The following is a 72,089-nucleotide window of genomic DNA, read 5'->3' on the forward strand; positions in this document are numbered from 1 at the left end:
CATTATCGCACTTAAAACCGACAAACAATTAAAAAGCTTCCCAAAGCCATAAAAAGTATCCCCATTTTGTACATTTTTTACCAACCAATTACCGTTCCCGGAGTCATTTAAGGCAAAAACCACAAACCACCATTAGTAACCGAGAAGAGGCTCTTTCCGGTCGTAAAACAGTCTGGGGAGGAGGAAACTGGCAACACTGACGGTGGTCAACGCGCGACAGTCATCTTTCGTTGGGGCACATAAATAAAATAACATATCACGACGATTCCAGTTTTTTTTTTACACGAATGTGTGTCAGATTTAATTGCCCCTAAGGGAATAATTATACCGGAGGCCCTCCGCACAGAACAAATTAAACAATATTAATAATTCTTGCTTCTTGGAAAAACTTCCGCGACTGAATGTGGTGGAGTAAGTGCCTTTAAATTTTCCATCGATTACGGCGGGTACAAAACTTTGCGGGACACGTAATGCTCGTATTAAAACTTTTAATTATTAAGTATAAACTTGTGATTATAAAGTATTTCCCTCAGCTAACAATCGTTGTAAAAGTTTTAACTAATTCAAGAAACTTGTTTTTTTTTAGTTTTTTTTTTTTAATTTAAAGTAATTCATCAATGGATTACAACTTTACATATCAAAAGAAATATGCTTTGTATTGAATTAGTGTGGCTTCCAAAACATTTATGTACCGTCACCCCTGATGACGGTATTAAAGAAATTTTAGTTATATAAGTATACAGCAATTCCATTTGAAAGGAGCCTTAACCGAAAAAAAAAACAGTTCTCCGATCGGGATGCTTGGCCAAAATAATTGGACACGTATTTTTTGTTTGGCCATTAGGGTGACCTAGTTTTCAAAAAATCATTTCTCCGCGCCATTTCATCAGATTTTAGCTGTCTTAGACGCAAAAGAAAGGTGATTAGTTTGGCTGTTTTGAAAAAAAATGTAAGAAGTTCAAAAATCTAGTTTAACATTTGAAAAAGTCGTATGAAAACATAAAATGATGTTGTACGGTGTCTGGACCAAAGAGTCTATGTCTGAACATATTTTTATCGGATTCCTCGGAAAATTTCACATAACATTTAAAAAAATGGGCAATATCGGCTATAGTTACTAAAAATACAAAATTTTAAATGAAAAACGTTGTTCAAAAAGAAAAAAAAAGTCTTCTGTGTTATTGCAGATTCAGAAAATACAAAAAAAAATCCCATAAAATGACCAGCCTCAATATTTTTTTAACAGTAAAATAACGGAAAGTTGCAGAGTTTTTGTATTCTTTTTTTCGATAAAAAATAAGATTTTTTTCGGAATTCCGAGAACGCCGCTAAATCGAGCGTCCAATTTTAAATAAAATTCCCTTCGACTCAAAATTTCCAAATCATCACCAAATTATTGAGAAATACGTAATTTTTCGCTTGTTCAAAAATGAAAGGGGTCATACCACCTCTCCGTCACGAGATACCTAAAAATGAACGTCGGATTCGTGATCGGTTACAAAAATTACCCTTTAGGACAAAGTTTCAAGCAAATCGAACAGGGGTCGGTACCACAGCTGAGTGAGTATTTTGTTTTTTTTTTTTACAAAAAAAATTATAAAATGCACAGATGTAAAGATCGCAAATATAAATGGGTAATTCTCTACCAACTCACACGAAATCGGGAAAAGTTGCCCCGAACCCTCTTCGATTTGCGTGAAACTTTGTCCTAAGGGGTAACTTTTGTCCCTGATCACAAATCCGAGGTCTGTTTTTTTATATCTCGTGACGGAGGGGCGGTACGACCCCTTCCATTTTTGAACATGCGAAAAAAGAGGTATTTTTCAATAATTTGCAGCCTGAAACGGTGATGAGATAGAAATTTGGTGTCAAAGGGACTTTTATGTAAAATTAGACGCCCGATTTGATGGCGTACTCAGAATTCCGAAAAAACGTATTTTTCATCGAAAAAAACACTAAAAAAGTTTTACAAATTGTCCCATTTTCCGTTACTCGACTGTAAAAAATTTTGGAACATGTCATTTTATGGGAAATTTAATGTACTTTTCGAATCTACATTGACCCAGAAGGGTCATTTTTTCATTTAGAACAAAATTTTTCATTTTAAAATTTCGTGTTTTTTCTAACTTTGCAGGGTTATTTTTTAGAGTGTAACAATGTTCTACAAAGTTGTAGAACAGACAATTACAAAAATTTTGATATATAGACATAAGGGGTTTGCTTATAAACATCACAAGTTATCGCGATTTTACGAAAAAAAGTTTTGAAAAAGTTACTTTTTGCGTTTCTCTTTGTTTCGTCGTCCGTGTCTGTCGCGGGTGACCATGAACGGCCATGATCGATGACGACCAACTTTTTCAAAACTTTTTTTCGTAAAATTGCGATAACTCGTGATGTTTATAAGCAAACCCCTTATGTATACATATCAAAATTTTTGTAATTGTCTGCTCTACAACTTTGTAAAACATTGTTACACTCTAAAAAATAACACTGCAAAGTTAGAAAAAACACGAAATTTTAAAATGAAAAATTTTGTTCTAAATGAAAAAATGACCCTTCTGGGTCAATGTAGATTCGAAAAGTACATTAAATTTCCCATAAAATGACATGTTCCAAAACATTTTACAGTCGAGTAACGGAAAATGGGAGAATTTTTAAAACTTTTTTAGTGTTTTTTTCGATGAACAATACGTTTTTTCGGAATTCTGAGTACGCCATCAAATCGGGCGTCTAATTTTACATAAAAGTCCCTTTGACACCAAATTTCTATCTCATCACCGTTTCAGGCTGCAAATTATTGAAAAACACCTCTTTTTTCGCATGTTCAAAAATGGAAGGGGTCGTACCGCCCCTCCGTCACGAGATATCAAAAAACGGACCCCGGATTCGTGATCAGGGACAAAAGTTACCCCTTAGGACAAAGTTTCACGCAAATCAAAGAGGGGTCGGGGCAACTGCTGTGTGAGTTGGCGGAGAATTACCCAAATGGAAAATTGATTATCCGAAAAATAATGCCATTCAGAAACTCACCAATCCAGAAGAGTTAATGCAATTGAGCAGTTCAAATCCGGCTGAAATGGTGCCTTCGGTATGCCCAAAGAAGCCATTTTGCATCATTAAATTGTAAAAAAAAATTTGGTGATTTTTTATTTAACTTTTTATCACTAAAACTTGATTTGCAAAACACACTATTTTTATTTTTTCAATTTTTTTTATTTGTTTTAGGGAACGTAAATATCCAACTTTTCTGAAATTTCCAGGTTGTCAACTTATCTTTGAACGAGTTATGATTTCTTTAATCAATACTGATTTTTCAAAAAATCGAAATATAGGTCACAAAAATTTTTCAACTTCATTTTTCGATGTAAAATCAAATTTGCAATCGAAAAGTACGCTACTGAAATTTTGGTTGAATGCACCGTTTTGAAGTAATAGCCATTTTTAGGTAACTTTTTTGAAAATAGTCGCAGTTTTTCATCTTTTTAAATTAGTGTCCATGTTTGCCCACCATTGAAAAAAATATTTTTGCAATTCCGTCGTGAAACTACTTACTTTTCCTGTCATTTTTGAACGACGAAATAGCCTACTTTTCTGTACCAACAATAACAGAATCGAATAGCAACACTTTTCAAAATAAATGCTGAAAAGTTCTACTATTCAGCACTCAAATGGGTGCTGAAAAGTTGAAATTTTTAGCACTTGTTTCGAAAAGTAACACTTTTCAACATTTTTTTTATTTAAACGATTTATTGACAAAATACATGAAAATTTGACATAAAATTTCACTTAGTGTGACAATTTGCAAAGGTTTAGAAAAAAGGAAAATTGAAGTTTTCCAAGTCTCACCCAAACAATCCACCATTTTCTAATGTCGATATCTCAGCAACCAGTGGTCCGATTTACAATTAACCGATTAACATTTTAAAAAGTTGTAATATTGAATTTTTAACCCTTTTGAAATGTTAAGCATGATTTAAAAAAAAACGTTACTTGTTACTTTGTGAGAAAATCTCATGTTTTTTTCATGAAATGTTACAAAAAAATATTGGTTTTGAGCGAACAAATAATAATAGTCCAAGTCACCGTTTGTAATATACAAGAATTTTGACAATTTGTCACTTTTTGTTTACTAAAACACATAAATAGGATGTCAAAAAAAGCAAAAAGTTCTCCGTGAAATTTCCTATTAGCTGTACTGCCGTTCTACGCATAATTGTTCCATGTTCAAAACAGTGCAACTGAGAAAAACGCGATTGAAATTTTTCGACCGATTTCTGTGTTTCTACGCATTATTGTCCCGTAGGTTCCTATTCGCCCAATGTGTTCCTAATCACCCCCGTTACCAGTTTATCGTCATTATTTGTGATTCTCTTGCTATACATCAGGTAAACAAGACATAATGCTAAGTAAAACTAATGATTCCGTGTATGAAAATACTTGGTGGGACAATTATGCGTAGAAGTTCAACGATGGGACAAACAGACTTGGTGTTGTTTTCAATGAGTTTCCGAACAAAGCACAAAATTTTATGTGTTTTTCTTAAAGTAAACGTCAAACTAAACTTAAAAATGTCATAAAGTCAAAATCGACAAAAAATGACATGGGACAATTATGCGTAGAACGGTAGTGTAGGTATGTATTAGTTTTGGCTGCAACATTTTTTGGCTCGTTTTGAAGAGCGATTTTTGGAATTTTTTTTTGAGACGCCCTATTGAACATTTCCAATTTTTTTAAGAGTTCAGAGCATTTGCTATAAAATTGTCCAAAAGACATTGAAGATTTGACCTCAGAGGTTGCTGTGATACAGCGGCTTAAAGAAAAAGAAATAGGAACATTTAAGTTTTCTAAGTCTAACGCTAACAATTTTGTAATGCAGATGTCTCTAGCAACTAATGTTCTGATTACTAATGTTAAAAAATGAAACATTCTTAAATAAATCCGAAAAATATTTTTTAAATTTTTGAATCAAGACTTCCAGAAAAGACGTTATATTGAATGTTTGACCCTTTTGAAATGTTAGTCGGATCTTCAAAAAATGGAACTCGTAGCAAAACTTGTTTTATTTAGCACTCTTCGTTTTAAGTCAGCTCGATAAACCTCATTGGATAAATGAACGGCTCGAGCTGAAACAACTTAAAAGAACAACTTTAAACTGAGGATATTCCGGAAATCTATTAAAGTTATCATTTAAAATCAAACAGACAGTTGAATAAAAATGTCTAATTAGCGTATCAAATCAATAAAGCAAGCCAATTTGAGAAAAATGTTTGAATTCCGTAAAAAAAATTTTGTTATACGAAAAAAAATTAACAAAAATGTTGGCTTGTAAAAAATCCGCGAAGAGGGTCGCAAATACGTACGGTAAGCAAAAAATCCATAAGTTGATTAGCCTTATACATTATTAATGTATTCAAGTGAATATATATTATAAAATTCAAAAAGAAGATATTTTTCAGAAAAAAAAATCACAAAAAAAAACTAGTTAAACGCTTATTGATTGTGTAAATTTTGTATGTAAAATTTAGATACATGATTTGAATTGTTTTTATTTAGGAATATGAATCGATATTTTATGATAAAAAATGTTTTTAAAAAATGTATGACAAAATTTATACATTTCATCAATTTAACCTCACACGAATGTGTAAATTAAAAATGTATGTAAAGATTGTTGAAATGGCATTTTAATTTAACATTTGAAAAAAGAATCAATAATAGCATCAGTCTTCATCTGTTTCACAGTTTACATAATCCATTTTTCTAAATACTTACCCAACCTTCAACTTTTCCACTTCCAATTTCCTCATCTGCGTTGCATAAGGTCGTTTCCTCATTTGTCTTAACCATATAACACTTTTACTTTTAATTCGATTACCTCGTCCCACCCATGTCAGGAACACACTTGCTGTCACTGTAAATTTCACTAAATTCCATCACTTTTTTTTGTTTCGCTTTTGTTGAATTTCGGCTAGCCAAGAGCACGGTATGAAGTTCCTACCGATTTCGAACTCGCAACGTAGGAACTCTATACCTCGCTGATGGCAATCACCAACCACACGTGGGGTTTTTACGCAAACAAACAGAGAGAAGAGATCCATTTTAGAGGAATGATGCGCTGAAAAACATTAGGGGAAAAACAATAGAGTTGTGTTAGAACCAGTTAGCCAAGTTGACCACCCGGAAAGGTGCAAAAAAACACTTAACATGTTCGACGAAAATTAATTCGAGCAATTAGCACTGTGGGAGGTCTGACTCACTTTTTTTTTGTTGGCGCTAATCGATGCAAACTCTTTTCGCGAGAACTCATAAAAGAAGAAAGAGTTGAGAGAGAGAGAGAGAGAGAGAGAGAAAAAAAAATCGCAATCTTATCTCGCGGCTGATTGCATTTTAGCCTCTCTTGAGAGAACGCTGGCTTCTTTTAACTGTTTCTTTTGTGTTTTCTAGGAAATCTGGCGAAGCTCTGATGAGAGAGAAAGAGAGCAAGCGGAAACGAAACGAGTGCTGAATTGGTCAATTCTGAGAGACGAAGCGGTGGCACGCCAGCTTTGATCTGAGAACGTGGCCAGATTGGCATTTCCTGTACTGTTTTCGCTATGTGGATGGAGGGTTTGCTTAATTGAAAATTGAGAAGAAATTTCGATTGAAAGGTAACATTTAAAACTGAGTAAAACTTGCAACTGTTGAAAAATTTGAAGTTTTTTTGAAATCGTGACTGTTTTTATTATTTAGTTTTTTTTAATTAGTTATACGGTTTTTTTTAATGAAGAATAAATTACCTCAAAATAAAGAAGACAATTTTTCTTTCGTGCAGCAAAACAGCCAGTTGTTATCGTCAAACCCGTTTTGTTGCACTGTCAAAGTCCCGTCACTTTTTTTTCTTTCCATTTCTTCACTCTTACGTTACTTCTTTTCAATTAACCACACACACAGTTCCCCCGGAATTAACCAACCAACCAGACACGCAACGCACCAACTGTGGCAAAGAGGTTTTTGGTCAAAAAGCCAGTAATTTTGACATTTTTAAGGAAAAAAGAAATGAAAAAAAGTTGAGGCAAGGAAGCAATACCTCCACACTGATAAATTTCATTATAACAATTTATTTTAATTTGCAAAACATGACAGAAAATCTTGCCTGACGCCAAAGTTTTGACAAGTCAACAAAGCAAGTTTTGGTCACGAAACCAGAGAGGCTTCCTCCGGTTGACGTCTCAATGTTTTCGTTCTCATGAGAGCGAAAGGAAACCACAAGCTTTAATGACCAGGTCAACGACCTGTCATAACTACCGCTTTGGCAGGGGTCACTGCAATTGTAAACACACAAATGAAGACATTTGCGAAAATTGTGCAAAGAATGTCAATTGGAGTTGAAATCGTTCCAGAAACGTTTCAATTCAGAAGAAAGCTTCTAGGGAAGTCAACCAAGGACGTCAGGAATTACTTCAAAGGGACGAAGTTTGACAGTTATCAGCGCTTGTGAAAAAAAGAAGACGAAGATAACAAACCCTTCGCACCTGTCAGATTGTCTAACTTCTTTGTTTACTTCGTCGATTTTCATCATTTTTACCTCATCAATTTCTATTTTGTTGTTGTTGACTTTGCTGTTGTTTAGCCTGAAGCATGATGTCACTGCAAGTGAGACGTCAAAATATTCACCTCACGGTGAGGTCATTAAATTCGTCAGCTCATCCATCGCTAGGCTCGGACCCGTCTCGTCTTGTCTACAACTCTTGAAAAGTGTTTGTTTTTGTTTCCAAGATTCGTTGGTTGATCCGGAGAGATTCCGAAGGGGGGGGGGGGGATTAGCCCCACTATCACCAATTAGCTCATCCATAGTTATTTTTACGGCTAACAAAGCCCGTGCGCGGCGCGCTGTCAAACGCAACGATCCGTTGCAAAACAAGAGTCGGGGGTCCACCAACTTGATTAGAAATTTTCGGTCTAGACTTCACAGATCGCAATCGGGCAGGTTTAAAATTCAGCACATTTAGACCAAAAAAAACTCAAAGAAGTTTTAACACCTCTTCGTTTTTTTTCTTCTTATTTTCAAGCCTTGATTGCGAACATAATGACCGAAAGTCGACGGAGGCCAAGGGGTTGCGGCCAACCGTGAAAGCTGGGGCCTTTAGGTTATACACATTTATGAGTGGGGGCGGCGATGACGACCACGACCGGGAGGTTCGAGGGGCTGGCAAATAGTTTTGGGCGCGAGCGAGCCTCGGAAATTGAAGCGATTTGCCCCGCTAGTTGCGATCATCAATAACAACTAAGGAGGGCGGACGGTGCGGTTGTGCGTCAAACAATAGTTTTTCGGGGTGTTTATCGGGGTGAATTTCATGAAACTATCAATATTTATATGGTCTGAGCTATGGGTAGAACTTGAATGATGAATGTGATTAAGTCATTTATTACCGTTGTGAGAGCGATCGGGTGTCGACTTGCGGACTATGACAGCAAAAGTGACAACGATTACTGTCAAACGTGTGACAGGTTGACGTTTACTGTCGCAAGTTGGGGTCATAAATCGCAATCTGAGTCGAAGTCGTAAATTGTTTTTTGCAAGCAGTAATATAACCAAACTTTTCGACACCTTCAGCAAACGTCAAATCAGTACAAATTGCTGCGGGATCGTTTTCCGGATGTCTTCTGAAAAATATTCGGAAGCAAATTTCTTCTTTGTTTTCTCTGATTCTGTCTCTCAACTGTCACTAACTTTGTTTATGTTTTGATTTTCGTGGCGCGGTACATTGTGCCTTTGTTATTGTTTTGGTTTTAGTGACACTCTAATGCACAGCCAAACAAAATGTTGCTTTTCTGCTTGAAAGTGGCTGTTGGAGTCGGTGTCGGAGTCGAGTCGGACCCAGAATTGGTGTTGTCTGAACTTTCTGAAGACACAAAGTCGGTGTCGGATTCGACTAATTCTGAGAAGTTTGAGCCTGAGTCGGCAGCTTTTCAACGAAATTGGGTAAATTTTTTTGTGAAAGTCAGAGTAAAATTCTGGCATGTCAAGTCTTTTTTTTTTCAAAGATCCGGAGTCGAGTCAACAAATCCCAAACATGTGGAGTCGGAATCGTCCACTCTTCAACAACTTTATTTACAAGCTGTTTGAGCCAGAGTCGAAATCAGTGGAGTCTGGAAATTTGAAAGAGTCGAAGTCAGCGCTAACAAATTCTGAAACTCAAGCAAAATAATGTAAAAGGACCGAAGCCGAAGTGTAAACAAAGAGTCTATCCTGCTCGTTCCTAACGCAAACATCAACTGACGTGAGCATGATAGACTCTTTGTTTACACTTCGGCTTCGGCCCTTTTACATTGTTTTGCTCGAACTACAGTCTGAGCTGTAGTCAGCTACTTTGTTTATAAGTTAGAGTCATAGTCGAATTCGGCGATGTCGGAGTTCAAGTCGGAGTCAGAATCGGAATTAAAATGTGGAGTCTGATAATATCAATTTTGAGCAAGGCGAAGTTGAAGTAGGTTGCTTTTCAACAACATTCGTAGCTGTTCATATGGGACAAGAAGTCGAGGTCGGTGGAGTCAGATCATTCTGATGAGCTGGTATTAGAGACATATTCAGAGTCCGATTCAGAGTCACAACAAATACTGTGAGGACGAAATTTGAATCATTTTTTGGAAACATTATTGATAGAAATTGTTGCAAAAGTCAGAATCGAATTCTGGGAAAACAGGCCTTTTTTTTTGAAAAGTTGGAGTTATAGTTGACAAATCTTGGGCAGGTGGTCGGAGAGTCGGAGTCGTCCGCTTATCATCAACAGTGTTTATACATTATTGTTGAAGTCAAAGTCAAAATCAGTGGAGTCTAGAAACTTGAAAAAGTCATCGTCGGAGTTGACAATTTTGAAACTGCTGGTCTGCGTCGTAGTAGGCTGCATTGTTTAGAAGTCAGAGTCAGAGTCGGAATCGCTGATGTCGGAGCCGGCTAAGGGATCGGAATATTTGACAAATTTTGAGAAAATTGTGTACGAGCTGGTTGCTTTTCAAGAATAGTCGGTAGATGTTGATATTGGAGCAAAAGTTGAAGTCAGTGGAGTCCGGTCTTTTTGAAGAGCTGGAGTAGGAGTCATAATCGGAGTCACAGAAAATCTTGAGTGGACTGAATCTGAGTTGGCTGGTATTTTTGGAACCAACTGACTCTGATTCAGTCCACTAAAGATTTTCTGTGACTCCGATTATGACTCCTACTCCAGCTCTTCAAAAAGACCGTAGAGTATAAGTTGTTGTTAAAACTAAAGTTGAAATTGGTGAATCCGGTCTATCTTTAGAGCTGAAGTCACAGTCAACAGTCGGAGTCATTTGATTTTCAACAACTTTGTTTTGAAGCTGTAGTTGGAGCCAAAGTAAGAATCAGAGTCAGTGAAGTCTGGTCTTTTCGCAGAGCTGAAGTCAGAGACAGATCAGAGTCAGAATTGGAGTCCAATGTGGAGTCAGATCTGACAAACTATGAGTAGATGGATTCTTAGTCGAATACTTTTTAACAATAATTGGTAGAAGCTGTTGTCGGAGACAAATTTGGAGTTAATGTAGTTGGGTGTTTCAAGAGCTGAACAATATTTCGTAGAAGTTGTTGTTGAATTTAGAGTCAAATTCGATGCGGTCTGACTTACTGAGGAGCTGAAGTCAAATCCGGATGTCTTAGTCAGAATCACTCGTTTTGTTGTTGGAATCAAAGACAATTGAGTATCTTTTAGGAGTCGAAAATCTGTCGGAGTCTGATTCGGCAAACAACTGGTCGAATCCAACTCCACGCTTTACACAGTACAGCTTCAACTCTAACCTCACTTGCCGACTTCAATCGAATCCAGAACCCAAACCACAGTTACACCGCACTGTTACACCGCAACATTGTGGGATAATTTGTTTAGCAAATAAATTGCATCCCCTAAACTCAATTATTTTCCAAATCATAATCAAACTCGCACAAACAACAAACATTGTATGCGACTGCTCAAAACCCGCTTTGTGGTTACGATGCGCCTCCCCACATCGGTGACCCAATGGCACTCTGGTCAGACTCCATCAAATCACCATCATCGTCAACCGCTCCAAACCGATCGGAAGTTATTACCTGGGTCCAGCATCCGGAGCCCGATGAGCGCCCCCTCAGCAAACGCCCTCCTCGTTGCGCCCGCCATTTTGCTAATTCGATAACGGGAGGGCGCGTCCCTTTCCACCGACAACGTTCAAGTGCAGGTTTGGCCAAATTTACGCGCAACAAAAACGGTTCCTCGTCACCCTTTGCCGGGCTGACCACATCACGGGTCCGCGTTGTAACCCGTGAGGGGGTATCAAATTTATAGAAGTTAAAGCCATAAATTTTTGCGTTCGTTTTTCGTTTCGACGAGCCCTCCAACCCCGAAGCGATAGAACGTTCGGAGAGCGAGAAACAGGGCGCCAAACGGTTATTTATGGCCTCCGAGGAATCGATTTCGGGCCGTTTTTTCCCCTTCACTCGAGAAGTCCGTGGCTCGGATAATAAATTTCGCTTTTATGACCCTTTATGACTTAATTTGTGCTCGCCAGGGCAGGACCAGAAGGAAAGTCAATTACTCCGGTTGCAAGTGCGCGCCTCTAACGCCGAACCGGTTCCGTACCGGTTCGGCGTGTCTTGTTACCCGCCAGGTGTCAAACTGCTCGCGCGTCAGCTGCACTCCGACTCCGCCAACACGTGCTTCGCATCTGCAAAAAGAAAACAAATAAAACGAGACAACCGATTAGCGCTTGCTTACATTTTTCTCCCGCACTGGAGAGTAAACAAATATATCAAATGTAATGTATGCTCCAGCGTAATTGAATTACCAGTGGGCCGCGAAGCGGCCACGACGGCAGCCAAGTCATTTTGCACGCCAATAACAATAACTCAGCGCGCTGAGAAACCGCGCGAGTCGACGAAGTCGACAAAGGGTCCCGGCCGCGATTACTTAGGAATCAATAACAATATATTTTTATTTTTGTTTACGCGATCTCGCGACACAGTAACGCGCGCTGAACCACGACGCGGAGATGGATTGCCGACCCGGGATTGATCGGGAAGTGTTGAAAGTGCCGGGAGATGGCCTGCCGGCGTGACCCGGTAAGCGCGATAAGGGAAAAGGTAGCTGAACTTGGGCGAGATGTGCGCCGTTAATAGGGGTGCAAATGGGTCATTGGCTGGTGGAAGGAGATTGCTAGCATAATAGATTAGGGATGGTTGATACCTCGGAGGTGGAGTCGGTTTTCGACTTCAACTTCGGCTTCTAAAGATTTGTGCGACTCCGACTCGAACTCCAGCGCTCGAAAATGATCGGACTTCAACAATAGCGCCCATACAAAACTATCAACATTTCGTCGGCAGACTACAGCTCTGTCTCCGACTTTAAGCCTTCAAGAATATCTATCTACACTGACTCCAACTCCGACTCAAAACCCTGTCGGGTTCTTGTCAAAATGTGCTTCCATCGGATCATCTCGGAGTAGACTCTTGTCAGACTATAGTCAATTGACATTTACCACTCACATCGGAACTGTCGGACTGTCGGAGTAGTTGGAGACAACAAACCCGGAGTCGGTGTAAGAGTCTGTGTCGGAGTCTGTGGGGTCTTTTTGGAGAACTAGAGTCATTGTAGGAGTTGGAGTCGATAAAATTAGCATTTGGAGTCGACCTATTCTGAGAAGTTGCGACAAGCGTTTTTTTAGAACTGGAGTCGTTGTCGGTGTCGATAGCAGCCATGCCAGATATACAGATAATTCTGTATTATACAGATTTTTTGATCCCAAAAATCACAAAAATCTGCATGCACAGATTTTTTTTTAAAATGATTTAATTTGAAAATTTCATTAATTTAGTAATTGAATTATGCTTTAATATGATTAAAAAGCTACTACTCTGTTGTGAAAAATCTAAAAAAATCTTCGATGGTTTCGAATTTGACATGATACAGATAAAATACAGATTTATTTTTTAGAAAATACAGATTTCCCGTTAAATAATCTGGCAACGTTGGTCGATAGATCGTCAGAGGGCAGGGCTTACTACTCTTGTCAGTGTTTGTTTACTATAGGATTGAACTATTTTCACTGTTTGTTTACAATTAGTTGTTTACATAGATCTTGATGCCCAATTGAATTGCAGTTTTGTTTAAAACAGCGTATACGTCACTTTGACATTTGAAGAATAGCTGCTTCTAGCAAAACAACGTAACTGAGCAATTCTCTACCAAAACCGGAAATGGATTTTATTTGTATTTTTTGATTTGGCTCAAACTTTGTGGGGGCCTTCCCTATGACCAAATATGCTATTTTGTGTCATTGGTTCACCCATACAAGTCTCCATACAATTTTGGCAGCTGTCCATACAAAAATGGTATGTAAATATTCAAACAGCTGTAACTTTTGAGTGAATTTTCTGATCAATTTGGTGTCTTCGGCAAAGTTGTAGGTATTGTTGAGGACTTTTGAGAAAAAAATAGGTGCACGGAAAAAAAATTTGCAGATTTTTTTATCAACTTTTTTTTCACTAAAACTCAATTTCCCAAAATATGTATTTTTTGATTTTCGAGATTTTTTGATATGTTTTAGGGGACAAAAATCCGCAACTTTTGAGCCATAGAGAAACATGGTCAAAAAATCTGCCGCCGAGTTATGAATTTTTGAAAAAATAGTGATTTTTGGAAAAAATCGAAGTTTCATGCAAAAACAAGTTTGACATTATTTTTTAATGCAAAATTGAATTTGCAATCGAAAAGTACTTTACAGATTTTTTGATTAAGGGCTCCGTTTACAAGATATAGCCACCGAAAGTTTGATTTTAGCGAAATATTTGCAGTTTTTTAATTTTTAAAAATAGTGACCATGAGTGACCATTTCTAAAAATATTTTTTTTGAAAAGTTCAAAAAATTTGCTATAAAATTGTCTAAGAGACATTGAAGATTGGACCTCTGGTTGCTGAGATACAGCGGCTTAAAGAAAAAGAAACACGAAAATTGAAGTTTTCTAAGTCTCACCCAAACAGCCCACCATTTTCTAATGACGATATCTCAGCAACTAATGGTCCGATTTTCAATGTTAATGCATGAAACATTCGTGAAATTTTCCGATCTCTTCGAAAAAAATATTTTGAAATTTTTTAAATCAAGACTAACATTTGAAAAGGGCCAAATATTGAATATTACGCCCATTTAAAATGCTATACATATACATATTTTGGGAAATTGAGTTTTAGTGAAAAAAAAGTTGATAAAAAAATCTGCAATTTTTTTTTCCGTGTACCTATTTTTTTCTCAAAAGTCCTCAACAATACCTACAACTTTGCCGAAGACACCAAATTGATCAGAAAATTCACTCAAAAGTTACAGCTGTTTGAATATTTACATACCATTTTTGTATGGACAGCTGCCAAAATTGTATGGAGACTTGTATGGGTGAACCAATGACGCAAAATAGCTTATTTGGTCATAGGGAAGGCCCCCACAAAGTTTGAGTCAAATAAAAAAATACAAAAAATAAAAATGGTCGAAATCGGCCGATTTCGTAGAGAGTTGCTCAACTGGGAAAATGTCTAAGTGTAAACAAAGGATCTATCCCACTCATTCCTAATGTAACAAAGATCAACTGACGTGGAGGAGGACAGACTCTTTGTTTACACTTTGATTTTGGCCCATTTTAAATTGTTTTGCTTGGCCTCAAAAAACATTTCAGTAAAAAATTCTTATAGGGATGTAAGGCAGCTATTTTTCCATGAAAAATTGCTTAATTAATTGCACTTTAATTATTAGCCTTTTCTCTCCTTTTGTAACTGTTATTTTTGTAAAAGTGACAGCTGTTTGTTTACCTCACGAATTAACGTGCACATTGAATCAGAAAGATTCATCAAGATTCATAAAAGGTCAACATCAACTCAAAACAATGGAAATGGGTCAATGTGAGTTTGTAAACAAACTCTTTCCTACCCAGCAAGCAATACAGACCTGAGTCGTTTCCAGTCGTCTGAGTCGTCTACAAAATTGAAATTGATGACTAAGACGTCACAGAATGAGTCTTCTAAAGAATGAGACGGCTACTAAATGAGTCGCCAACTTCGATGGATTTGAATCTTTGTATTAAATCGACTTTTAACAACTTTCAACAATGTCGACTCCCCATAGAAAATATCGCACCTTCCCCGGGCCAATCGACAGCCGGTCACACTTGTACGAGGCATGCAAATTTGAATATTTATACCGAGACACCGGCGAGAACCCATGATTAATGGCTAGGGAATGTGCCTACCGGGTCGCGCGCACTATCTGTCCAGTTACGTGCTCGACCGTAATTTAGTAATCGCAAGCTGGTGACTCACACTCTGGGTTCACCTCCGTGCACGATATTTCGAGCTCAATTCCGGAATGTTAATTTCGGGCCAATAATCGGGTGGGGTGGTTCTGCGCGCTGGGTTGGGAAAATTGGGCCAAATTTCAAACTCTCCCGCAAGATGTGGCCCAATTAAAATTGCGTGAAGGGCGTCGATTTCCGTAAACAGAGCCGCGGTGGACCCCTCGTTGACGACCGGCATATGCATATTCATGGCACTTGTTAGGCCCGCGCGCAAAATGTCATCGTGCAGGGCTAATTAATTAGGCAGACGCCGCTGATTCACCGACCGTCGTCTTCTTCGCCTGCTCGTTTACTTCAAAGAAGCGCGCGCTCTTTCGCGCTCGAGAACGCGTAGATAATAATAGTTTTACTACAGCCCGTTGAAGGGGAGCCGTAACGCCCCTGCCCTAACCGCCGCCCCCTTGCGTGGCCCACATAAATTATTCAACTCGATAACTGACCAAACGACGACCGCACCAATTTTACGACCGAAATGGTCCGCTAGCGATGGATCGCGCTCTCGCGCTTGGAACACTATAAATGTTTTACGTCGCGCCCCCGCTTGAATTATTCACTAGCGTTCCCGTTATCACACTTAAAAAAACCCTTTAAAATTTGACAGCGCGTTCCCGGTCTCTGAGTCGCGCGTCAACAAGTCCCGCCACCGTTGTGATGGCGGAATAATGGCGCATTCGTTTGGAACGCGAACCCCTTTCGGCCGCGATATTACATATTATGATTATGGTTAGCGCGCCCCCTTCCAGCGCCCCCGCTCAATTTTATTCATTTTTTTTTCGGGAGAAGGAGGAGGAGGCTCGATTGAGCGAGCAGCCGCAGCGAAAAAAAAATTGCAGAACGTCAAAAAAATAAAAAAAAGAATCCAAGGGTTGTCGACGAATATGTGAAATTGTTGATGAATACACCGGCATCGCCGTCGTCGACGGCGGGCGGAATGGAATTGAAAATTATAATAAAACCAGGACGCCGCGCCGCGAGAAAAAATCGATAAATCCGGCGCGGAGAATGTGGTCCGGAAGCACTCGGGCTTGAGGAAGGACGCGGCCATTCCGATGGAGCCGTTGTGTTGTCGTTTTGCGCGCAATTTGCGCCACAGGAAGTGGACGTATTGACGCGTGGGGACGTGGCTTTAAAACGCGTGGCTTTAATGCAGCGGGATGACATTTTGGGGCAACACTTCAGGGGTTGTACTCCGGGTTTTCACCAAGTTCCGACTCCGCAGACTCCGACTCCATGCATCATGCAGTGCAGTGATGTCTTTGTTTACAATGTGGTAATCAAATGTTTGTGGAAACGTCAAAAAAACAACTCCCGTGCGGTCGACAAAGGCGCTTTAGGAGCGTTCTTTAATTACGTAACGCAAAAATAATGCTTTTTAGACGAGAGAAAAACCTCGTAACAAAATTCAATAAAAAATGCAAATTAAAAAAAAATGATATGTTAAACGGCCTTCCAAATTTTGGTAAGAAAATCAACAAATCGATCTTTTCATAATATAAAATTAAGGTGAACTGGGAAGGCAGTGCCATATTGACACCACGACTCGAGTTTTTGGAAGCACCTTTACTGTAAATGCCGTAACTTACGAAGATCTATTTTTGCAGACGCTAAACAGGTCGTTAACGAGCAATCTGTCGAGTTCAGAATTTGATTTCAGTTGAAATGAAGTTGTCCAAGAACTGACGTCCCGTTTCACCTTAGGCAAAATATCCTTTAAAAACCTTCCTGTAGACGTCTCAACTCTTTTTCAGACGTCTAAGTCCGTAAAAGGCTTTTTGATAAGACGTCCAATTCTGATGTTGTAGTCGTCTCACTCTGTACACATGTAGTATGTACAGACGAATTACGTTGAAGACGTCTCAGCTCGTAAAAGACTAATTCTGTAGACGATTCAGCCTACAAACGACACAGCTTGTAGACGACTTCGAAATTCAATTTTACGTAAGAAAACGGAATTCCGAAATTCTCCTTAAAACCGCTCCTCTTCCAACTTCAAACATTCCAAACCCAACGACCTCTCCCCTCCAACGCTCCGAAAAAACATCAATTAAAGACCGCTTAACCTCGAAAACCCGAGCCGCTACTGACACATATCGATTTCTTGCGTCCTTTTTTCATCCGACTAATCCGGCCAACTTTAAACGACCCGTTGACCGGTCACCCTCCTCTATCCGAAGCCGAAGACCGTCACAGTCAATATCTTTGGGATTATCGAGTCGTGCCCGAACCAAACACGGCCCTAATCCGGTCCGTCAACAACGACCCTCGAATGACGTTCAAGGACATGGATGTTTGGTGAAAGTGGAAGAAGATTTTCTGGTTGACTTGTCTGTTTGCTGAAGTTGTTCTCAATAACGGACTTCAAAATTGATATGCCTATGAAGGAGCTCGTGAATGGTGAGGCAGGTAAGTGCTCCAGAGAGCAGGTCAGGTTTTTGCCTCAAAAGCAATTAGAAGCCGTTCTCAATTACGGACTTCAAACCCCATATACCTCAGAAAATTCGTAAGAAAAAGTAAGTGCAGGTAAGTGCTCTAGAAAGGGTAAGCAGCTCATCAACTCAGGTAAGTAATGTCTGTCAACTGTCAATTGTCGTTGTTTACAAGCATGTAAACAGTGTTGTTAATTTCAAAGATTTTTTTCCAAAATCAAGTCGAAATCGTTCCCAACTACGGACTTCAAATCCAATGTACCTCAAAAACATCTGACGAAAAAGCGATGCAGGTAAGTGCTCCAGAAAGGGTAAGCAGCTCATCGATTCCGGTAAGTGTTTTCTGTCAACTGTCAACCTTGTCAACTGTCAATTGCTCTTTTCAAAAAATGAAAACAGTGTTGTCAATTCCGTTGCATTCGCTGGTATTCATTTTTGAAAACACAACTCTTCGATTAAGCTGACCGGGGACTCCGTCCCAGTTTGACACGTCAACGGTTGTGGCTAGGTCACCAACCGACGAAACCGAAGAACCCCGAAACGGGCGGAGCCCGGTCTTCATCGAAGGGCGCATTTTTGCGGTTTGACGGTCACGTCAGATGATTTGTCAACCGACGGTGATGAGAGTTGGGAGTATCGCGTTACATGTGACCGTTGTATCGTCCGTTTTTTTTTTTTTTGGTTTTCGGGAGTAGGGTAATCAACTCACGCACATCGTGAAGCACGGGAAGCCCGTTTTTTCCCCGTGGCATAAATTAGGTGGCCGGTGCGTTATACCATAATTTATGGCAGTGTGTCGTTATCTTGACGACGAGTGGAACTGGTTATTCATGCTGGACGTGTAACTTTAAACGGGACGGGGAGGAGAGAAGGTACGGGGGATCATGGAAACTTAATAGACGAAAGAAGAAGAACGCGGTTGCGTGCACCGAAGAAAGCAACTTGGTTTCTTTTATTATTAAAATTTGTTCAAAATTGATTGTGGCAGCAGCAATTTGGACCTTTTCTTTGGGCCGGTGCGGGGAAACGAAGATACCATGGAGAGCTTAATTCAAATTAGTCTCAGTCAATATATCTTTCGTTTTTTTGTTGTTGTGTGCAACGTGAATGCGAGAGCTGGTGTGGTGTTTGTGTGAAATCGGGGAAAATACGAGGGAAACAACATAAAAAGCGTATAAATTCTTATAAAAAATTAGCCTCATGTATGAGATTATCAGTTTCCTTTTCCCATTTGCTAGGCCCCCGAGAACCCTAATCATCTAAAAACCTGGCGTGCGCGCGCGGGTCCCAGCGAGCCATAGGTTATTGAATTTTAATGACCCGGGAGTCTAGCGTAGTGCGCTGGAACCAGCCAACGAAACGGACAGATTAGAGATATCGCCTTCCGCTGGACGCGCCGATCGTGGCTGGACGTGAATTTAAATATTTTATCGCTCGAAAATGGCTCGTAAATTTTCCCGAAAAGCAGCGCTCAGTGGGTCTCGGAGAGACCCAAACGACAAAAAAAAAAGAGTCCCAATTGAGAATGGATTAAGGTAATAAAAATTTATTGAACAGGTTTCTCTCCGCTTTCGCGGTTGAGATTTCCTCTCTGTTTCGTTTGTTGTTACCACAAAAGGTAAATGATCTCTTCGAGAATTTCTTCCTTCTCCGATCTTCGATCGAGATTGACACAACGCTGCACGGTGTCACCTTTCACCGAGAGAGGAAGTCATCCCCTGAATAGGCACCCGAAATCGATACCGGCAACTCTTCTACCTCGAGTACGTGGGAAGACCTAGAATCCTAGGAATTCTTAGATCGCGCTGTTGAGGTTTCCCAGCTGGGCAGTGACAGCTGCTGCGCAGCGGTGATTGACGTGTGAAAAGTTTCGAACTTGTATGGGTTCGGGGCTATCCTGTTCTAGAGTGGCGTTCCCGATTGCGGACTTCAGAGGTGATATACCTAGGAGCGATCGCGGGGGATTTGAAGCAGGTAAGTGTTCCGGTCACACGATTATCAGGTAAGTATTTTCTGTGTTCCAGATACTCAACAAATTAACTGGTAAGTGTTTTATGTCAACTGTCAATTGAAACCTGCATTGATGTCAATAAACATTGCACGTCCGGTTTTAAGTCGCGTTGCTTCACAATTACGGACTCCAGAGGTGATATACCTAGGAGCGATCTTAGAAACATCGAAGCAGGTAAGTGTTCCGGTAGCCGTCAAACGACGATCAGGTAAGTGTTTTCTGTCAATTCTGTCAAACTGTCAGCTCGCGCTGCGCGATCACCAATCGCTGCGCGCGTCTGGAAAGTTCCACGTCGCACGCTCGTTGTCTCGCGGTGACAATCGCCAATAAAAATGTAAATAAACCACTCCCTCGTCGACATTCGGGAACGCAAACCACACAAATCATAAACCTGTTCCTAACCCGCACGAACCAGTTCCGAAGGAGGACCCAGAACCCGCGCAAATTTATGCTTTTGCGTCGTTGACGACGCGTTGCGAAATATCACATCTACCTGTTCGGGGCGCACCCAGCCTCAAGATTCAAGATCCCAGCAGCAGCAGGGGTCTTTGACCCGCACGCACCGAACCTTATCCCAAAAACAAACAAAACAGTAGCAATGACCCCGCCGGAATCGGGGTCGAACAACTGCACCGAGCAAATTGAGACCCCTTGGGGACCTCCCGCTGCCCGGGGACTCGAAAGAAAGGAAGGAAGCGACAGCCGTAAACTGTCATTGATACAATTGTTTACTGTTTACTTTTTGCCATCCTTGTTTCCTTGGGACCTTTTGTGTGCCGATTCTTCGCTTTTTCCCGAAGGGAATTGGCAGCGAGACATTGTTGTCCGCACACTTCAGGTAAGAGGAGGAGGCACCCTGCGGCGGCCGCCCAAAGAAGGGCACGACCGCCGGTCACCGATATTAATAAACAATAATAAAAACATAAAGAAATTAAAATGTATTAATCGAATTGCGCCGCTTCCTTTTTCGGGGCCCACTTTCGTCGTAAAAGGCAATAAGAGGGAAACAATGCCGACAAACGTCAGCGCAGCCGTTGGCTGCGTACTGCTGAGGTCGACGCGCTGTCACGCGTTTGTTTACTGTTTACAGTTAGCAAGCGTACAGACAAACAGACGCGCGCGGGCTCTAATCTCGCGCGCAGAGTTGAAAACAATTTGGACGCGGCGGCGAGTCGGGTAAACAAAGCGTTGGATGTAAACAACTCTCGTGGAGGGAATGACACGAGTTGCGAAGAAGAAACTAGTTCGTGCCGCGTCGAAGACGCGAGAGGGAACTTGAACAACAATAATAAAAAAGTAGAATTAAACTGAAATATAATAATAACAATCAAAGAATTAAAATAAATACAAACACGCGAACGCGAAGAGGAACCCGGTCGTAAAGAGGCGGTTTATGGCCGCGGGTCGGGGGGAAACTATAACCTCAAACTCTCGGCAGGAGGCGGCCGGAGAAGTTTGTGGAGAAAGTTTTGGAGCTGCGTGGGTGCACAGGGCATATGCGTGAGAGTTTGGATAAACACAATAAGTTGGACGGTGTTTGTCGAATGGAATGGAAAACTTTTCTGGTCACAGATGGAAAAGTTTGTTTGGAGGCTCAATTGTTTGGAAGTTAAAGAATCGTAAATTTGGGCTGAAGTTTTTGTGGAGGAGACGCTGACTTTTTGGAATTTTGGGGGCTTTCAAGTGCTGGAGCTGAACCACTTCAGGGGAAGACATCGTAGTTGTAACTTACCTTGAAGCGGAATCGAGCTGAAGATTGCGTTCTGTAAAAGAAAAGAGAAAAAATCGGTTAGTTTTAAATCAAGTTTAAGACTTCGTCTTAATTACAGAATTCAGAACAAAAATACCTAAGATTTGTCTGAGTTATAATGATGAAGGTAAGTATTCCGGAAGACAATCAGGTAAGTGAGATCTGTTAACTGTCAAATCTGTCAATAAGTCAACTGTCAAACCTAACAATATATCAATCTGTCAACTGTCACTTAAACATTTCTTTCTTAAAGCATGGAGCAGTTCAGTGTTGTTGTTTACTTCGTAAATTTCTAGAATTTTTTTTAAATAAAAGGTCCCATAAACTATTGTCTTTCATATGTTTTTAGGGCCTTTTAAAAAATAAACTCGAAATTTATTTAAAAAAAATTTTTGCATTGACACCGCAGATAGAGCTTTAAGACAAAGTCCTTTGTCAAAATGGTCTTCTTCTCAATTACGGACTTTAGAACTGATATACCTAAGGGTTAACTCGAGAAAATCGAAGCAGGTAAGTGTTCCAGAAGCAGCTGAAGTTCATCGGTAAAGTTTTTTCTGTCAATCTGTTAACTGTCAAATTAATTCATCTGTCAACTGTCACTTAAGCGCTTCTCACTCATACAAACGATTGATGAATGGAGTGATATACAAATCTTTGAATATTGTTATCGTTCTCAATTACGGACTTCAGAGCTGATAATCCTCAGAGTAAAGTTGGAGACATCGAAGAAGGTAAGTGTTTCAGAATTAATCAACGAAGCCATCAAAGATCGGGTAAGTGTTTCCTGTCAAATCTGTCAATTGTCACTGTCTATTCAAAATGTAAACAAACCGCTCCCTGGACGTTGTTCAGGACTGAGTTCCGAACGAGGATTACATGAAAATGCTTTTCGAACTTCCAACGACAACTAACAACTGCCATTTCTTGCAAGTATTGAGTCGCTGTATCGACCAGTTTTGCATCTGTCAATTTACACGCTCAACTGAGACTACAACAAAAACGCTTAAGTCGCTGGTCAACTCTGCGCTGTTTTGGCCAGCTTTTCTCCGTCTTCAACCAGGTATCGACTACTATAAGCTACATTTCCGAACGTCAAGTCGCAACTGACAGCCCCGTATCTCTTGACCTAGTCAAGCCGGCAACCAACCAAAAAAACACACCATCAGGTCCCTGTCACACGCGGGCGTTCCCCTCAACTGTCAAAAGTCCTGCGCGAAGCGTACCACACAAAACATGGATGCGTTTTGCCCGCAACCTCCATAAACGGTGCCCACGCTCCGCCGCCGTGTCACTCGTCCGTGCCGGGGGGTCCCCACCGTGAAACTCTTCTCTCGCTCGTTCTGTACCAAGCCAGAGCAATCAGCCGTCGTTCGCGAGATAAACATCTACCATGTGTTACAACCGTACTGCTCGGACTCTGTGGCAGCAGCAGCAGCAGCAGTCACCAACAACAGTCGGTGCTGCTCTGTAGATGAATAAATCTTTTGATTGCCAACCAACCATCTCTCGCGAAGAGTGTCTTCGAGGGGTCGTCTTGGGCTTCTTCTCGGACAGCTTCCCTCCCACCTTGCACTCTACACTCTGCTCCTTCACGTGTAACGGAAGGCTGAAAAACACCACCGAGCACTGAAATTATGTCAGAATTTATTAAAGATTTTATTTTTATGATTTATTCAACTGAGCGTAAACGAAACGTTCAAGACTCTTCGGTCCTCCTACTCCTACTCCTGCTCGCGCTGTACTTTTCGCTGCTGGCCTCCTTTCCTTCTGCTTTGTTTGCGGGGTTCGACTCTCCGTTACAAACACGGCTGCCTGGCTACGTCGTCCCCACCGAGCCCAGAGATCTTCAGATCTTAAAGTATTGCTCGATTTCGTCTCCTCCTCGTCTCCAACCCCGCGCGCAACCTCTTGGGCAAATTTCGTTCCTGACAAAACTTAAATGTGCATAATGATTTCGAGGTTCCGCCGCGCGCGGGAGTCGTTGCGGCTGGACGACATTTCGACAGTAGTCGAGATAACAGAAAACCGGACTGCAAATAAATTATCGGACCGGGGTTCATTTGCGCGCGGGCAAATATTTTGCGCGCGAGACGAAATTTGATCACGATTCCGGTTTCGATAAGTGTGTGCAATTTATAACTGGGTAGAAACGGACGGAGCAGACTTCGACTGCTGGACGGAGAACACATTTGGGAGGGCCCTAATTGAAGTTAATTAGGGCGGGCGGGCTTTCTGAGGAAGTCATGTAAGGGTTGAAGCTGAAGTCCGTTAAAGTTCGAGGCTTTAAATGTCTGCTCTTCTTTGGAGCATTTTCATGAGTCGCTCAAAGATATTAAAATTACAGTGCTAAATTTTATTTAAAAAAAAACATCGTGATTCATTTTATAAATGCCTTTAAGGCTTCAAGCGCCTTCAAGTCTTGAAACGCCTTCAAGTCTTGAAACGCCTTCAAGTCTTGAAACGCCTTCAAGTCTTGAAACGCCTTCAAGTCTTGAAACGCCTTCAAGTCTTGAAACGCCTTCAAGTCTTGAAACGCCTTCAAGTCTTGAAACGCCTTCAAGTCTTGAAACGAGTTCAAGTCTTGAAACGCCATCAAGTCTTGAAACGCCTTCGAGTCTTGAAACGAGTTCATGTCTTGAAACGCCTTCAAGTTTTGAAACGCCTTCAAGTCTTGAATGTTTTCAAGTCTTGAAACGTCTTCAAGTCTTGAAACGCCTTCAAGTCTTGAAACGCCTTCAAGTCTTGAAACGCCTTCAAGTCTTGAAACGCCTTCAAGTCTTGAATGATTTCAAGTCTTGAAAGCATTTCAAACGCCTTCAAGTCTTGGAACGCCTTCAAGTCTTGAAACGCCTTCAAGTCTTGAAACGCCTTCAAGTCTTGAATGATTTCAAGTCTTGAAAAGTCTTCAAGACTTGAAAGCATTTCAAACGCCTTCAAGTCTTGAAACGCCTTCAAGTCTTGAAATGCCTTCAAGTATTGAAATGCCTTCAAGTCTTGAAACGCCTTCAAGTCTTGAAACGCCTTCAAGTCTTGAAACGCCTTCAAGTCTTGAAACGCCTTCAAGTCTTGAAACGCTTTCAAGTCTTGAAACGCCTTCAAGTCTTGAAACGCTTTCAAGTCTTGAAACGCCTTCAAGTCTTGAAACGCCTTCAAGTCTTGAAACGCCTTCAAGTCTTGAAACGCCTTCAAGTCTTGAAACGAGTTCAAGTCTTGAAACGCCTTCAAGTCTTGAAACGCCTTCAAGTCTTGAAACGCCTTCAAGTCTTGAAACGCTTTCAAGTCTTGAAACGCCTTCAAGTCTTGAAACGCTTTCAAGTCTTGAAACGCCTTCAAGTCTTGAAACGCCTTCAAGTCTTGGAACGCCTTCAAGTCTTGAAAAGCCTTCAAGTCTTGAAACGCCTTCAAGTCTTGAAACACCTTCAAGTCTTGAAACGCCTTCAAGTCTTGAAACGCCTTCAAGTCTTCATACGCCTATAAGTCTTGAAACGCCTTCAAGTCTTGAAGCGTCCTAAAAAAATTAAACGCCTTCAAGCCTTCAAAAACCGCTTTTCAAACGACGAAAAGTCTTCAAACGCCTTTAAGTCTTCCAGCGCCTTCAAGTTTTCAAACGCCTTCAAGTCTTCAAGCGCAGTTAAGTCTCAAACGCCTTCAATTCTTCAAACGCCTTAAAATTTCCAATAGCCTTTAAACGTCTTTAAACGCCTTAAATTTTTCAAACGCCTTCAAAGTCCTTGAACGCCTTTAAATCTTCAAAAGCCTTTAACTTTTCTAAATACCTTCAAGTTATCAAATGCCTTTGAGTTTTCAAAATATTTATATTTTTTAGTTATTTGATGGTTGCTGTACTCCAATGATATCCAGATCTACAAACGCCTTGAAGCCTTTAAGTCTTCCAACGACACCCAGACGTTCAAGGCACTACTGGAGGGCACTAATACATACTTAGAATGCCCTTTAATCTTCGAACTCCCTCGACCAAGCCATGAAACGCCTACAGGGCTTTAAGCGCCTTGATTTGAAAACTGGAAGGTCTAAAGTCGCTTTTTAAACTTATTCAAAGGCATTGGGGGACTTTTGGCGTTCAATGTCTTCAAGTCTACGCATGTTTTTGAGTCTTTAATAACTTTAACGCCTCAAGACGCCTTAAGGACAGCAAACGCCTTCACGTTTTCAAACGTCATAAAATTGATGAGTATTTTCTATTCTTCAAGTTCTTGATTCTAAAGGGTCTGAAAATGCTGTGAGCTCTCCGTATTCATCAGCAAAAATGTTCAACTTAATGTGTTTCCTTAATATTGTCAGATTACGAGTCGGCTTCAACGCCCAACCCTTCCCTGAAATCACCGTCCATCAATCGAGTTAAAAAAAACCTCCAAAAAGCCCAATATTAAAAACTCATCACCGCGTCCGTCCAATCCCGAACAACACTTGAGATATTCCGTCCGATCATCAATCATAAATCGGAGACCCTCGGCCAAAAGGAAGTCGACGCTCTGGACGCCCCCGATCAACTCCGTCCGTCGAAAAATGGTCAGGATCATTAGCGGAGGCATTAATCGCGGGCCTCGAGGGCGCGCTGTAAATCATCTCCGGATTGTTCCGCGAGAGGGAAGGGTAAAATTTACGCGAGTAGGTGTCAAGTGACCTCAGAAAAGGCGCGTCGAGAAACGTCTCAATTTTCGTGGGGTTGGGAGAGGTGTGAGTTTGAAATTTCATGTTTGATCTTGAAATAGTTGCAAACGGGAAAAAATTAGGCGAATAGAAGAAGGCGCCTCAACAGAAACTTTGGTCCAAAAAGTAATAGACGTTTAATAATAAACACTGTCAGCAATCAAAACATTCTTAAAAAGAAGGAATGATATCAAATCCCTGTTTTAAGGCGTCTAAATCGAAGGCGCTTTTATGACAAAGGAATACACAAAATATAATTTTGAGAAGCATAACAAAACTATCTTGATATATTTACTTAAAGCAGGACACTTGGAAGGTCATGATCGGGTTTAACCTATTAAGACCCTCAAGGCGCCATAAGAAGGCGCCTTTACACAAAGTCTGATCCAAACAGTAAAAAATTATATAAACTGGTTCGTTATCACCAATCAAAACTGGTAAGCGATCTAACAATGTTTAATGCAGGTAACATAAGGCGCTTTTTGGCTAAAGATATGAGAAAACGGGTTCTAGTGATGTTTACGAGTATGAAATTATTACAACATAAAGCCGGAAATTAACCTCAAAGGTTATGATCGGATTGAACCTAGGCGCCTTAACCGATTTCCGCCAGTTCGAGACGCTCTGCGCTACCATCATCTTCCGTGAGTAATTCCATGGTCATTTCTACCCAAGACAACGCTCAAATCTCAACCTGAGTGCGCTTCGCGCATCAAAGCAATCGCAAATCTGGATTACACGCAAGGCGACTTGGCGGGCAGAAGCCGCGCTACGCTACGCCACATTTCACGCAAAACTGCAACCGTACAAATCGAGAAATTGTCCGTGTGTAATCGGGCACCTTCCGTGTGCCGCAGCGGCAATGGCCGCGCATCGTGCTCTGACCTAGATGTCAGATCACGACGCAGAAGAAGACGACGAAGACGTCGGCCTTAAGGCGCAAGCAACAAAAATACGTGCAGGACACCACAATAATGCAAAACTACAAGACAATCCATAAAATATCGCTACTGGTTTTGCCTCCGGGGCTGCGAAATTGCACTTTTTCTCGCGTCCTTCACGTCCGGCTGCACGACGCGAACTTGTCGCGAAGCGTTTAAAATAATAATAAAAAAAATTAAATTCATCATCATATTTTGCAGCGTGAAGCGAGGCCGTTGAACCCGGGCCGAACCTTTAGCCTTTTGTCAACTTGTCACAGCGCGCCAGCGCGGTGATGACCACGAGTTTTGACAGGCCCTGTGTGCGCGCAACCCGTAATTACAGGGTTGTCGACGCAATGTAAACTGGTTTTTTTTTTTTTGAAAAAAATAACAACAATTTTCGTACACGAGAGACGAATATCAAATTCTTGCGCCGCGGCGGAGGACGCGCGCTCGTTGATCAACGTCAGCTGCCCGCGTCGGAAGGTCAAATATGGCCGCCTGGGCGGTGCGCCGCAGCTAACCAGGCGTGTGATGAATCGGCCCTGGTATTTGCGCGGACAAAGTTTGGGATTCTGGCGAGATGCCACTTACCTTCGTGGTCGTGTTGGCAGCGGGACGAAAATTGCGTTCTGAAAGGAAAAAGGAAGAAGAAGATCATCAGTATGAGCGTTGATGTGGGGTGGTCATCTCTTTGAACTCGATCAATATTGAAGGCGGTTGAGTAACGGGGGACTACTTTGTGTATAGATGATGGTTGAAGGTCTAAGCTATCATGTGAAGCTATGAGGACATCGATTTGGACCGTTGGTTGTCGCGGCAAGTACTTTGAAGGCCAAATATGTACAAAGTACTTGCCTACGAAATCAACGATGCTTTTCAATGTCCCCAAGGTTCCAAACAGTACAAAATGATCCCACCAACCCAACAGATGCTCCAACTTCCCACGTTGATCAACCTTCTCAGACATTAAGCCACTTTAAGCGGCGCTCCTCCAATATCTAGAACCGACCAACGCGGCGGCATCTCCGAATGTCAATGTCAGCCGCCGGGTTCGATATCTCCCACAACTCTCGCTCTACCACCAGCTGCGCGCAGATCTTAATTTGTTTACTCTGCCGTTCTACACTGCTCGCGCATTGTTTCGCCCTGTTGCACGGTTTGATTTACGACTCCTCGCGGCGGGTGAGTCATCTGCTCGAAATTGGACCCTAAACGGTCCCGTTGATTGAGTTATTTTCCGTGGGGACCTCCGCCGAGACCGAAACACAATGGCAATTGTTTTCAGGACTCCTCGGGAGCTATCGCACAAATTAATTAGGACTAATTCGCGATGCTGCGGCGGTTGTCCGTTCCGCGGAATGCAAATCAATCAGAAGAATCGGTAGCTCAAAGATCGCCGCCGCCGTCGATGACAGCTATTTTTACGGCCCGCCATTAATTTTCATTATGCGAGAGGGCGCGCGAGCGAGCGAGAAATATCACTTTATTTTAAAAACCCGAAACGCCGTGAAAAATTTATTGGCCGTGGCCGATTTGCGGTCACTCTGCCAAGTTATGACGTGCGGCGGTGGTCGAGTACGTGCAGGGTTGGCGACTTGAGAAGCGCCCGTGGTTCAGCAAAACGTGCTATTTGACATTTCGATCTCGGGGAGAGAGAGCGCACGGTTTCGGTATGTGCCGGTCACGCACGAGCTTCTCGAGCATGTGCGATCTGCAACAGGGCTGCCAGATGGGATGGTTTTGGAGGAAGTCTGCGAACTCAATGAAATTTTGCACTTCTCAATTACGGACTTTAGAAATGATATACGACGATTTTTGATGCAGGTAAGTGATCCAGAGTGTTCCAGATGAGTTCGAGTTTAGGTAAGTGTTTAAGCTTTCAAATTCTGTCAACATCTGTCAACTGTCAAATCCCTGCCCAAGATATTGACTCTCTTGCAAGGGTGTCAGATCGTGCAACCTTCAAGAGGTCACGCGATCTGGACACTGATAAAATCTAAAATTTTGAAAATTTGAGCTTCCCAATCACGGACTTCAGAACCGATATACCAACTCATTGCTTCGACAAACTTTGAAGCAGGTAAGTGATCCAGAGTGTTCCAGTGGAGTTCGATTTCAGGTAAGTGTTTCAACTGTCAAATTCTGTCAACATCTGTCAACTGTCAAATCCTAGCCCAAGAGATTGACAAGGGTGTCAGATCGTGCAACCTTCAAGAGGTTACACGATCTGAACTCTATCTGGCAACCCTGACTAGATGCGATATCGCTCGCGACGTTGTCGTCCACAATGATGAATGAGAATCCCCGGTCGTCGTCGCCACGTCCGACCCCCCGTTCGCAAAGTCATCCCAAGAAGGTGTGACCCTTTCACGAAATTCGGAGGCGGGAGAGACTTTTAATTTAAAACTCATTACCGGGGGGACCTCATCGACGATTGTTTTCGGGAACGGCCTCTCCGAGGAAACTACTTGGAAACTCAAGTATTTCTCCGGCGAACTCCTCCTCTTTCCATTTCGGCGCGCGAAGCAGCTCGTGAAACAATCATGATGAAATTCCCCGACCAGCCGAACGTCCGACGCCCTCCAATCTCGAGGCAATCAAGTCCGGCACGAAGTGCCGGGAAGATTTTAGGAGCTTTCAAAATATTTGCTTTTTCATGCCAGACGGGGTCGGGGATCCCGGCTTCGCCGATAGAGAACCCCACCGAAAACAAAAAAATTAACTCCACACAGCTTCGAAAACTACCTCATAAATTCATAAGATTCGTGCAACACGATTTTTTGTTCGAGCTCTCCGTGGCGGGAAGTTCTGGCGAACGAGCGAACGCGAATAAAATTAAATCGATTTTAAAGTCTTCTCCGCGGCGGTGATGGACCGCGCGCCCGGGTGGAACCAGTTTTGTGCCCGAAATCTCGGAACGAAATTAATTTCCCCAACTCGAGAAAACGTGCTGCCGAGTATGCAGATCCCGTGAGGTGCCCCGCAGGAACCGGTCAGACAAACAGTCTGATTTGAATAAATTAATTAGAGATCCTGGGGTGGTGATAAGAGCGGGCCCCTCTGGAAGTTCTGGGAGCGATGACTTGAAGATTGTGGCGAAGAAACGTGGACCGGTAGCACGACTTGGAGTCTGCTGAGATGGCAGCACCATCGCGCTAGTTGAAAGGGGGTGACTTATTGCGGCTTAGCAGGTAAGCGGGAGTGCCCTCCGGTATTGAGTGCACAGCTAAAAAAGTAGTAATCCAGCTGCGTGTAAAAGGCCTGGGTGTAAAATAAATATTGCATTATTTTATGCAATTTTTTGTGATTTTACACCATGAAATATGTAGCCCATCAGTATGGGAAACCTACCTGACCGAAATGTCAAGCTGATATATGCGTTTATCCTTCCAACTTTTCATCGGTCTGATGGCCGAGTGGGCTAAGGCGCCAGTCCTCACTGTTGGTGCTGGGTTTGAATCCCGTCGGTTGCAACTTTTTTTTTGTGTTTGCAAAAATTGTACATACAGTGTGTAATATTAAGTGTTTATTTTGACGAAGGTGATGTGCATGCTTTTGCATGCGATTTTACCATCGGATTTTTTGCTGTGTGGTGCAAAGGTGGAAAGATTACTATCGATGATAATGACGATGATTGCACCACGCCAACAGATCTAATGATCATAATTCAAAACGTAGGGGAAAAGGGGCGCTCCCTGCAGTAGGGGGCGCTCGTGTGATGACGTCATAATCGCTTCGAAGTTTGACGTTTATATTTCAAAGTAGCCGCCGGTGCACAGACATCCGATACCGCTGGATAACAGAATACGCAAAGTTCTGAAAGGGGTAGTCGGGAAGGGGCGCAATGCGCCCCCTCAACCGCCCCTTCGGAACGCCGATCAATTGAATTGAATTGAATTGAGAGATAAGCCGCTTCGGGAAGCCGCCACCGTCAAAATAGAGCGAAAAGCAGCTCTCTAGGAGAATGGGAAGAAAGGGCCGACGACGCCCGAAAGGAAATAGTTTGTAGTAGAGCGTAGTAGCGCCCCCTCGCGTTGACCTTCTCAGCCCGACTTCTGTCCGCCCCTGCGGCGCCCCCTCCTCACTCTCTTTTAGCCATCGTACATCAAGAAGCAACGCGAACTCAGGCGAACGAGCATGATTGTGCATAATATCGACCGTGTTGAAAGGAAACGAACGGAAAAGAATTACCAGCAATTGAAGCATACCACGTAATTTTCTGCCGTGCCCTCAGTGGCGGCCGCCGCCGCCGCTCCCCACAATAGAACCCGTCCCGTCCCGAATAGATATAGCTATTCAAAATCAGCCCGAAAAACTTGTACTCGATTAAAGCATAGTTACTGTAAATGGAGAGAGCCATCTTGGCGGCGGCGGCAGCCGCAGCTCCATCTAAGAGATAACAACAGCAGCAAAAAAGCAGACTAGCCGAAAGAAAATCAATCCTCGGAGAGCTGCGGAACGAAACTGACCTCATTTTGGCGGCGGCGTCGGCAACCGGTTACAATGAAACCACGCGGCACAAACATGCCGAAAAAGGTAAAATTCACTCCTCGTCATTACCGCTGTGTTGTGTGTATTCTCCGAAGGGTTTGCGAGAGGTCAGACGCGGAGAAGTGAAGAAAATTTTAAGCTTCTCAATTACGGACTTCAGAACTGATATACTCTCAAGCGTAACAAAGTTTCTGAAATGCAGGTAAGTGTTCCAGATAGATCCGGTGGTACTCAGGTAAGTGTTTTAGGGAACTGTCAACATATGTCAACTGTCAACTGTCAAACGCTGTCAACAGTGAAGTCGAATTCGACATCAGTTAGACTTCGTTGAAATTTTTCTGCTATTCTAAAAGATTTGCTGCGTCAAGGCAATTTTGATCGAATGTTCAGCGTTTCCCAATCACGGACGTCAGAACTGATATACCTGATAACGTGGCTAAAATTATCAAGTGCAGGTAAGTGTTCCAAATAGATAAGGTGCTACTCAGGTAAGTGTTTTAGTGAACTGTCAACATCTGTCAACTGTCAACAGTGAAGTTTTTACCAAGTCCACGCCAGACCCCGTTAAAAACTTCTCTGCCAGTCACACAAAACCTGCCACGTTCGTTCGTATTAACCCGAATGCCCCGCAGGGGCAACCGGTTCCGATTAGATCGGAATCGAAACCGAACCGAGCACCTTTTGCCCGAAATAAACACATTTTGGGAGCGCGTTTGTGTTCATGTTTTTCTCGTGTATCCTTCGCAACCCCACCCTGCTGCTGCTGCTGCAGGGGTTTCCAGCAGGATCAACGTCGTGACTGCCGCCGTCAGAAAATGGACTGGCGCGATAGCGATCTCTCGACCGCTCCCTGCGGGGCCGTTTCCTAAACTCGCCTAGTCATGACCCGGCTCTCATTAGAAAGGATACTTCCAGAGGGAGTCCGGCGCGGAGTTGTCTTAATTCTGGCGATCATTATCTCCGGCAGTCGAATCCAGTGGGGGATCGAGGATTTCTTGGAACTGTCATACCCCGTACAGCTGAACGGACCCCGAAGGGGCCCAAGAAGGACAATCACTCTAATAACGATTTAATGACCTCATTAAAGGGAATCCGGTGCAGCGCGCGTTGCGCGCGGAATGTTTTCCAAGAAGCGGAACGCAAGTTGTTCAACAAGTGCGCGCGCGCGCAGATTTCCTAGAAACGCATCGATCGAGTTCCGTTCCGCTGGGGGGTTCCAAGAAAACGGCCGACCTAACTGTACCACCGGCGCGAGATGTGTCTTGATCGTTTCTTGACAGTCGCGTCGGCACGACGCAACCAGGTGCGTAGCAAGGCCGTGGGAAACTCCCAACCAAGAACGATTAGAATAAATTAAGGCGCCGAAATTCGAGATTCATCGAGTGGTCCTATCAATCGGTATCAAGAGCGGGGCCCAACTCCGCGTTCCTGCTCATTTGAATAACAAACGGGCGCTCTGAGAAATCGGCGCAGCCAAGAATGAGAAATAGCAGGAGCACTCCACTTTTGACAGATCGTGGCCGAGGGGTTTCGCGCGACGCGACTAAATATATGGTAAGCAGATTCCTCAACAGCTACGACGATCCCGGAGGAGAGAGACCACGGCGACCCCGGCTGTGTGCTGAATCGTAAGTACCGAATCGTAGAGAGTGATTTGAATATTTTTCCAGGTTACTTTCCGCAGAAAGTTCCCACCGAAAGCGCGGTGCATAAATAAAAATCAGAAATAGATAAAGATGAATGGGACCAGGCCGTCAGCGTGACATTAGGAAGGGGAAAAGAGGGAGAAATGCACACCCAGGTGAGTTGCATTCTTCTGGCCGTGGCCGTGTTGGGACACATCGAGCGCTAAACTGAAGCCGTACCGTAAACGGAAGCTATTGTGATGTTAATCGGGCCGAAATTAGATTCACCTGGGACGAATTGACAATCTGCGGGGCTGCAGGTTTGAAGCGTTTTCGGTTTCACCCGAAGGGCTCGTAAGTTTGTAACGTTTCTTCACAGAGTGTCAGAAAGAAGCCTTGAAGAAATTGTAGGAAACTAAAATCAAGAATTTTCATGAATATTTTGTTTTTTTTTTTAATTTTTACTCAAATTGCTCCCAAGGGCACTTGTCAAAAACATAACTTTTCAAGTGCCTTAAAATTGATTAGAAAAAAAATCTTATTGAACAGTTTTGGAAGGTCGTTCAGACTGAGATGTGAAAAGCGTTTAAAAAACTTTATAGTTTCTTGTTTTTTTTTATATTTTTACTCTCAGTGCTCCGAAGGGCACTCGATGTTTTTAAAGGGCACATGGTAAAAAACACCTTAGAACTCCCCAAGAGGTATTAATTTTACCGTTTGAAGTGAACCAAAATAAATTTAGAAAAAAATATTGAAAAAAAGTCTTGAAAGGTCGTTTCAACACTGACCTGAAAGGCGTTCAACAAAGATTATGTTTTGAGGCTTTTAGGATAATTTTTGGATTTTTTATTTGAAATGCTCCGTAGGGCACTTAGTGATTATTAGGGGCACTTGTCAATAAACACTTTAGGAATGTTGGGCTGGAAACGCCCTTCAATATTTTTCAAGTGCCCCAAATTAATTTAAGAAAACAACTAATTGAAATGCCAAAAAAGGGCGTTCCAGAAACTTATATTTAAAATTGTTGAGCTTTTTTACCATTTTTGTTATTGCAAGTGCCCCGAAGGGCACTAAAATATTTATGGGAGGCACTTTTTAATAATCATTTTAGGAAAGTTGCACTGGAAACGCCCTGCGAGGTACTAATTTTACTTGCTAAATGCACCAAATTAAATGAAGAAGACATATCAACTGAAATGACAAGGAAGAGCCATATAAGAGCAGGAAAAGCGTTAATAAACTTAATTTATGTTTTTTTCCTTTTTTTGCAAAAGCTCCTAAGGGCATCTAATATTTATAAAAAGGCACTTGTCAAAATAGTTTTAGAAAAGTTGCGCCAGAATCGCCCAGCGATGTATTGCCATTAGTTTCCATGTGCCCCAAATTAAATTAAGAAAAATCCTATTGAAACGGGGAGGAAGTGCGTTCAAAACCTGTAAGACCCAGAAAGACATTAACCTACTCATTTTATGAAGTTTACAACATTTTTCTAAAGGTTTTTCTGCAAGTGCTTCAAAGGGCTTTTGTGTTTATAAGGAACATTAAGAAAAACGCATGGCAGAGCATTCAAACGCTGTAAGACCTTGTAGAGCGTTAACCAATTTTCATGAATTTTTGATTTTTTTTTTCAAGGTTTTTCTGGCAGTGCCCAGAAGGGCACTTTATGTTTATAAGAGGCACTTGTCAATAAACATAATTTTGTGATTTTTTTCAATTTGTATATTCAATTTCACTCGAAGTGCCCCAGCGGGCACTTGTCGCGAAGAACCTCATTTTAATTTTAAAGTACATTTCAAGATTGATAGAACGCTTTCGAAGTAATTGGGTCAAAGTGCCCCTAATTACACTATTCAAAAGGCTACTAAAAGTCAACTTTTGGACACCTGATGCGCCCCCTGCAACCACAAGCCCCCATCATGTCACCACAATCTAAGAAAATTCAGGTCACCACGGTTGAGTAACCGCGCCGTCACACTGCCGGTCGTCAGCCAGGATCCCCCCCTGGTCGATCAGAAATGTATTTATTCCACCGCCGCTCGCCAACTCCACATGAAAGAAGGAGCTGGCAGGACTACATCGAAGAGCGGGTAATTTATGCATCCGATAATCGTGTCCAAGCGGCGGCGGCGTCACTCTTTCATCGTCCACCTCCACAAGAACTAGCCGCCGCCTCCGCGCTCGCTCTAGAACTCCGTTCGTCCGGAACGTCAGACCGTGCCGCGCGGCGCGCGGGTTGTCGCATTTATTATATTGTTTTGATCATTTCCATTTCTGCGGTAGACGACGAGCCACAGCGTGGCTCATATTTTATGGTCAGGGAAAGATTTTGCTTCGGCGATAAGATTGTCCATCGTGTCAACCCGGTGCGGAGTCCGCGGTAGTCTAATCTGACATCCGGTCCCGGGGGCAGCAGCAAGTGCTGCGGCACAAAATGTGACATCTGACTTGGTTCGTTTGTGTTTCTTTTAAGGTTGGAGCGTTTCCCGATCACGGACGTCAGAGGTGATATACCACAAAGGAAACTTGGTGTTCAATGATGCAGGTAAGTGATCACTTTTTGTTTGAGTTTCCCAACTACGGACGTCAGAACTGTGGTACCCTGGGAACGTTCAAGCTATCATAAGTGCAGGTAAGTGGCTCCAGAGCGATCCAGCAGTGTTGCAGTGAAGGTAAGTTTTATCAGTCAATTGTCAACATCTGTCAACTGTCAATAGGTTTAAGTAGTTGCTGCTGTTACACATCTAACGCAAAATTAAATGTGTACAGCAAGAGTGCAGGTTCAAGACGGACCATTTTTTCGCAAACCCCCAGGACAAAAGCAATAAATCCAATTATTCTCAGGAAAGCGCTCCCATCTGACTGCGTACATATGTTTCGTCTCTCTCTCTCTCTCGTTTTCGTGCAGCTATCATTATCCTGTATTAATATTTTTTCGGCAATTGCTCGAAGAAGTCTCTGGAAGAGTTTCTCGGCACGAGGAATTAGGGGCAAATAATAGCATTCGCTGCCGGTGAGCTTTCGACTCTTCGACTTCGCCGAGGGGGTTGCTCGCGTGAGCCGAACCCTTCCCGCCGTTGACTTTCCCGGGCAGCAGCAATCGAATGCCTAAACAAAAGGTGTGTTATGCCTGTTGTGGTGGCAGAACCAGAATGCCTGGAAAAAAAGTAAAAGGGGAATACTGACAGGCCCGCGCGCGCGGTTCCGAAGGTTAAGAGTAGATAAATCTAAATAATAGGTTGTTTGCTGGTCCGCGGCGATACATCTACACGGCTTGTTGGCCTTTAGGCCTCCGGGTGAGTCACAGCGAAAATTCCGCTGCACTCCCGGAGACTGCTGCCAATTTCCTCCTCTTTCGAGACCCAATTCAATAAATAATAATCAACTCTCAACAGAAATCAACATCTGCATATAATGCGTTTCTTCGTTGGTTCGGCGGAAGCTTCCTTGCAATCCCCCCGGAGGGCACAACTAGAGCACCTTACCCAGACGCAGCTTTTAAAGCCATTAGCTTGATCTACTACCTTCCCGAACGCGTCCAGACATTGCGCGCGCGTTTTCTCTAATGATTATATTACGGGAAATTCGAAAAGTGTTGAAAAATTAGAGCTCAAATTACGCGAGCGAGCGATCGAAGCGCGGAGATAACAAACTGAGTAAAAAAACACACACACAACTTTGGCGCGTCTGGGGTGCTTCAACGCCTGGGCTGCCGGGTTTTTTTGTGTGTTGTGCCCAGCAAAACCGGCGCAACCAAAATGGACGATAATGACCGCCGCGCGATGGTCCGCTATGTCTACGGCTGGATAAGCCCAGACGCGGTTTCCGACCAGATGGTTGGCGAGTCCTTCTAGAACGAAATCACTTTCATCGGGGACGCGGTAAGCGTTGTCAGCGGGTTTGGTTGGAATTTGCGTTTCCCGATCACGGACGTCGGATGTGAGGTACCTAAGAACGTCACAGTGAAAAATGATGCAGGTAAGTGCTCCGGAATGAATGTGTGTAATATGCTTCTCAATTACGGACTTCAACATTGATATACCCTCAACGAGATCAATGCTCATCGATGCAGGTAAGTCGTTCCAATTCAAACCAGTAGTGTTCCAGCGCCGGTAAGTATTTCTGTCACATCTGTCAACTGTTAAAATCTCGTGACCCGTCATTCCAAACACGAAATGACGTGTCATTTCGGCTCAAGAGCCGATCTGTCAACTGTCAATTAGGCTCGGCCGAGCGACGAGCCGTCTAGTGGCTTACGCAGGGCTGTAGTTGTTTACAACTCAAGCCCGATGCGTCCCAGGGCGTAAACACACAGAGCGTAGAAGAAACAACAAAACATTGAAGCCTTTATTTGTTTATTAATTTACGTCTCGAGAGCGAGGGAGCGTCTTGCCCGAAGTGACAGCATGACTCTCGGTTCTCTTGCCGCTGAGTGCGCGCTGTCTATCAGCGGAGGGCCCAGACGGCGAATCGTTTCCAGGGTAGGAGGCCGAGGGGGTAAAGAATAATATTTACTTTTAAAATTTCGAACCGCTGAACAGGTCCCATTGTGGTGTGGCCGGCAGCCATGATGCAAAGCTTTCTTCGACAAATATAGAAAGAAGAAAAAACGAGCCTGTTTGCACTAGAAATATTCTCGCTCGGGCGTGAAACTTGCTTGCTCTTGACAGCTTATCCCGGAGCCCAAATTGTGCGCAAAATTGGTCGGTGGCCTAGACGGTATCGGCATTCAGTCCACGTGGCACTCTTCCTCCTTCGAAGGAGTCTCGCCGTGTTTAGCCGTTTCAAATTAGCACTTGCGCGCTGTTTGCTATGCACGGACCGTTTTCCCCCCGGTGGGACGTGGCTGTCAAAAGCGACAAAAATTGATTCTCCGGCTCCGGGGATCGTCTCCGTTTGGAGGCGCGAAGCAACGTCGGGCGTCGTCACTCGCGAATGTCGGGAATGACAAAATATGAATAATAAAAATATTTTCTTTCTATTAAACTGTCAACCGCTGGGCGGACCAAGCCGTCCGGACGAAGAAGCGCGAGAGGACATAAATCATTATTTCTTCAATGCGTTCGGCACGTTGACCCTTTCCGAAGACGCGGTGCTTCCCAAGAAGACACCACTACAACCGGCCGCTGCTGCCACTGTGTGTTTGATGGAAGTGTGAAAGAATGTTGCTAATTTGCATACAACGGGGCCGAACAATAACACAATTCAGGCCCCGAAAAGCTGCGAGCGCGCTGAAGAAGAGTCCGAGCTGTCAAAAACGGCGCGCTTCGAGGAGTGGAGAGGTGAAAAATGCTTATCTAATTAATTTATCTAACTTTTTTTCGCTCTCGCGAGCTATTCTTCCAAGTGTGTGCGTTTCTCTAGCTGACAGGGAGGGGGAGAGGGAGGCTCCTTCTCAAGTGGGCAGTGAAAAATGTGTGAACGCGGCTGGATATGTTTACTAGTCAACACAGCGCGCGCTCGTCTAGAGATGTTCGGAGGTGGAAATCGGTACTTGACGCGCCCAACAGCCCCGACGAAAGCTCATTAGTGACGTTGAAAAAGAAGGTGAAGAGGGGGAGGGAGGGGGTACATTACTGTCAGCTCTGTCAACGCTAACGAATTGCGGAATTATGCAGCGATTGCTGAAAAAGGGAGTCTTGAAGGAATTTGGTAAGCTCCCAATCACGGACTTCAGATTTGGTATACCCGGAAACGATTCAGTGTTCTACGCTACAGGTAAGTGGTTCCAGTTTGACTCGTCGCAATATCAGGTAAGTACATTCTATCAACTGTCAATCTTTTCAATCTGTCAAAACAGTCAATATCTTAACGTTAGAACGTTCAAATGTTGACTGTTTTGAATCTGATCTCAATTACGGACTTCAGAAATGATGTACCTTCGAGCAAATCCAAGTTTAGGAGACGCAGGTAAGTGGTTCCAGATTGTGCCAGGATAGACGCAGGTAAGTGGTTCTAGCGATCATATCTCCCCTCAGGTAAGTGTTTCAACTGTCAACTGTCACCGCTCTGTCAAAGCTCCAGTCAACCCATCGACGGGCTGCGCCCGTTGAGCCGTTGGCAACATCAACGGGCGCAGACCTCCTCACATTAATCATTGATTTCGCGGGGCCGCTCCACGGCCGACAGCGCAGGGGGCAAAGGCCGAGAAGCCAAAGATTCGTGAACGTGGAACCATCATTAAATTATTTTCCTATTTAATTTTATTATCTGGTGAGGGGGGATGAGGAGTGGGAAGACCGAGCGAGGGTATAGATTTCAGTTTTAGAGGAGGATGGGTCGGGGTCGTCTCCGCTGGGCCGATTAGGTTAGGCGAGACGGTCGTTCGGAGATATTGAATTTATCGCGTTTTGATTGTTATCAAGCGCAATATTTTGTTTGTAACATAATAATTTCGAGCGGGATCCGGGGAGAGTCTTGCGCGGGGGCAATATCAATGAAATTGATTGCTGTACAAATAAATTGGGAGGCCGAACATGTGCGTCCATCTGGCGGGCCTGTTGATATTGAACTCCAGCCCGCTGGTTCCGACCAGACGCCGCTGCGCGGCCGTCTATTATTATTTAATTTAATTTTAATTAAGCTTAATTCGGAGAGTGCTACATTACCGAGCCGGGAAGATCTGTTCGCGCGCTTGCTCGCACACTATCTTGTCTTGTTTGTTCTGCTGGAACATCTGCTAGACAGCGGGCTGGCCGGTTTTAGAAAACCAGACATTCGATTAACAAGTGATTTGTCAAAATTTGTTGAACGCGCTCTCCTCGGAGTGTGTGGCAATTGTTCCGGAGACCTGTCTTGGTTGGAGTCTCGGTTTTCGAGGAACCGAACCTGAATATCTTGGCAGGAGGGGCACGGCTCGCCGTTAAAAGCCTGTGGTGGAAATTTAAGCCGATTCCCGCATGCGGGACACCGGGGGTGAAGCGGGCGACGCGAGTCGACGAGAAAACACACAAAAAATAAATACTCCAACCAAGAGGGAGCCAAGTGGATTTTATTACATTTTTTCCCGTCCTCCTCATCTTGGTCTTCGTGTTCTCCGGACGTTTTTTTTTCTTTATTTTTGAGGCAATCTTTCGACTGCCGTGTTCTTCGCGAACGAAGAACTCTTTCGTCTCGAGAGGGTTCCACTACGCTGAGGTTATGTTACGAGATTCTTCTTCTGTTTGGTCTTGTTCCGAGCGCGTTCACGAACCGATCGACCAACGCTTAGCGTTCCTTCTCGCGTGGTTTTATGTTTAGAATGTCCCGTTCTCGCCTCCTGCCGCTCTCTGCTTCCCCGCGGTAATTCCAGAACTTGAGCCCGACTCCCATGTTCTCGGGCCCCGCGCAGGGCTTCACAATTTGTCCTTGAGATTTTTGAGTGAGTGAGTTCAACAAGTTGGGCGAGGGCAACGCACACACACACACTCTTGTGGGTCGTACACTTGAGTCAAGAAGTGGCTTGGCCGCGGCTTCGAGAAAACATTTTCACCATATAAAATTAACTATTAATTGTTAATTATTAACGCTGGCGTTAAGGTGTTTCTTCACGGCTCTTTTCTCCAAGCGCCCCTCGAAGGGGCGCGCACCCCCGAAGAATGGAGCGCTTCTCCAAGCGATGTTCTACGGATACACATGGTTCGCCTCTCGCGATGATCCGCTGCATAAATTAATACCCCACTCCGAATTAACATATAAATTGTTGCACGGAGTTGAATCTCCCCAACGAACGAATCTTCGTTAAATTTTATCGTTAAATTATCATAAAAGAAATCGACGAACCAGTCGAAACTTTTTATAGCTCTCCCGCGGGAAGTTCTCCAGCGTCCTCATCATCATCATCAATTCCACATCCTATCGGGGTTCGATCGCGATCGCAGATCGCCGATCCCCGTGTGACTTAAAAAACTTAATTAAAGAAGCTTGTTTTCGCGATCTCCGCGCAAAGTTCTACTGCGGGGGCTACGCCCCGCACAAGTACGCCCCTCTCCATTCGTAGTGAGTGTTGTTGTGATGGATGATTAATAGCTCTCGTTAATTGGCGCACACACACGTACACGCGTCTTCTAGGAGATCGGGCGCGTTCCACGCCTCTATCGTGTATGTGAACCGGCTGACCGCGCGAGAGGTTGAAGGGCGCCCACTAGTCGGCGGAGAAAGGGCGCACCACCCGGTTTTGGCGGGGTGACAGCTAGTGATTGATGACGTCGGGTGTGACCCCAGGCCAGATTGCTGTTTGGGGTTTCCGAAACAGACTTCAAAAGGATCAACAAAAGTGTTGGATTTAAAATGATGAAGTAGGCGTTCTCAATTACGGACTTCAGAAGTGATATGCCAAAGAGCAAACTTGTGGTCAGCGATGCAGGTAAGTGTTCCATAAATGGTTTCAACATTACAGGTAGGTGTTCCAGAAACGGGTGGAGGTCTTCAGTTTCGGGTAAGTTTGTTTGTCAACAGTCAATATCTGTCAATTTGTCACATTAGCAGGGCTGCCATAGGTTGGACCTGTTGAGTCGTTAAGGTGCCAGCAGGTCCATTAATGAACTATCCTCATTTTTTAGGGACAAATCACTTTTCACCAAACTCTCGATAACTGACTTCAGAAATGATATACGATCGAACTGTTAATTCTGTCATTGTATCAGAACTGCCATGGGGTGGACCTGTTGAGTCGTTAAGATATTAACAGGTCCACGGAGAAATTGTCTTGGTTCGAAAATGAAAAAGAGGAGCAAAATGATCTCTATTACGAACTTCAGAAGTGGTATACCCAAGAGCAAACTTGGGGCTGATGAAGTAGGCAAGTTTTTAAAAATGTTTGATGTTCTCGATTACGGACTTCAAAACTGAGGTACTTTTAATCGATTTAATGGGCAACGAAGCAGGTAAGTGTTCCAGAGTTGTGTGAAGACCAACGAAACTTCTAAGTATTCTCTGTCAATTCTGTCATTGTATCAGAACTGCCATGGGGTGGACCTGTTGAGTCGTTAAGATATTAACAAGTCCACGAAGAAATGGTATCTGTTCGAAAATGTCAAAGAAGAGCTATTTTGTAAAATAATCTCAATTACGGACTTCAGAGTTCGTATACCTAAGAGTTTACTAGAGGTCAATGAAGCAGGTAAGTGTGCTAATAATGTTTGATGATCTCGATCACGGACTTCAAAACTGAAGTACCTGAAAACGAGTCACTGGACAACGAAGCAGGTAAGTGTTCCAGAAAAAGGTGAATCTCATCGGTACTGGTAAGTATTTTTTTGTCAACTGTCAATTCTATCATTAGATCAGGACTGCCTTGTGGTGGACCTGTTGAGTCGTGAAGGCATCAGCAGGTCCACGAAGGAGTTGCTTTCAATTAGTAGGGGCGTCGATCGAGTCAAAGATCACCAGAATGGAAACTTTGTCACAGTTTAGCACCAGTAGATTTTTGCCGATTTTTAGAATATTACATTTCTGTTCGTTTCGTTAGGTCTTTCAATAAGACAAAGAAAATAAGTTTAGCACTCAGTCTCAAGTCAGTTAAAAAAATTAAATATCCAAGAAAGACTAGTAAAAATCCACAAAATTTAATTTTCCACGAAACTTCCACATTTTTTCGACGAAAACCTCGTCAACAATATCCCGTCGGCACTTTCACCCCTCGCCAAATGGCGAGCCAACTTTTCACCGTTTAGCGCGGTTCAACACAACTCGTCGCCGAAAAAAAGGTCGACAAAAACCACAAACAACATAAAGCAGCCTTCTTAAATACGGCCACAATTAGGCTCCTCGCCCAAACGTCTCGGAAGGGCCCAATTTCTCCCCCGTTCAGAGCCGGGTCGACACACCAATTACTTTCTTTTCGTCAGAGGGCAGAAAACACACGTCGTCTTCCACCAAGTAGGACTTCCGACTTTTCACTTGGTTTTCCGAAAAAAAAGAAACCGAAAATTGAAAAGGTGTCAATTTTGGTCTTCCTTTCGTTCGCCGCACCTTTTTTCAACACACACACACTCGCACTGTATCTGTCACATTGTTTCGCCTCGTTTTTTTTTTGGGTTAGCAGGACTTCAAAGGGTCGTCTCCGACGACAGGTGAAAAGAGGTACCTGTATCGTTCTAATTGGGCGGATTTTTTTTGGTTCGCTCTATGGGCACCTAGGAGTTGCACCTGCCGCCTTGCGATTTTTTTGTTCGGTTGGGTTTTCTTGGGGGGAAACGGTGCTTACCATCTTGGGAAGTCGGCACACTCTTTGGGAATCGGGAACTGTCACGTAGGCGCCTTTTTCTTGGGGGGTTGGTTGCGTGTACTGGAGTCTAATCCCAGAGGGCGCGGCACACTTGCATCACAAACGGTGTCACACTGCGGCGCCTTTTTTAAAGTCCGTTGGAAACCATCCGGAGTTTCGGTAGTAGGCGCCGATTTTCCCGACTTTTCCACCCGAGTTCACTGCGATGTTTTTCCACACAATAGTTCGCGGGGGGGTTGCACTAGGATCCGCGGGGTTCGCGCGCACACACGGCCAGTCTAGCGCCCGTCAAAGTCATTGACGGGGTGGTTTCTTGTTTGGTTGGTTGCGGTCTACACTTGCTGCGCTCCACCGAGCGACTGGCGGAGCAAAAACGATGTTGACTGCACGAAAGGCTCCACGGCGGACCCTACGGAGAGCAGGACCGACGGTGCGACTCCCTCTCGCTCTCTCGGTCGGGGGGTTGTTGTCGGGCGCTCCACGGCCCGTCCACGCGGTGCGGCTGTCTGCGAACGAATGAAAAGGAAAATTTCAGTTAAAACGCTGTCGTAGATTACGGCGGCCTCCGCCGCCACCAACTCGCGCACGCACACAGCGACAGAAGCCGAGGGCGCGAGAGCGGGTGAGCGAGCCGAGCGCCGAAGCGGGACAGCACGAGCCCGAAGCACTTGCTCGTACGAGAAGTGAAGGCGCGTTCGGGCACGTGTGTGTTGGTGCGTGTCGCGACACGGCTTCGTGTACGTATACGGGGCCCTGTACGGATACACGAAGTCGCGCCTGCGCGCGCCTGCTACGCTCGAACTTGTTGGAGGGGCCCACCAATCTACCAACGTGTATGTGTGCGTGCGTCGCCACATGTCCGCACACACTCTCTCCCGCAGATCGCAGTAGGCGTTCGGTGGAGGGAAGAGGAAACTTGTATGACTTCATCCGCATTTGCGCGTCGTCGTGGCAGAAATCGTGTGTGAGGGATTTTTCCACATATCGTGGCACCCCTCGCCGTGTCACCCCTGGCACGACACTTTTCCCCGTCCAAAAAGATGACGCGAAAAAAAAAATGGAAGTCACCTCCCGAAAACTTCCACCTTTTCGGCAACGCGTCGTGTGTGTTGGTGAGGCTCCCGCTTCCGACGACCCCTCGTCACGCTGCGTCGGGAAAAATTATTATTTATAATTTTTTAATTATTCCTTTTAAAAAACGGGTCAAAGTACCAGACGAACGTCCCCGCGGCGCGGCTATCTTCTCGCCAAAAACCGGTACCGGACACAACTGTCAAAAATGTTGCTCTCTTGTTGCGCGCGATTTTGCGTGCGAATGTGTGTGTGTGTGTGTAAATTTGCCACATCGCAGCAAAATTCGTGATAATTATGTTAATTAGCATTCATTGCCCCCTCGGAAGTGTGTGTGCGAACGCGCACACACTCAAACAAGCATTTGCCGAAATCTCCAAGTTTGTCATTAGGTCAAACGGATTGTTTTGGTGTGAAGAAAAGTGTTGTTTTCAAGCAGGCGTTTGACATTTCCCGTTGACACACGGAAGGGAGTTTGATATGAAATTTTGACAACCCGAATTTGATGACAATAACAATAACAAACTCAGACTGATTTTGACAGCCCAAAACTCATTGACAGCATTTTTGTGTTTTTTTTTTATTTTTTGTATTTTTTTTGTGTTTTTTATTTTTGTATATTTGTATTTTTGTATTTTTGTTTTTTGTATTTTTGTATTTTTGTATTTTTGTTTTTTATATTTTTGTATTTTTGTATTTTTGTATTTTTGTATTTTTGTATTTGAGTATTTGAGTATTTGAGTATTTGAGTATTTGAGTATTTTAGTATTTTAGTATTTTAGTATTTTAGTATTTTAGTATTTTAGTATTTTAGTATTTTAGTATTTTAGTATTTTAGTATTTTAGTATTTTTGTATTTTTGTATTTTTGTATTTTTGTATTTTAGTATTTTTGTATTTTTGTATTTTTTTTTGTATTTTTGTATTTTTGTATTTTTATATTTTTGTATTTTTGTATTTTTGTATTTTTGTATTTTTGTATTTTTGTATTTTTGTATTTTTGTATTTTTGTATTTTTGTATTTTTGTATTTTTGTATTTTTGTATTTTTGTATTTTTGTATTTTAATCCGTTTTTAATAAGTTTTGCGAGAAACCATTTCTCCGTGCATTGCCAGAAAGGTCACCTTGCCCAACTAGGTAATCTTGACAGTCGCTTGCTAATTGACGCGATACCTGTTTGTTTTATTGTTTTCTTCCTGTGCGAACGTCACAATCCGTTTTCGAGGTCGCGGTCAAATTAAATTTAGGATAAAACACACGCACACACTGGCAAAAGTCGAAGAAACAGGAACCAAAATTAGCATAATTAATGCGTGATGGCGAAACGAAGCGAAGGGAAGAGCTGACAGCGCATCGCAATGTGACGTGGCGAGATGTCGCACGCCGCACGCAAATGTCAAATAATTAGCCTTCGTGGTTGTCAAAGTGACAGCTTACACGGGGTTGGAACGTCAGTGCACGTCGCCGCTGGCAGCGGAGGAATTTGCTGTTTTTGGCAGCGTTGCGATTTGGGCTGTCACAATAATTAGCCTGCGGGCCGGGTTTTGCATCTTTTTGTTGCGAGCGGGGTGAAGATTGACGTTGAATCGACGTGGCGGGTTTGCGATACAATGTTGCAGGTAGGTCGCAGCTGAGGAGTTGAGCTGAGTAAGTATTGTTAGAAGAAGTGCAGTCAATCGGTTAGTTCTGTCAATTTGTCAAATTTGTCAATCTGTTATTCTGTCATTCTGTCAACTGCTGACCTCAAAGCAACCGCTCTGTCGGTCAACTTCAAAACCTCAACCTCTTTAGTGTCCTTTTCCTAAATTGTCACGTTATTGTCGCGCCGATTATCTCGCCGCAAATGTCGACTGAACATGAACATGTCGCGAGTTTTTCGTCAAATTAATTTTTATCATCTCTCCCCTTGTGCCATTCCCGTCGTCGTCATCATCTCTTGATTCTCGTTTTTGCCATCTTCTTCGTCGGCTTCGCCGACCAACACGGCCCGCAATTAATTAGAAATTTTGAAAGCGCGGACTTCAATCGCGGCTCAGGCTACTTAGTTGCCACGGCAACTCTCTGGCCGACCCAAAAGGGTCGACATTTGGAGCAATTACCGGCGCCATTAGTTAGGACCTAGATACGATTCGACAATTTTTCCGAAAACCAGATTTAGCGTGTAGTTTTGACAGCTCGCGAGGGGTTGAACACTCTCTCAGTGTCATCCAGCCCTACAGACCTACTAACGGGGTTCGGGAACAATAGCGCCGTCAATTGCGTAATGTCCCTACCCTTCCCCGCACGGGCAGCTGCACACTGACGAATCACCGCATCGAAAAACCGGTCCAACCGGTTCGGCGAACCTCTCGTTTTTGTTATTATTGCTTCGTCAGTCCGAAAATGTTCGTCTATGATGCCGCGGTGCCACGTGCCGCGATTTGGTACGGGCCCAAAATGGAGTCCGAGGGCGGTTGGAAGTTCTGTGTTATTGTTTACCGATTTGATGACATTTGCAACACAATTTCTTATGCAGGATTGCCAAAGTCATCACTTGAGTTCAACTTTGACAGCTATGACCTTGTTTTGATTTGATATGACAAATTTCGGTGGAGTCTGGTTCAAGGACGCGCCCCAAATCCCCGAACAAAAGGCGGCGATAACCTTCGCGAGCTGCCCTCGGATTTCGGTTGACCCCGGCAGATAGCGCTGCGGTCGGGGAAGGAGAGTGCGCGGTGGTGGAGCCCGAGCGCGCGGAGAATTGATGAAACCAGTTTATTTCTGCTGATTTCATGCTTGTTTTATTTTAATGGTGATTATCATTTTTCAAAAATATATACGTATACATGTGAGACGTTGTCGAGGCGGCGAGGGGCATTTTTTCGTTACGGAACGGAGATAAATGGACGCGACTTGGGGGCTTTCGGACGCGGTGAAGTTTTGGAGCGGCTTTGGAATTTGTGTAATTTTTTGCAGACCCTGCGAATCGCTTGGAATTCCGCGCCGCGGTGGAAATATCGGGATAATTTGAAGGAATGTCGAGCCGCGCTCGGTAGCGCGGAGAACTGTCAACCTGCGAAGTTGAGCATTGGACGACCCCTCGTAACGCTAGAGTTGCCAGAGTTCATTTATTTCAATTAACCTTCCCGATTCGAGACGGGCCCGGACTCCGCGGCAGGTTTTTCGACCAGATCATAGATCGAACTCTTGCGCTGCAATTATACGAGCAATTTATTATCAATTTTCCCGGGCTTTTTATCGAGGCAAACCCATCGCGTAAGCGGAGTTGAGGCCCCTTTGGTCTCTATAACGGCTTTCCGATGAGTTCTAGGAAGAAGAGGTGGAAAAATAAGGGCATGGTGTCTGCATTCATTTTTTCTTGAACGCCTCGCAATTTCTTGATAGAACAAAAATATTTTTTTTTCTATTATAACAATTCGAGATATTGTAAAATTATTTTTAATTTTGACATATTCCAACAATTTTTTAAAAAAAGCTCTTAAAAATTGCGTCTAAAAAATAATTTCCAAAAAAGTCGTCACCCTTCCCTGAAGACCCAGTAGGATAGAAAAGTGCGTTCTTCGCTAATGATTCCCGTGGTCAGCAAAAAAAAGTGGTTAGGTTAGGGCCGTCATCGCTAGCGTGCGCCAGCGAGTGATGATCCTAACCTTGTTCTTTTCTTTTCAGCCGGGCTAGTCGCACATATGGTCCGAAAATTACCCATCATCACAACCCCGCGCACCGGTTAGAATTGGTTCACGGGCAGTGTTCCCTGCACCGCGTTCAGTCTGCGTGCGCCCGGTTTTTGTACACAAACGAACACCATCGTCGTGTGTAAACTCGAACCTATGAACTCGCACGCGAACATGCCTCCATGTACACGAACACGTCTGAACCGCACCTCAGGTTTACACGCCGAGCATGCACTTCGAGTTTAAACCCCGGGTGTAAACTTCGAGAATTCAACTTTGTCGTTGCCGAAAATATTGGTGTTACCAATACACAGCCCTTCTCTAAGTTGCACGTATACACCGACAGACGGCAATGAGGGCCTCGTCGGAGCTCGACCATTCAATACGTAACTCAAAATTCGTATGGGGAACTTTTTTTTCGTGACGGCTTTCGCGGTACGCTCCCTCAAACTGTTCTGGGATAATATTTGAACATGTCGTATGCCCAAACAAGTTTTTCAAGAAAATGATTCTGTAATGCTTATTTTGTCGTTTTAAGCCGAAACAGGCCAAAAACTATATTAATTTAAACAATTTGCCATTTTCAAATATTTGGCCAGATGATATTATATATGCGTATACGATATCATCTAGCCAAATATTTGAAAATGGCAAATTGTTTAAATTAATATAGTTTTTGACTTGTTTCAGCTTAAAACGGCAAAATAAGCATTATAGAATCATTTTCTTGAAAAACTTGTTTAGAGATACGCCATGTTCAAATATTATCCCAGAACAGTTTGAGGGAGCGTACCGCGAAAGCCGTCACGATAAAAAAGTTCCCCATACGAATTTTGAGTTACGTATTGAATGGTCGAGCTCCGACGAGGCCCTCATTGCCGTCTGTCGGTGTCGGTGGCCTATAGGCCGCCAACTTAGACCCACACACCCTGAAAACAGGTACGCTCTGTTTGTATTGGAGATGTCCACTTGTTCCCGGGCTGCTGAGAATAGGGGTCGGATTCAAATTACGTGTGGGCAATATTTCATATTAAATTATATACGAATACCGTCACCCCTGCAGAAATTGGGCCTGAGGGGTGAGATTTGGCCATACAATTTTATGTTAACTGAGATGGCCCATATTCCCCCCTGCCGAAAATCGACAGTGTGTCATTAAATATATATAAACATGTATATATGGAAATAGCAGGACATAACGATACTACGGTATTTAGTGCCAGTCCCTGATTTTTTTTATCAAAACATTTGACAATGGTTGGAAAAATATGGAGTGCCTGAAAATTTCCTTCAAGTATTCTTTTTAAAATATTAAGTGAATATAAATACACTTATCCATATCAGAATGTAGACCCTATCTAAAGATTACTCTAGCAACAGCGAGACAGCAGCGACTGCTGTATGTATGAAACATCTAACACTACTACATTCAAACTATCCGATCATCTACGTTTGAACGCCGTTTAAACCTGAGGTTTTGTACATCAAGTTTACACCGGGTGCGCGTTTGGTGCAGCGTTCGGCGAGAACCCGAACATAGCGACGAAGCGTGTTTGAGGTTCACGCGCACTGAAAACTTGTGCTCGGGTGCAGAACTGTACCATGTTCGGGGAAGACTGTTCACGGGAGTTGCTCTACGATCGCACCGAGAACCACCACCCTTAATTGGGGGTTATCCACGCTGCGCTCTATAGAGTTGCGCGTCCAGCTGTTGGGACAGGCAGGTTGGGAGGTGTTTACACGGTTGGCTTCAGGAGTTCAAGTCTTCAAGAGAATAAGTCTACACAAGATTTGATCTCAATAAGTTCAATCTCCACGAATTCAAGACTACACAAAACCCAAATCTGCATGAGTTTAAATCTATCCGAGTTCAAGTCACCACAAATTCAAATCACCTCCACATGAAATTTCTACGAACTCAAGGCTACAAGAAATCAAGACTTCACGTTTTTAAGTTTGCCGATTTCAAGTCTACGAGTCTTCAAGTCATGAAGTCTTCTAATCTACAAGTCTACAAGTCTACAAGTCTACAAATCTAAAAGTCTACAAGTCTTCAAGTCTTCTAATCTGCAAGTCTTCAAGTCTTCAAGTTTCAAGTCTAAAAATCCTCAAATCTCCACGTTCTCAAGTCTCCACGTCCACTTCCAAGACATCTCGGCGCACGCGCCCGGTCGCCTTCAGCTCGTTTCTTCATTATTATAATAAGATTTAATTATTTCACTAATGCTAAGCCAAATTTTGGCCCTTTATTCCGCTCTCCGTCACTTCTTTGACTTAATTCTGGTTTGCCTTTCCAAAACATTTCCTCTTTCTCAATTCTTCGCCTCTTCAGAGAGGATCTACCCTTCTTTCTACACCTCTTTGGCTGTCGTCGTTGCCTACACTGACTGGACTGGACCCGAGAGAGGTTTTTCTTTGCTTCTTTTTTTTTCTTTCTTCAACCGCCGAAAGTTCAACGAACGGATGCCTGCGAGCTGGTGCCCAAGCTTGGCGGCCTAAGCTACTTTATTTCGGCTCAATCACTCACACGCAGACACTTTGTCTTCTTCCTCTTCTTTTGTCGGGGTGCATACAGTCACCCTGATTGTGCATTGTTTCTGGTGACTTTCAAGGATCAGTGACGGTCTTAATTGCTTGATTGGTGTTTTTGTCATGCGAGCTAGTGTTGCTGTTGTTGTTGTTTCTTGTCTCCATTCTGATGGCTGATTTTCTGATCATGAGTGTGATGCACACTAATGGCCTCGATCGCGTACTAATTGTGTGCACGAACGGGGTAATAAAATGACGGCTGGAGGTTTACTTGGAGTTGGACGGGTTCTGGCAAGTCATTGCAAAATTTGAAAAGCTTTTGTTTTGGAGAGAAAAACACATTTTCCTTTTTTGACCTCCAAATAATAAATTTGAAAGCTGAGTACTTTCATATTTTTAAAATAAACATGATAAACTCTATCTTAAATATATTTAAAAATCACAACCACTTAAATCGAAAAATACATATTCCTCAGTTGAACAATATTGAAAATTAGTCAAACACTTGAAGTATTTGCAAATGCAAGATATTTTTGAAACTCTATTGAGTTTGAATATAAATTTTAAATCAAATTTCAAAAATTATAAAATATACTTTCACAATCTTTAACAATTAGTTTTTTTTAATTTTGAGGACATAATTTTGCTATGTTCTTTATAAAAAAAATATGACAAAGTTTAGTTTAAAAATGTGCTCTGATATTCAAAAATAACAAAATTGTTTTTTTTTATTAATTTATTTTACAGGTTTTATTACTCTATTTTTTAAATTGAAAGTTCAAAATGAAATCGATAAAAAGTTTTTTATTCTTAAATAGTTATAAATGGCCATTTGACATATTTTCCAAATAAGTATGTTATCAGTTTTACATAATGAAGAAATTGTAGGTTGTAGGCTTATTATTTTATTCCTGACTATGCAAAAGCACAATTTTGTGTTCTTCTGAATTGCTTGCTTCAGTTTCCTTTACAAAACCAAATATGAAACTGGTCAAATTATCCTCCTCTATCAAATAAAATTTGAATTGGGACATTTTTGATCATTTGAAAAATTTCATGGGAAAAACTGCAAAAATGCTTTCAAAAATGTAGTACCTTCGAATGAAATAGTTGAAACAAAACTATTTATTTTTTAAAGCAATTTCAAATGTTGTTAAACAAAATAAAGAAAGCATTTAAATATTTTTGTTAGATTTGTGTTTTATTGGTTTTTATTTGCGCAATTCATTTTTTAAAATATTTTTTGATTTAAATTATCCTTTCAATCAATATTTTTTTCAATAAAAATTAGGTATTTGATCATTTTGGTAACTTCTTCAAACTTTTTCGAAAAAAAAATAGTACTCGTTTTTAATAATTCAAATCATTACAAAAAGTTTTTAAATTAGAATCTGTTTGTTTATTTTTTGTAGGAAAAGAGTTAATTTCATGCCTCTTAGCCTATGACGTTTGTTAAAAATATATTTGAAAATAAGAAAATTCAAAACTCTTATTTCAACGGAGATATGTACACGTCTTATAAACTGAAAACAATTGAAAATGCATTTTTCTGCATTGATAAGCATGTTTTGGCTTTTTTCAAAGAGTGATTTAAAAAAAATGAAATTCAAATGCAAACAGTTTTTCCCTGAAAAACATTATTTTTCCTCTCTACCCAGATAGTTAGAAATGTATAAAAAAACTTGTGCGTAGTGCATTTGATAAACTTTTTTTTTCATTTAAATGTTGACATAGAAAAAAATGGGATGACCTGAAAATAATAATAAAGAGAGCTGAGTTTCTGAAAATTTACAATATTTCCTACAATTTTGTTGTTGTTGAAATTGTTGGTTGGAAAACTAATTTCTTAGATACAGTCTCAAAAATAATTAAAAATAATTGAAATACAATTTTCTAAGAGTCATCAAAATCTGCTTACATTTTCAACTGACGATTTTCGTAACTATTTGATCAATTTATTTTTTTTCAGAGGTAAACCATTGTGAAATTTTATGTAATTTTCAATGAAAATAATACTGATATTTTATGATCAAGCTTAAAAATATGGAAAGGCTTAACACTGATTTAATTCATAGGCAACATTTTAAAAATATACTTGTTTCCCAAGCCAAAACTTTTTGAAATGTGGTGTACACAGTCTTCAATGCTAGTCTATGATTCACCTTAAGTTGAGCAATGCATCGATAGTGCAACTCGTCGATATATGGCAATAAACCAAAAGATTTCACGCTTAAATGCGTTTTTTAAGCTAAGACATGATGACTTGTCGATATTTCGAGCGAGAACGTGTCAGGATTTCGAATTAGAAGTTCAGTATATGATTGATTCTGTATGAAACCAAAAAATATGGTAAAAGACGTTTATTACTAAAATGGCTTTTAACCTGGAAATAAATTTAAGAAAAGCCTCAAATTTGAGTTCCTTGAGTTCGTGTGAAAATATTCTAAAAATTCCACATAAAAATATTGTTGACCACCTTTTTATCGTTTCAAAATTTTCAATGCAATAAAAAAAAGTTAGTCTCCGTACACACTCACACAAAAAAATGCGTTTTTTTACAGCAAACTTTTAATCTTTCTTTTGTATGAATGGAAAAATAGTTGAGAAAAAAAAATCAAATAAAAGATTGTTCTTTTATTTTCATAAAATATTAAAACATAAAAAAAGTGTTTGTAATATTAAAGAAAAGTTTATCAATTTTCCTTGAAAATGATTTAAATTGCCAAACGAATCAAATTGTTTAATTTTTTTAATTTAAAAAAAAATTAGATTAAAAAAAGGTTATGTTTAGCAGAAAAAAAATACAAAAGCTAAACCGAAACCCGAAGAACATTTTTTGCGCATTCGAATATTCAAATTTTGGACAATTTATATATGAAAAATCGAATTCGGATTGCAATTCTTCGAAAGTGATAACGTTGAAGAAAATGACAACCTGATATTTGATTCTTAGATCAGTAAATTTCTAACCGACGTTTCGGTGCTGCTAGTTTCGTCCTTTGTCAAGGCTTGTTTGCTTCAAAATTTTCCATCAAAGTTCTAGTGTAAACAATTTTTACTAAAATTGCTCAGTAAATGCGACCCTAATCCCACCATAAGTGCCCTGGAAGGTTCCACACGCCGAGCAACAACAAATCACACAACACCGACTGTTTGTGTTTACATTTTGTTTGAGCACACACAATCGGCGCGCATTGTATTGCATCATTCAACACCTGATACGTCAACAAGGCCGCTTCCAGAAGCTTATCACCGCTAGTAGAACATGATGTCACGTCCAAAACGCCGACAGCCCGCGGCGTATCAACTAAGCTCCGCAATAGCAAACAAATCAAAGTAGGCACAACAACGAAACGAACCTTCTCCAGCGTTCTCGGCAATCCAATCGGGGTCGGTTCGAACAAGTCGTCAACACAGCGAGCTCGTTGGCGGCTTATCAGAGAGCAGAATATGACTCCGCTTATCACTGGCTGGACAGTTCGCTGTTCGCTGGAAAACACCACTCACACGCGCCACTGACAGCGGTTGATAACAGAAACACACACACGCGATCCCAACTGTCATGAATCATATCGGAACTCACTTTCACTTGGCTGCAGCTGCTGCGCAGCAGCCTCTTCTTCGCCGGAACAGATAAGACACACACTCGCGCTTGGTCCACGCAGAAGGAGTCCGGGAGCCGAGCGTTTGCAGCGTTGCTCACCAGATGTCAGTGGGTTCGGTGGTGGCGCCACCGTCGAATTCGCGCGGTCTAATTTGCGTTCTTCTCGCCAATTTGTCCGATTCTCGGATCCTCGCTTCCCGCAGCTTCTTCTTCACCGGTTTGCTGCGGTGTTCCGACGCGATTCGTCTCGCAAGGACTTCTGCTGATGAACTGACACCCGACCTGACGCTGTATTTGTCATCTAGTCTCTCGGTAGCCTGCCTGCCGGTTCGTCTACCACCCTCGCGCGCGCGGTATATTCCCCGCCAGGAACCTGCGCACAACGTGTTTCGTAACCATCATGGTCCCTCCGGAACCCTCATCGCGCGGCTTCCCTCTCTACTTGCGAGAACTTCCAGATTCACGTTCTTCTAGCTGTGCAAAAAAAAAAACCCATCCAAGCAGCCCTCACGCTCTCTTCACTGATTCTGAACACCCACACACACTCGCGCAAACGTCACACCGCCAACTACCCACTCCTTCCTTCGTTGTTCCTTCCGCTTGCATCGCCTACTTCTACTAACTTGCTAGCGGTTCCGCGCTGTCAAGCACCGACAAACAACAATTCCCCGCGCGTTCAACACACTGGCTTCACTTCACTACACACAACCTCGTTTGCGCTCACGTTCCGCTCTTCGTCGGTGTGTCGCTACTCGAAGTAAGCCACGCCTCCCTCACCAACACAGACGTGTGCCGTCACAGTTCGTGCACACGCTGAGTACAGCTGCAATTATTGCTATTCCTCTACTAGGAAGGGTGACAAATGCAAGCGAAAAACGAACGGTAGGTGAAGAAGAGAGAGCGGGGCTACGCCCTGGGAACTGGGGAAGGGGAACTTGAGAGGAGGGAGAGCGAGCGCATGCGCGCTCAGGCAGTTCTCAAGGATTTGACGAATGAAAGAGGGGCGCACCTGGTGGACGCTAGTGGAACTAGCGCCAAGGTGACTTGGATGCGTGGAGTTCTCAGTGAAGAAGGGGAACGGTACAGTGCTGCCGGCTGACGGAGTGGTCGGATTTAGAAGCTAAGGTGGGAACTGGAGGGATGAAATGTTGAGAAACGGGTGTTGAAATTTGAATGTGGGATGGAAATTAGGGGATGATTTCAATTTTTAGGAACGGCAAGAGACTAGGGACATGAACGGATCTGTGGGGTTCTCAGGAGCTAAATTCTTCGTTAAGTTTTTTTTCCTGAACTAGGATTTTTCACAGCCCTGCAGTGTATACTTTTGAATCGTCGTCGAGCCGTGTCAATGTATTGGAATCATAAAATAATTTAGGGTGGGAGAAAGGAATAAACCCTACAAAATTGAGTAAAGTGACAATTTAGTTAGGATTTTTAGAAAATTGCCGGGATCCGTGGAGTAGAGGTAAGCGTGGTTGCCTCTCAAAAAGTCGACCTGGATTCGACCCAGACAATCTCGGTGGTGTTTTTCGGGCCCAGGTCTAACCTACACAGTAAATTTTTTTGTAAATTTGGAAGGTTAAATATTAGCTCTTTTGTAATGTAAAATGTCATGGTTATTGTCCTTTTTGTATTTCTTACAAAAGAATTGTATAAAATTTGCTTTTTTTTAAAAAAAAAGATGCACGCAAAATTTGTAAGGATTTAGATGCAATTTTATCACAAATAATGAGAAATAATTAAAATTACACGTAACAAGATGTAAATGTACACATTTTAAGAGGAAGTATTACACTTTTTTTTCTTACATAACCTTTCAACATTCCCCGATGTGATATTATCATTTTTTTAGCTGAGCAAACAGGGCTAAATAGTAAGAGTTATCAATGTATTGTTTCATCTGGAATCGGGTACATCTTTTGTTAAAGAACATTTGTTTAATTTTTTAATGTAATTAATCTTTTTTTACATTTAGATCGTAAAGTTTAACACCTTTCGACCAAACATTATTACAAATTCTGGTAAATTCTGGTAAAAATATTTTCAAACATGTTTAATCATGCTTAGAAGGATTAACAACGCAGTAAATACATTGTATTCTGTTGATTGCATTTCTTTTTCTATTGGCATTATGAATATTTTGATTTTTTGATTGAAAAAATATTTCTTTTGCTCTCTGATTTTTCGGACCGGGGCGACATAAACTTGAAAACATATTTGCAGCGTCCAGAATTCAAGTTAAAACAAATCGGTGATGTTTTCAGAAGAGTTGTTGCAAAGGGCAACTTTTGGTTTGGTTAACAATTAGAGTGGTTCACGATCAGGGTGATTTTAAAATTCTAACTTTTCAGGAATATTTTTGGAATTTGTTTCGTCTTCAAAAAAATGTTAGGCTTGCCAATCCAAGCAACTTTGTCCAAGATATCAAAATTTTACCTCGCAATCTACGCCTTCTATAACCAAAATTAAAGAAAGCATCTGAGCAAACCTTCAAAACAGTTTTTTGAACGGGGCAATTCAGGGTTAAGTTTCATAGAAAAGTGTTGTTCGGAGTACTTTTAGAGCTCTTAAAAAAGAACATATTTATTTTCTGACAGGTCAATTTGGACTTAAGGGTCAAAAGTGAAAGCCATTTAAAGGTTAAAAAAGATGCAAATTTAAAACTCAAATATCTCGCAAAAGCGCAGGCCAAAATATAATTTCATATAGAAACCCAAAATATAACCAAAAATCGTTTTTTGACACGTTGGTTCTATTCTGTGGGAGATTCAGATTCAGCGGGCAAAATTACATGGAAAAACATAAAGTTGTAAATTTTTTGAATTTCTTTAGGGTGGTCCCGTACACTTTTATCTTGAAAATTAGACATTTTCAAATTAAGATATCTCGAGTTTAAAGAAATATACTGGGATTTTTCAGCGTTTATAGTGCTATATTTCCTCTTTCGAATGCAAACTGGCGCCGTATATTTGGTCTGCGCATTAAAATGGCTGTACGATTGTGAGATAAAATTTTGGTGTCTTGGAAAAAGTTGCTTGGATTGGCAAGCCCAACAACTTTTTAGAAGACGAAAAAATCCCAAAAAATATTCCTGAAAAGTCTGCCTACTGAATTTTGTAATAAATGATATCGAAGAATTTTCATGAATTTCTCCAAAACTTGTTATAATTTTTATGTTTCAATAAAATATTATCATCTTAAAAAATATCTGATAAGGCAGTGCCCATCATGTTAAAGGTAATTAAATTAAGAAATTTTGGAGAAAGGCAATATTTATTTCAGCAAATTGGGCATATCTCTGCTTGTATTGAACCAAAACTGATACTTTTTTATGGAACTTGTTCAGAAAACTATTTTCTACAATGTGATTGAATCTAAAATGTAATGGTATAATGTGGCAGAGGATTGAAGAAATAATTTTCGGAACCTATTGGGTAATAAGAGCTTATTAACTAAATAATCGATGTTTTGTATTGTTTAATGCTCAAATTTTTATCTGGGCAATGTGTTGTTGTATTTTAATGACAAATTGTATAAAGAAAAGTTTTATTTGCGGTCGTATCGGGGTTTTCAGTTTGGATTTTGAGGTAATTTCAAAGAAAGCTAGAAATCTGGTAAATTTGGTTCGATTTTTTTTATTGGAGGTCAAATGTTGGTCAAATCTGGTTGAATCAAGTCCCCGAGGCATATTCATAAGAAATTTGAGTGATATCAACATGAATGGTCCCGCCCGTGTGGATCAATCGGACCGCGCACTGGACTCACAATCCAGAGGCCGCCGGTTCGAATCCCGCGGCGGGCGCTCTAAAATTCTTTGTGTAAATATGGGTATTCGGCGCCGTCGCTCCGTGCCATACTTTCATACACTTAGGAGCCCAGGGCGGCGAAGTCCTTGTAGATAAAAAGGAAGACACTAGTGGTTGGTACTAGCAATGGTGGCCGACAGCTATAAAGTCAACTTCGTTTTTTTTTCGTTCAACATGAATGCACCGATTTTCTGTGACTTTTTTGAACAAATATCTCATAAAATCCAAAAATAATCTTAAAAAAAAAGTTGCTCTAGACCCCCTGACGAAATATTTCGGTAAACCCCGCAAAATGTCGAGAAAGAGCCCTTCTTTCACGGGGCCAAATATCAGACATATCGATTTTTTTTTATCTTTGAGGTCTCGAACAAATACACCGTGAGCACGGTGTCGGTCAACCAAACAGCCAAACAAATACGGGACTAATAAACAACATGAAAGCCTCCCTATATTGGTCGCTCTCAGTGACCAGTGATGATGGGGAGCGTTCTTTTATTACGTAACGCGAAAAATCGGACTTTTAGACCCCCTCCCCCCCCCCCCCTCGTAACAAAATTTCCATACAAATTTTAAAAATTTTGTATGGAGCGTAACACGGCCTCCGACCCCCCCTCCCCCCCTACTGCGTTACGTAATAAAAGAACGCTCCCATGCTTCTATTTTTTTAAGATGATAAGGGGACATTCTCTGTTGCATAGAAATGTGTCGAAAATATTATCCTTGGTTCACAAGCAGAAATATATTTATGTTAGGTAATGTACTTAAAATTTGTTTAAATCGTTGTTTACTTTTTTTGTTTAAGTTAAAACTTTTGGCAGCTTTGATCAGTTGACAATATTTAGAGAAACATGATGTGTAAAATAGCGCCTCCCACTGACATGATTTATAATAAATTAGTTTTTTTTTTCCTGATAAATTCTATGTCGCTCTTACATTAGATTATACAAAAGTGTGGACTAAACCCGGTTTGCTGATTCAGCTGGTTTTGCCTTCCTCACCTTACTGAGGAAAGGCTATAAAATCACTCGAAAAATGAACTTATTAGTTTGACCTCGTAGACCCACCTTCACGTATACATATCGACTCAGAATCATGTTCTGAGCAAATGTCTGTGTGGATCTGTGAAGGTGGGTGGACAAAAAAAATGTCACTCGATTATCTCCAGACTGGATGAACGGATTTTGACCGTATTAGTCTCATTCGATCCGTCTAGGAGTCCCATAGGTCTCTATTTAAAATCAGCAAGTTTAGTTATGTACTTCAAAAGTTATGCTAAAAAAACGATTTTGGCGAATGTCCGGAAGATTGTAAAAAGGGTGGTTTTTGTAAGAAAACCCGTCATGCTATGCATTTTTAGAAAGGTATTAAAAAGACCTTTCCAATGAGCCCAAAACATTGAAGATCTGACAACCCTATCCAAAGTTATTAGCACTTAAGTGTTATTTATCCACTTTTTTGAGGCCGGATCTCATATATTTTGATAAAAACGTTGTCCGGATCTATCATGCGACACATTGTTAGATGGGTAATCAAGAGACCTTTCCAACGAGCCCAAAACATTGAAGATCTGCCAACCCTATCAAAAGTTATGAGCACTTAAGTATTATTTATCCACTTTTTTGAAGCCGGATCTCATATATTTTGATAAAAACGTTGTCCGGATCTATCATGCGACACATTGTTAGATGGGTAATCAAGAGACCTTTCCAACGAGCCCAAAACATTGAAGATCTGCCAACCCTATCAAAAGTTATAAGCACTTAAGTATTATTTATCCACTTTTTTGAAGCCGGATCTCATATATTTTGATAAAAACGTTGTCCGGATCTATCATGCGACACATTGTTTGATGGGTAATCAAAAGGCCTTTCCAACGAGGCCAAAACATTGAAGATCTGACAACCCTATCAAAAGTTATGCGCACTTAAGTGTTAATTATACACTCTTTTCATATATTTTGATGCAATTGTTGTGCATTTCAATGAGTAAGCAAGATTGAAAATCTTGCAACTCTATGAGCATTAACAGTTTCGTAGGAGAAACGAAACAAGTTTCGTAAAATTTGGACTCACTTTGTCCCTAATACAATCAAACGACCACAACTCTGTCGGTGCAAACATTGCACAAATGATTTTGTCTTACTCAAAATAATATTGCACTGTTTTTACTAATATGATTTTTTTCGGATTATTTCGGATTTGTATTTAATTTCTTCATTCCTTTATCGTTTTATTATCATAGATATAAATAATTGTTTATATTTCAATAGATCGATTAATTTGAACACTTTTTGAATCTATGCAGCAAAACCTCGATCCGTGGCAACCACGAATCCCATCAGTTCATCCAGGTTCAACGACGAGTGTCTCCGCAAGTACGGCTTTGTCACTGTGTGGCTTTACTGCACTGAAATCTTCGACTACCTGTCGTTGTCTTCCATGAAAAACGAAGTTGACTTTATAGCTGTCGGCCACCATTGCTAGTACCAACCACTAGTGTCTTCCTTTTATCTACAAGGACTTCGCCGCCCTGGGCTCCTAAGTGTATGAAAGTATGGCACGGAGCGACGGCGCCGAATACCCATATTTACACAAAGAATTTTAGAGCGCCCGCCGTGGGATTCGAACCTGCGACCTCTGGATTGTGAGTCTAGTGCGCGGTCCGATTGATCCACACGGGCGGGTCTTCCATCATCGACGGAATATCTTCTGCGTGCACGGCGGTCTGTCGACGTCGATTCAATATTTGGACCAGCTTTGCTTACGGCCGCAAACATGACGTTCCACGACGGACCGATGTGACCTGTTGTGGAGCAATCCCGAGAACACTCATGGTTTCGCCACTTTCTCCTCTGCGGGTTTGGGCTCTTTCCAGAAAAATCTGTGTCGAAGAGAACAAAAAAAAAATCATAAGCGGAAATGAGTTCAATCAATTCAAAATTTAGTTTTGCGGGGAAAAGTGAAAGAAGAGCATTTTGTTCTGGCGGGCAGTATATTTCTGCTTACCTTTTCAGTTCTTGCAGACTCGAGCGATGCTTCCGGAATCAGTTCCTACTAATTTCCGATTCGATTTATAAACCATTTTTGAACTTTCACGCACGGACTAACACGATTGATTGCAATCGAATCAAAACATTCCAAGCTGCGATTTGCCCGATGACAGCTATCGCAGAAATGTCACAACAACATGACGGTAGGGCTGGAGTTCAAGGCAGCGTTGCCAAATAATATGCGAGCGTTCTTTTATTACGTTACGTAAAATTTTGGACAGTGGGATATTGAGCTCAGAAAATCACGATTTTTGGTTAGGGTGTGGTACTAAAACTTTTGGAAATCGCGTGTTTTGCAGTTTCTTACAAATGCCTTTACAAAGTGTGTACATAGTACATGTATGCGACTGCCAGTGGTGCTTTCCAAGGAGTGTTATTTATACACTGTTTTGAAACCGGGTCTCACATATTTTGATAAAAACAATGCGAACTGTGCGAAATATCGTTATAAATGTTATCAAAAATAAACCTTGCCCATCATCCAGAACGATTGAAGATCTGAAAACTTACCAAATAAATTAATAATGAAGCTTTATTTTTAAACATGTTAAGGAGGAATGATCTCGGGAATGATTCTTTTTGATTGAATGTTTTAACTATATGAATGTGAGGAAGGCACCAACCACCTTAAGGTGGATAAAGTAACGTTTTCTATTAAAGTTTAATTTTTAAACTTTTTTGCACACCTCATCTAACCTTGATGTCTTCTTCACACCTTACCCAAATTGCAGTGCCAATAAAATAAAGGAACGAAGCCAAAACAAAGCCAAAAACAGCCTAATTCGTCAGAACATGAACCCTGCCAACTTGGTACACTCATCCCTCATATTCGGAACAGTTTACAGATCGGCCAATGTTCAATAAATCGTATAAAATCGATAATTGAACATAATGATTTGCTTTTACCCTCATGTGAAAGCTTTTCTTGCGATCTTTCGATTGATGTATAGACCGGCTGTACATTTTTACGATTTATATCAAGTTTTCAAAGAAAAACATTGACCTTTGAAATCCACAAATTCGGAACACTTTTTCCTTACGATGTAAACAAACTTTTTTTTTCTCTCCAGGTGTACATATTTTTTGCAAAATAATGACTTTGCACTCTGAAACCAATAGAACTCATGGTTAGTGATGTTTTATGAATGGTCTGATAACTTTTTTGTGAAAATATCAGTTAAATTCAGGTGTTCCACAATTGTGGGAGACACAATAACATCCCACAATCATGGAACGGGCAATTTGGAGGCAGTATTTGGCTGCTCTGGATAAAATAGTCTTGAAATGCAGTTTTTGTTTGAAAAGTATTACTTTTACTGGTGAAATAGCAAGAGAATGTCCAAATAAAGGCCTTAAAAATAGCAGGGTCGGCAGAAAAGTTGCATTTTGCATTCTATTGACAAATTACCACAAAAGTGTTCCGAATTTGTGGGTGTTCCGAATATGTGGGATGACTGTACAACCAGTTTTTAATATGCAAGTGACAGCGTTATCATTATATTTTACTACCTTCACCTTAACCTGCGACGACGACGACGACGTCGAAAACGACACTCGAATACTGCCCTTAACTTTAAGGAGAAGCACCCGCGGGAGGAGGCGGCTGCTGGCAAAGTTAGTGACCAGTCAGTGACTAACGCTGCTTCTCCGTTTTGGTGGAACGGACGAACCTCAACGCGCAGCAAGACGACGACGACGTTGATGGACGTGGACGTGTCCAAGAACTGACCATGCTCGGTGCGAGTGCGTTGCCTTCTCCTCCAGAAGGGGAGTCTCTGCTGAATCATGCAGTTCTTGGACGTTGTACGAAAATTTGCGCCACAAAAATCACAATTTTCCAGAGAACGCTACTCCTCAGTGACCTCCCAAGCCCTCGCGAGCGCCACGGCGGACATTGCCACTCTTGAGCTGGACGTGGCCCCAAACAGGTGTTTTGTTTCCTTCCTGGATGAAGACGGTCTCTTCACTCCCGATGCACATTAATGCGACGACCGACGACGATGACGTTCTGAGTAAAGTGAACTTTTTTTATCACCGCTGTTCTATCGGAGTTTTAGCACTATAAAAAACACAAAAACATGACACTCCTCGGCGAGCGTGTTGTGGCGGAGTGACAGCTGACCCGGAGGTGGTGACCGCGATGCGATGGCGACGTTGACGCGAAAGTTGCCGATGGGGGCTCGTCGCTTGTTCGAGAGCGGGTTGTTGTTGTATTTGAAGGGTAGAATTGGGTACTAAAGCCCTATGTAATTTTTTATGTACAACGGTAAAAAACACGATTAAAAACCATTTCTGATCACTTTTTTTCATTTTAACGCAAAAAAAATTTTTGTCAAGACAACATTTTTTCGATGGATCAACTATGGTCCCCTTGGAAAGAGCTGTCAAGTAGGAGCTTTTCTGTCAAGAAGGACCGCGGGGTTAATTTTTCAAAATTGATTCAAAAATCCATTTTTAACTCTTTGTGGTCGTGCAATGGGTCATTGTACTCAGAAAAATAAGCTTTATCGCTGTAAACAATAATATCAGCAATCTAAGCTTCATTTCAGGACCCAATTGTTGCAATAGTGAGCTTTCTGATTTTGGTTTGATGCTCTTACCTTGGAATGCTAACTTAAATTTCGTTCTTAAATGAACAACATGACCTCTTGACCTGCAACTGCTATAATCATTGCTCTGCTCCACTTGTCTCGACCCGGTACTTCAAGGTCTAAAAAAGTCTGGGTGTCAGTTTCACGTGTGAAGTCCGACATCGGAACACGACACCCAAAAGCTCCACCCCCTTGGCCGCTGGCCCGAAAGGTGTGAAAAGTGTGAGTTTGTCCTGTCTTTTCCTCTTAGTTTTTCTTAGTTTTTTTTTCGACACTAACCTGCCAAGGTGCCTCCACCAAAGGTGCGACGGTTGTCTTGTAGTGTCTTGCGCTCATATCTTGACTGGCTGCCATGTCCATAAAAGGAAGATAAGTGGCCTAGGCCTGGTGTACAGCGACTGGCTTAAGCTAGCCGCACGCTGAGCTGTCTGGGCAAGCTGCAAGAGTGCTGCACTTTTGGAGCTTTTGCAAGAGTGCAGGCGCCGCGCCCCCTCGGGACAAAACAAGATAAAATTGTGTCACTCTTTTGGCGACAACAACGCTAGTCAGAGTCACCAGGGGTAGGGGGGAAAGAGTATGTTTTACTACAGGCAAAACAGGTGTATCGCTTGATATTGGACATGTTTTGGACGGGGTGTCTGGCACTGCACTTGCTGGGGCTGGACTGGGAAGGAACACTCCGAAACCTGGTGAGAAGAACGATAAGAAGTGGCTGCCATTGTCTGATGGCTATCGGTTCTTTTTTTTTTATTTATTCGACTTGTCATGTTTAGTTTACGGTTGGTTCACCAAAGTTGTAACAATGTTGAAGATTTTAAGAAGCATTAGATTGTGCTTCCTAATAAAATTTGGCAATATTAGTTTAAAACTTTTTTTATTTCTTTATCAAACAATGTTAAACTTTTGAAATCAAGAAATCAACAAAAAAAAAACAGTTTTTAAAGGAATTAAAAAAATCCATCATGATCATGATGAATTAACAAATTTCAAACCTCAATTTAATCTTTTTGAACGACAATTTAACCTTAAGAGCAATTCATGAAATTTCAAATTCTGTATTTAATGATTTGACAAAAACTTTCCATAGGCATTCCGTATGATCGAAGAAGCCATTTTAAATCACTGATTTGCCCTTACAGGTCTCCATAGAGCAACTCTCTACGAAATCGGCCGATTTCGACCATTTTTTTTTTGTATTTTTTGATTCAACTCAAACTTTGTGGGGGCCTTCCCTATGGCCAAATAAGCTATCTTGCGTCATTGGTTCACCCATACAAGTCTCCATACAATTTTGGCTGCTTTCCATACAAAAATGGTATGTAAATATTCAAACAGCTGTAACTTTTGAGTGAATTTTCTGATCAATTTGGTGTATTCGGCAAAGTTGTAGGTATTGTTGAGGACTTTTGAGAAAAAATTGGAACACGGAAAAAAAATTGCAGGTATTTTAATCAACTTTTTTTTTCACTAAAACTCAATTTCCCAAAATACGTATTTTTTGATTTTCGGGATTTTTTGATATGTTTAAGGGGACAAAAATCCGCAACTTTTGAGCCATAGAGAAACACGGTCAAACAATCTGCCGCCGAGTTATGAATATTTGAAAAAATAGTGATTTTTGGAAAAAAATCGAAGTTTTAAGCAAAAACAAGTTTGACATCACTTTTTAATGCAAAATTGAATTTGCAATCGAAAAGTACCTTACAGATTTTTTGATAAAGGGCTCCGTTTTCAAGATATAGCCACCGAAAGTTTGATTTTAGCGAAATAATTGCAGTTTTTCAATTTTTAAAAATAGTGACCATGAGTGACCATTTCTAAAAATATTTTTTTAAAGTTCAGAAAATTTGCTATAAAATTGTCTAAGAGACATTGAAGATTGGACCTCGGGTTGCTGAGATAGAGCCGCTTTAAGAAAAAGAAACACGAAAATTGAAGTTTTCTAAATCTCACCAAAGCAACCCCATTATTTTATAATGACGATATCTCAGCAACTAATGGTCCAATTTTCAATGTTAAAACATGAAACATTTGTAAAATTTTCCGATCCTTTCGAAAAAAAATATTTTGAATATTTTGAAATTAAGACTAGAATTTTAAATGGGCGTAATATTGAATGTTTGGTCCTTTTAAAATGTTAGTCTTAGTTTAAAAAATTTCAAAATATTTTTTTCGAAAATATCGGAAAATTTTACGAATGTTTTATGCATTAACAATGAAAATCGGGCCATTAGTTGCTGAGATATCGTCAATAGAAAATGGTGGAATGCTTTGGTGAGATTCAGAAAACTCCAATTTTCGTGTTTCTTTTTCTTAAAGCGGCTCTATCTCAGCAACCCGAGGTCCAATCTTCAATGTCTCTCGAAAAATTTTATAGCAAATTTTTTGAACTTTGAAAAAACATATTTTTTGGAAATGGTCACTCATTGTCACTTTTTTTAAAATTGAAAAACTGCAAATATTTTGCTAAAATCAAACTTTCGGTGGAAAAACGAAACTAAACTATTGGCACTACGCCCCCCGGGGCATGGCCTTCCTCTAACGTGGGATTTCTGCTCCAGCGCCTCTGACGAGACAGGAGAAACCGGGACCGACGTTTTACTTCACCATCCGATAGAAGCTCAGTGGATAAGGCGGGAATCGAACCCGCGTCTCATAGCATCATCGGGATCGGCAGCCGAAGCCGCTACCCCTGCGCCACGAGACCCACCTTTCGGTGGAAATATCTTGAAAACGGAGTCCTTTTTCGACTTTTCGATTGCAAATTCAATTTTGCATTAAAAAATAATGTCAAACTTGTTTTTGCATGAAACTTCGATTTTTTTCCAAAATCACTATTTTTTCAAATGTTTATTACTCGGCGGCAGTTTTTTTGACCATGTTTTTCTATGGCTCAAAAGTTGCGGATTTTTGTCCCCTAAAACATATCAAAAAATCTCAAAAATAAAAAAAAATACGAATTTTAGGAAATTGAGTTTTAGTGAAAAAAAGGTGGTAAAAAAATCTGCAATTGTTTTCCGTGAACTTTTTTTTTCTCAAAAATGATCAGAAAATTCAGTCAAAAGTTACAGTTGGTTGAATATTTACATACCATTTTTGTATGGACAGCAGCCAAAATTGTATGGAGACTTGTATGGATGAACCAATCACACAAAATAGTTTATTTGGTCATAAGGAAGGCCCCCACAAAGTTTGAGCCAAATCAAAAAATACAAATAAAATCCATTTCCGGTTGTCAAGGCTTTTCGGAAAAAATGAATTCTGAAAATAATTATTAATTTTTTTTTAAATTAACTTAATCTTACTTAAAGTTGAATTCCTCAAATCCGTATTTTTAGACTTTTGATTATTTTTTTATGATTAAAACTCTTTGAGAAAAAAAAACAACTGTTGGAATTATATGAACCTTAGACAAAAAAAAATCAAATTAGGGTTTAAATAATTAATACAGTCATCCCACATATTCGGAACACCCACAAATTCGGAACACTTTTATGATAACTTGTCAATAGCATGCCAAAAGTAGCTTTTCTGTCGACCTTACTATTTTTAGAACCTTCATTTGGACATTATCTTTCTATTTCACTAGTAAAAGTAGTACTTTTTAAACAAAAACTTCATTTCAAGTCTATTTTGTCCAGAGCTGCAAAACACTGCCTCCAAATGGCCTGTTTCATAATTGTGGGATGTTATTGTGCCTCCCACAATTGTGGAACGCCTGAATTTAACTGATATTTTCACAAAAAAAGTTATCAAACCATGTATAAAACATCATTAAGCTTGAGTTTCATTGGTTTCAGTGTGTGAAGTCATTATTTGGTAATAAATATGTACTCCTGGATAGATCCAAAGTTTGTTTACATTCGTAAGAAAAAAGTGTTCCGAATTTGTGGATTTCAAGGGTCAAAGTAATTCTTCAAAAACTTCATATAAAAAAAATAATTTGCAGATGTTCGATACAGCATTCGAAAGATCGCAAGAAAAGCTTTCAAATGAAGGTAGAAGCTAATCATTAAGTTCAATTATCGATTTGCTATGATTTTTTAAACATTGGCCGATCTGGAAACCGTTCCGAATATGTGGGATGACTGTAATCAATTTTGCTATCTAAAAGTACTTCACTGTGTTTTTTTGAAAGAGTTCGTCTTTTCGAAGTAAAGCCACCTTTAGTTCGATTTTGAGAAAAAATGGTCGCCTAAAACTGAAAACATTATTTTTTTCAAAAAGAAGAAACATTGAAGATTGGTCTATTCGTTCCTGGGATACAGCCCTTCAAATAAGAAAAAACAACAAAAAATGATGTTTTTTAAGTGTCTCCCAAATAGTTCTCAATTTCCAAATCCAAAAATATAAAAATTGAAATTACAAGCCTAGGTTTCAACATTTCGATGATTTTTTTTAAATGCATTTTACACGCGTCTAGTTGATTTCCAATCATTAGTTTTCAAAATATCGAGGTATTAAAACACTTTTCGTGGGACATTGGTATTTCATGAAAATTTAAAAAGTCTTCAAATGAGTTCAACCATGCCAAATATAATTATAAACGCAGGAAAATGCATTTTAATTTGTTTTGGTTGATTAAACTTTTATTTTCATTAAAATTTTGAAGTTTTTTGCTCCCTGATTTTTCGGACCGACTGTGAGGGGGCGACATAAACCTTGAAACATATTTACAACGGCCTAATTAAAATAAAATATGGGTTTGAAAAGGGGCCATGCATAAACCACGTGGACAAATTAGACCCCTCTCCCTTGTTTTTTTTTTTTTTGTATGGAAATTGTCCACGATGGGAGGGGTGGGGGAGGATTGAGATTATCAAAAAAAAAAGTGTTCACGTGGTTTATGGATGGTCCCAAACTTGGAAAACTTTGGTGTTCAAATATTGGCATAAGTGCTATTTAGAATTTTTCAATGTAAATTTAGCAGAAAATTGCAATAGACCCTCAACGAATTATGTCAAGTCAACTCTCAAAATATCAGAAAATAGCATCTCTTTTAATTGCCAATTTTTTTCCTTAAGTTCTTGGAAAAGTACACAGTTTAACATTTTTGACATTAATTTATAAGCATTAAAATAATTGAAATAACATTTTCAGTTTTCAAAAACAAATGTTATACTCTAATTTATTAGAAATTCAATTTGTGAAATTCAAATTCAATGCATTCAATTTAATGTTAAAAAAATCATTAAATATTACATCTTGGAATCATCTTATGTCTCACAAAAGAGTGTAATTTAATTTTATTTAGATTACTTGTTTATATGAGCAATTCCACTGTTCAAACAAAAATGTAGGTAAAATTATACCATAGAAATGGTAATGTTAAACCAAAAATTTGTACACAAAGTTATATTATTTTCTACTGTGTACTTTCATGTAATCTTGTTGAGCAATTCTCTACCAATTCGATTTTTTTTTAAATTTTATTTTTTCGTATTTTTTAATCCGGCTGAAATTTGTTCGGTGCTTTCGGTATGCCCAAAGAAGCCATTTTGCATCATTAGTGTGTTCATATAATTTTCCATACAAATTTGGCAGCTGTCCATACAAAAACGATGCATGAAAATTCAAAAATCTGTATCTATTGAAGGAATTTTTTGATCGATTTGGTGTCTTGGGCAAAGTTGTAGGTATTGGATACGGACTACACTGGGAAAAATGATACACCGTAAATTTTTTTTTGGTGATTTTTTATTTAACTGTGACAAAAAAAATAATTAATTAACCTTAATTTGAAAAATTACACTATTTTTTTATGTTTTAGAGGACATCAAATGCCAGCTTTTCAGAAATTTCCAGGTTGTGCAAAAAATCTTTGACCGAGTTATGAATTTTTTAACCAATACTGATTTTTTCAAAAAATCGAAATAAATTGTTTAACTTCATTTTTCGATGTAGAATCAAATTTGCAATCAAAAAGCACTTTAGTGAAATTTTGATAAAGTGCACCGTTTTCAAGTTAATGCCATTTTCAGGTAACTTTTTTGATAAAAGTAACAGTTTTTCATTTTTTTTGCACATGTTTGCCCACTTTGAAAAAAATATCCAAGCCAAATATATTGTTTAGTATGGTTCGCTGTTTTGTTATCAGTCCTCATAGTTAAAATGGTGTAAATTAGCAAGGTTTATTACATTGCATGAAAACCTAGAAGTAATAATATCATGATTTCTCCTGCTGGGAATATGATAAGCTCGTAGGATAGTTTCCATAATGAAATTTGTTTTAATGATTAAACAATTTAGGGACCCAAAATAATCCGATAATCCTTTTGCTATCTTTTCACACCTTGTTTCCCTTAAAAAAGAAAGACAAATGTACCCCTACCGCAACTCGTCATCACACGGTCGGTGGTGAAGGTGCATCCGAAAGCATTTAATATTTCATTAAGTGACACCAGCAGCAAAAGACCTGCGCCCGTTTTTTTGTCTCTTTATTAAAGTGAGATCTTCCTTTCAGTGGAGGGAAACAACACAAAGAGATATTAATACCGTCATTGTGGCTCAAAACAATAAAACTAAATTATAAATGAAGGGCAAGGTGTGCAGTGGCGCACACACACATACACACGCTCGAGACATCAGACCATTTTATGTGACGTTTCAGATAATTTGTTCGGTTTCAGTTTAATTTAACTTTTTTTTTGCTTTTGTCGAAAAATGAAGACAAAACGAGAGAAAATTTATGACAAGCCAGATCGCGATAAGTCAAAGTGATGCGCGAGGTTTCAACGGATAAGCGACAAACTAAAGAGAGTGGAAAGAAGAAGAAGAACATAAACAGCAAATGCATTTGACGTAAAAGACAGAAGACTTTCCGATCTGATAAAAAAGTCAAACACACAACCAGGAAGAGAAAGATCGTCAACGGAAACATAATTAGAATTGATATGTTTTTGATAGCCCACCTCCGGGGGTCACCACCGGCTTCCCGGTTATCTAGGTCGGGTCGTGGTTTCCATCAGCGTTTTTCGGTTTGTTGGCGGTGAATGTGTCTTTGTCGGATGGAGAAGCAAACTGAACGCCGAAATTATTTGGCCATCAACGGTGATAGCGATCAACACAGAAATGGAGCCGTCTTTTGAGGTCGATTTAATCCCGCTTTGGGACGTTCATTGTTAGGCAATAAGTTTATTAATGGAGATCGCTTTTTCCATTTTTATCAGTGAACTGAACCTTTTTAATAATAATTAAGATGATGATTATTTTTCTTTGCTAAAATATTAAAAGAAGATTTTATAACTAAAATTGAAAACTTGATTCCAAGCTGATTTTTTTATATCATTTAAAACAAAATAGTGATAAGTTCTACTAGTATTTTGCTGATGTTCTAAAAACATTTCTTGAAACAAAAAATAAAATGATGCTGTTTTAAGTTGATTGCAATTACAGTTGCTTAGGGTTCAAAAAGAATTCAAACTTCCACAAAAGTAAATTTTTTTTCCTCATTTTTAAGCATAACATGCATTTGAAAGAAAGGTTATCTATTTCCTAGTATGTTAAAAGTTCCGCGAATTGACTCAACGAATTTTTAGATTTTATGTTCGCCAGACAATTATTGTGGAGGACTTTCCTAAACCAAATAAGATTTTAAGGGATCAGGATCACCATTGGTTTATTCATTAGGGTGATTAACATTTGCATTTTCGTATTGCATTGCAGCGGTGTACTAAATGGTTGAACTGAGCCTTAGCGCAGGAATAAGAAGATCAATCTTCAATGTTTCATATCATGTCAAGCATTCCTAATTTTCCCAATATCAATATTTCTATTTCTTGATTTTTTTTTAACTTATTCAAGAAAAATCATGCCGAACACGTTAAAAATGCTAATAACGCTTTTTGAACCAAGATTTCTTGAAAAATGTATTATTTTTTGTCATTTAAAACACTTTATGCTGGAAAGCAACCCTGCAAAACACATTTTTAAATGCTTAAATAATTTTCTACATTTTTCTTTTTTTGACTTTGTTGATCGGTTATGTTGGTTGCTCTGGAACTCCCTTCTAAAAGCTGTAGAAGCCCGGGCAGACGGTAATAACAAAATTCATGCCATTTCAATAACAAACACTGTTGAAATAACAGAAGTTTTTATGGAATCTTCTTGATAAATCCATCTTTGCATCAGGGTATAATTACACTTTATGATATCATAACAAAATTTGTTATTGGTCTGATTTTGGTTGAAAGTCAATACAACTTTGGAATAACATTTTTTATTATGGAAGAATACCTCCAATTGTGTTAAAATAACAAAAAATAATAACAAAGGATTGTTAGAAGAATAACTCAAAATGT

At 41.0% G+C, this 72,089-nt stretch overlaps 1 long non-coding RNA gene across 1 annotated transcript; it reads right to left on the minus strand.

The window, feature by feature from the left end:
* Positions 1–10,198: 10,198 nt before the first annotated feature.
* On the minus strand, positions 10,199–45,173 carry LOC120415734 (uncharacterized). Its single transcript, XR_005605257.2, has 4 exons — positions 43,448–45,173; positions 27,740–27,777; positions 21,534–21,564; positions 10,199–11,691 (listed from the first exon to the last, which is right to left on the minus strand). It is a non-coding gene; the product is annotated as an uncharacterized LOC120415734 (long non-coding RNA).
* Between the last annotated feature and the right edge of the window lie 26,916 nt (positions 45,174–72,089).

This window comes from Culex pipiens, chromosome 3 (assembly GCF_016801865.2).
Source record: "Culex pipiens pallens isolate TS chromosome 3, TS_CPP_V2, whole genome shotgun sequence".
NCBI classification, from domain to species: Eukaryota; Metazoa; Arthropoda; class Insecta; order Diptera; family Culicidae; genus Culex; species Culex pipiens.